The sequence below is a fragment of the Staurois parvus genome, unplaced genomic scaffold (genome assembly GCF_062004578.1).
Source record: "Staurois parvus isolate SC_StPar_1 unplaced genomic scaffold, SC_StPar_1.0 ptg000066l, whole genome shotgun sequence".
NCBI classification, from domain to species: Eukaryota; Metazoa; Chordata; class Amphibia; order Anura; family Ranidae; genus Staurois; species Staurois parvus.
Window position 1 is genome coordinate 186,384 of NW_028317862.1, and position 72,089 is coordinate 258,472.

Below are 72,089 nucleotides of genomic sequence, written 5' to 3' on the forward strand. Positions count from 1 at the left end.
CCATAGACACACCCAGTACAGAACCCCTGAACTAATGACCCACCCAGAAAACACAACCCTCAGTACACAAACCATTATTGCACACACATTTGCTGTGTTGTTGATGCTCTGGTCAAAAAGATTCTGCTGTCTGTCCTCCGTAGAGGGGTATACCTTCTTCCCCGTTTTACAGTCGAGACGGCGCACACAGACGGGACAGCAGTGCAGAGTTCATACTCTTCCAGTCCCCTAGAAGGATCGGCCTCAAGCGGAGATCTGCCTAGGTGAAAGATCAGCCGCGAAGGATGCAACCTCTAGGGGGTGCTGAAACAGTATAGAAACTCATGTATGACTTTCACATCAAAGATCAAAAATGCATGCTATTTTTGAAACACCGTGCTCTGCAAAGTATGGTAGTGTGCTTCAATGCAGTTAACTATGGACATGACCCTATGCAGACATTCCAAGGATAGACACTCTCAGTACAGAATCGCCTTGTACAGGTCACCCCCCAACTACAGACGCCTCCAATGGAAAAGACCCCCCAGTAACCACCAGTACAAACACCCCTCAGCACAGACACCCCAGTACACCCCCAGAAGTAATGACACTCCTCAGTGTAGACATCCGAGAGCAGACCCCCTTCAGTAAAGACTACAAATTCTGAATCAATCCTCTGCCCACTGCTTGACACACTTTTTAGCAAAATTTTCATAACAGGGATTTTTAGTTCACATGTATTTCAATACATGTTTAAGGTGGCCAACTGCGTCAAAATAATCCTTCTCTGGCCAGGCTCTACTCTACTCTGAAAAATGCAAATGCTGTAGTGGATATAGTGCCATTATAGGGCAGATAGGCAAAAGATGAAGAAAAGCTACAGGTGCAGGTCTGGTTACAGACCTGGACAATGCAATACAGACCCACCTTGTAAAGATTCATCCCAATCACACCCCCCCTCCATTAGTACAGATCCCCAGTAACCACCAGTACAGACACCCCAGTACACCTCCTGAAAAAAGACAACCCTCAGTAAAGACATCTTGTGCAGACCCTCCCCAGTAAGGACTCCCGCAGTGCAGTCCCCCTCAGTACAGATCCCCAGTACAGATTCCCCATTGCAGAAAAACCAAGTGGAGTCCCCCTCAGTTTAAACCTTCCCAATGCAGATTCACCCTGTACAGTCCACATCAGTACAGACCCCTCCTGAGTACATACCCTTCCATAGACACACCCAGTACAGAACCCCTGAACTAATGACCCACCCAGAAAACACAACCCTCAGTACACAAACCATTATTGCACACACATTTGCTGTGTTGCTGATGCTCTGGTCAAAAAGATTCTGCTGTCTGTCCTCCGTAGAGGGGTATACCTTCTTCCCCGTTTTACAGTCGAGACGGCGCACACAGACGGGACAGCAGTGCAGAGTTCATACTCTTCCAGTCCCCTAGAAGGATCGGCCTCAAGCGGAGATCTGCCTAGGTGAAAGATCAGCCGCGAAGGATGCAACCTCTAGGGGGTGCTGAAACAGTATAGAAACTCATGTATGACTTTCACATCAAAGATCAAAAATGCATGCTATTTTTGAAACACCGTGCTCTGCAAAGTATGGTAGTGTGCTTCAATGCAGTTAACTATGGACATGACCCTATGCAGACATTCCAAGGATAGACACTCTCAGTACAGAATCGCCTTGTACAGGTCACCCCCCAACTACAGACGCCTCCAATGGAAAAGACCCCCCAGTAACCACCAGTACAAACACCCCTCAGCACAGACACCCCAGTACACCCCCAGAAGTAATGACACTCCTCAGTGTAGACATCCGAGAGCAGACCCCCTTCAGTAAAGACTACAAATTCTGAATCAATCCTCTGCCCACTGCTTTACACCCTTTTTTAGCAAAATTTCCACAACAGGGATTTTAAGTTCACATGTATTTCAATACATGTTTAAGGTGGCCAACTGCGTCAAAACTAAACTTCTCTGGCCAGGCTCTACTCTACTCTGAAAAATGCAAATGCTCTAGTGGATATAGTGCCATTATAGGGCAGATAGGCAAAAGATGAAGAAAAGCTACAGGTGCAGGTCTGGTTACAGACCTGGACAATGCAATACAGACCCACCTTGTAAAGATTCATCCCAATCACACCCCCCCTCCATTAGTACAGATCCCCATTAACCACTAGTACAGACACCCCAGTACACCTCCTGAAAAAAGACAACCCTCAGTAAAGACATCTTGTGCGGACCCTCCCCAGTAAGGACTCCCGCAGTGCAGTCCCCCTCAGTACAGATCCCCAGTACAGATTCCCCATTGCAGAAAAGCAAAGTGGAGCCCCCTTCAGTTTAAACCTTCCCAGTGCAGATTCACCCTGTAGAGTCCACATCAGTACAGACCCCTCCTGAGTACAGACCCTTCCATAGACACACCCAGTACAGAACCCCTGCACTAATGACCCACCCAGAAAACACAACCCTCAGTACACAAACCATTATTGCACACACATTTGCTGTGTTGCTGATGCTCTGGTCAAAAAGATTCTGCTGTCTGTCCTCCGTAGAGGGGTATACCTTCTTCCCCGTTTTACAGTCGAGACGGCGCACACAGACGGGACAGCAGTGCAGAGTTCATACTCTTCCAGTCCCCTAGAAGGATCGGCCTCAAGCGGAGATCTGCCTAGGTGAAAGATCAGCCGCGAAGGATGCAACCTCTAGGGGGTGCTGAAACAGTATAGAAACTCATGTATGACTTTCACATCAAAGATCAAAAATGCATGCTACTTTTGAAAAACCGTGCTCTGCAAAGTATGGTGGTGTGCTTCAATGCAGTTAACTATGGACATGCCCCTATGCAGACATTCCAAGGATAGACACTCTCAGTACAGAATCACCTTGTACAGGTCACTCCCCAACTACAGACGCCTCCAATGGAAAAGACCCCCCAGTAACCACCAGTACACACACCCCTCAGCACAGACACCCCAGTACACTCCCAGAAGTTTTGACACTCCTCAGTGAAGACATCCGAGAGCAGGCCTCCTTCAGTAAAGACTACAAATTCTGAATCAATCCTCTGCCCACTGCTTTACACTCTTTTTTAGCAAAATTTCCACAACAGGGATTTTTAGTTCACATGTATTTCAATACATGTTTAAGGTGGCCAACTGCGTCAAAATAATCCTTCTCTGGCCAGGATCTACTCTACTCTGAAAAATGCAAATGCTCTAGTGGATATAGTGCCATTTTAGGGCAGATAGGCAAAAGATGAAGAAAAGCTACAGGTACAGGTCTGGTTACAGACCTGGACAATGCAATACAGACCCACCTTGTAAAGATTCATCCCAATCACACCCCCCCCCTCCATTAGTACAGATCCCTAGTAACCACTAGTACAGACACCCCAGTACACCTCCTGAAAAAAGACAACCCTCAGTAAAGACATCTTGTGCGGACCCTCCCCAGTAAGGACTCCCGCAGTGCAGTCCCCCTCAGTACAGATCCCCAGTACAGATTCCCTATTGCAGAAAAACCAAGTGGAGTCCCCCTCAGTTTAAACCTTCCCAATGCAGATTCACCCTGTACAGTCCACATAAGTACAGACCCCTCCTGAGTACAGACCCTTCCATAGACACACCCAGTAAAGAACCCCTGAACTAATGACCCACCCACAAAACAAAACGCTTAGTACACAAACCATTATTGCACACACATTTGCTGTGTTGCGGATGCTCAGGTCAAAAAGGTTCTGCTGTCTGTCCTCCGTAGAGGGGTATACCTTCTTCCCCGTTTTACAGTCGAGACGGCGCACACAGACGGGACAGCAGTGCAGAGTTCATACTCTCCCAGTCCCCTAGAAGGATCGGCCTCAAGCGGAGATCTGCCTAGGTGAAAGATCAGCCGCGAAGGATGCAACCTCTAGGGGGTGCTGAAACAGTATAGAAACTCATGTATGACTTTCACATCAAAGATCAAAAATGCATGCTATTTTTGAAACACCGTGCTCTGCAAAGTATGGTAGTGTGCTTCAATGCAGTTAACTATGGACATGACCCTATGCAGACATTCCAAGGATAGACACTCTCAGTACAGAATCGCCTTGTACAGGTCACCCCCCAACTACAGACGCCTCCAATGGAAAAGACCACCCAGTAACCACCAGTACATACACCCCTCAGCACAGACACTCCAGTGCACCCCCAGAAGTATTGACACTCCTCAGTGTAGACATCCGAGAGCAGACCCCCTTCAGTAAAGACTACAAATTCTGAATCAATCCTCTGCCCACTGCTTTACACCCTTTTTTAGCAAAATTTACACAACAGGGATTTTTAGTTCACATGTATTTCAATACATGTTTAAGGTGGCCAACTGCGTCAAAATTATCCTTCTCTGGCCAGGCTCTACTCTACTCTGAAAAATGCAAATGCTCTAGTGGATATAGTGCCATTATAGGGCAGATAGGCAAAAGATGAAGAAAAGCTACAGGTGCAGGTCTGGTTACAGACCTGGACAATGCAATACAGACCCACCTTGTAAAGATTCATCCCGATCACACCCCCCCTCCATTAGTACAGATCCCCAGTAACCACCAGTACAGACATCCCAGTACACCTCCCGAAATATAGACAACCCGCAGTAAAGACATCTTGGTGCGGACCCTTCCCAGTAAGGACTCCCTCAGTGCAGTCACCCTCAGTACAGATCCCCAGTACAGATTCCCCATTGCAGAAAAGCAAAGTGGAGCCCCCTTCAGTTTAAACTTTCCCAGTGCAGATTCACCCTGTACAGTCCACATCAGTACAGACCCCTCCTGAGTACAGACCCTTCCATAGACACACCCAGTACAGAACCCCTGAACTAATGACCACCCACAAAACAAAACGCTTAGTACACAAACCATTATTGCACACACATTTGCTGTGTTGCTGATGCTCTGGTCAAAAAGATTCTGCTGTCTGTCCTCCGTAGAGGGGTATACCTTCTTCCCCGTTTTACAGTCGAGACGGCGCACACAGACGGGACAGCAGTGCAGAGTTCATACTCTTCCAGTCCCCTAGAAGGATCGGCCTCAAGCGGAGATCTGCCTAGGTGAAAGATCAGCCGCGAAGGATGCAACCTCTAGGGGGTGCTGAAACAGTATAGAAACTCATGTATGACTTTCACATCAAAGATCAAAAATGCATGCTATTTTTGAAACACCGTGCTCTGCAAAAGTATGGTAGTGTGCTTCAATGCAGTTAACTATGGACATGCCCCTATGCAGACATTCCAAGGACAGACACCCTCAGTACAGAATCGCCTTGTACAGGTCACCCCCCAACTACAGACACCTCCAATGGAAAAGACCCCCCAGTAACCACCAGTACAAACACCCCTCAGCACAGACACCCCAGTACACCCCCGGAAGTATTGACACTCCTCAGTGATGACATCCGAGAGCAGACCCCCTTCAGTAAAGACTAGAAATTGTGAATCAATCCTCTGCCCACTGCTTTACACCCTTTCTAGCAAACTTTCCACAACAGGGATTTTTAGTTTGATTGCCCAAAAGTTAATCCCTTCCTGCCTAGTGTCATTCATACCCTGTTTCCCCTAAAATAAGACCTACCCCGAAAATAAGACCTAGTACTATTTTTGAGAATTGCTAAAGTATCAGACCTACCCTGAAAATAAGACCTAGTTGTGATCAGGGCTTTTTTTTTCAGCTGGAATGTGGCAGAACGCCTTTCCGCCACCTCTGGCTCTGGCACTGGCCCTGCGCACACCCATATCTACCGTCTCTTATAAACACAAGCGTGGCTCAACTTACAGCACCATCCGCTCCCACAGAACCTCCCTACTTCTGTACTCAGTGTGGGACAGGGAAGGAACAGATATATGCGGGTGCACTATGCAGTGTGTTTAGGAGTGGGGCTTCTCCTCCTGCAGCCTAATGCATGGAAGCCAATGCCTTAGGGGTAATCACCGGCCAGTGGGGAAGTGGCGGAGTGGTGAGTAAGTGTGCTTGGTGCACTGTGTGGGAAGACCCAAAATGGGAGTTACTATAAAGAGAGGCCGGCTGCTGACAGCTGTGTTTTGCAAAGCTAGCTAACCATATGAGGGCAGTGGAGGGGGATGTGCAAAGGTGAGCTACAGTCAGGTGTTGCAGAGGTAAATTGAGTCAGGTGAGTTGCAGACAGGGTGCATAGGTGAGCTGCGGCTGGGGGGGTGCAGAGGTGAGCTGAGTTGCAACCCACCTTTGCACCCCCCAACCACAGCTCAGCTCTGCATCCCACGTCTGCAACTCACCCCTGCACTCTGTCTGTGGCTCATATCTGCACCCTGTCTGAAAGTCACCTGTCAAGTCAAATCTGCAGCACCTGACTGCAGCTCACAACTGTCATCAGCCGGCCCTCTCCATAGTAACCCTCATCCACAACTGCCTGCAGCTCACCTCTGCACCCCCTGTCCACACCTGGACATTTAAAAAATAAGACCTACCCCAAAAATAAGACCTAGTGTGTTTTTTGGAGCCAAAAAAAATATAAGACAGTGTCTTATTTTCAGGGAAACACGGTAGTGTCAGTGCTTTTTATTAGCAGTGATCACTGGGGATGTCAGTGGCAGTTAGTTCCCCCCAGTGTCAGAATGCCCACCGCAGTCCCACTATAAGTTGCTGATCGCCGTCATTACTAGTACAAATGAAAATTCCAGTATATATACACCGCCATTTGTAGATGCTATAAACCAGTTAATGTACATGTATTTGTAGCAGAATACATTTTGGCTTAAATATATGACGAAATTTGATTTTTTAAAAATTTTTTTAAATTGTGTTTTATAGCAAAAAGTCAAAAATATTTTTTTTTATTTCACAAAATTGTCGGTCTTTATTGTGTAAAAAATTTAAAAACCCGTACAAGCGATCAAATACCACTGAAGGAAAACCCTATTTGTGGAGGGGAAAAGGACATCAATTTCAATTGGGTGCAGTGTTGCATGACCGCGCAATTGTCAGTTAAAGTAACACAGCACCAAAAATGTCCTGGTCAGGAAGGGGGATCCTTAGGTGGGTAAGTGGTATGTGAGCCTGAGTGTGATGGAGCCATGTCCCAGACCTGCACTACTACAGGAATAAAGAGGCTGCAAGGTCATCCTGCAATCATCTGCTTCTTCCCATGTTTATCTATTGCTGCTTCTACAGATCAGGGGGCTGGCTGTGCACACAGGAGATCGATCCTATGAAAGACCTGTACATACACATGACATTCTGTCCCATCACCCGATGATTGCAGACCACAGCTCCGCCTCCAACAAACCGGGAACAATCATACTGGTGTAACGGCGGCAAGATAAATATCCCATGAAAATCTGTATCCCCTGAAGCAACTGCGCATGCGCCGGTTTAAGGCACACCAAGCCTTCGGGGGATACCGAGTTACATGGGATACTCATTTTGCCGCTACACCGGCCTACTGATTCCTCTCTAGATCCACCCTCACTGAATGTCAGTGTTCATCAGCTGCATGGGGGGCGGTCCCAATAACTACTTCACCCCAATTACCTCACCGATCATTCATATATATACTAATATAAAAGATACACTGTACTCACCCCCTGCTCCGCAATCTCCTCCTTTATTCGCTCAGAGATGAAATGATCACCGCCCACATGTTGCTGGCTCCACCTGCTTGCACAGGCTTCGCAATCCATTGGTCCGTTGGTCTGCCACTCAGCATCGCCGAATCGATGTTGATCCCAGGAGAGCCAGCTGCAGACTGAGCAGCAGTATTGGGGTTGCTAAGCAACACTCGTGTCTCCTCCCACTTCCTGCCCTCCCTCAGACTCCTCCCACTTCTGACCCCCAGTCTCCTCCCAAGTCCTTGCCGTAGGCTCCTCCCACTTCCGGCCCCCAGTCTCCTCTACAATAGAGTCTGGCTGCAGAATGGAGCTCCATTTTTAATAGGAAACACATGACTTCCACTCCCCTTTTTTTTGCTAGTGAACTTTAATGCAACAAACAAGCAGAGGCTGTAGAGTGGAGCTCCAGTCGACAGGAAACATGTGACCTCCACTCCAAATGTTTTAAAGTTCATTAACAAAAACAAATGGAGGTCACATGTTTCCTGTCGAGTGGAGCTCCAGTCTTCAGCCAGCTTTTCCAATGAAAAACCTTTTCTGGGAAGAATGTGGCCAATGAGGAGGTGGACAGCTGTGACCCGGAAGTGTTGGCTGTGTGCTCCATGCGGTGACTGAGGCAGTGATGGTGGGCAGATGAATCTGTTACTGAAGAGCAGTAAGGAGTTCTCCTCCAGCGAGTACTGGCAGCAGTTCTTCCAGCGCAGGGGGGAGCGGGCCTTCGAGTGGTATGGCGGATACTTGGAGCTGTGTGGTGTGCTGCACAAATACATTCAACCGAAACACAAGGTGTGTACATGGACTGCTGGCTGCCTTCCCTTCTCTCACTCCCTCCTGTGAGCTCTGCATTAGGGCTCCAGCACAGAACCCTGTGTTCAGTTTCCTATGGATCTGAATGCAGTAACACTCCAAGGCCTGGCCTCCCTCACATAGTGTTCAAGGCTCCATTCACCCTTGTGCGACTTGGGGAAAAAATAAACTTGACAAAAGTCACATGACAAGTTGCAACCCATGTATTTCAATGGAAGCTGTTCAAATGCATGCAACCAAAGTTGCAGCGACTTTAAAAAGGTTCCTGTGCTACTCATGTGACTTTCATGCGACTGGAGTGATATAGACTGCAATGTAAACTCTCAAAAGTTGCATGAAAGTCGCATCTTAACCATTTGATTTACCTCTTTTCCTGACCGGGCCATTTTTTTGCGATACAGAGCTGTTACTTTAACTGACAATTGCGCGGTTATGCAATGCTGTACCCAAATTAAATTTGCGTCTTTTTTTCTCCACAAACAGAGCTTTCTTTTGATGGTATTTGATTGCCTGTGCGGTTTTTATTTTTTGCGTTTATAAACAAAAAAAGATTGACAATTTTGAAAAAAAAAAAACTACACTTTTGACTTTTTGCTATTAAACATGTCCAGTAAATCAAATTTCTACATCAATTTAGGCCAAAAGGTATTCTGCTCCGCCCCCAGTGTCAGAATGCCCACCGCAGTCCCGCTATAAGTCGCTGATCGCCGTCATTACTAGTACAAATGAAAATTCCAGTATATATACCGCCATTTGTAGATGCTATAAACCAGTTAATTTACATGTATTTGTACCAGAATACATTTTGGCCTAAATATATGATGAAATTTGATTTTTTTTTTAATTTTTTATAGCAAAAAGTGAAAAATATTTTTTTTTATTTTCAAAATTGTCTGCATTTTTTTGCTTATAGTGCAAAAAAAAAAAAAAAAAAAAAAAAAAAAAAAAAAACGTACAGGCGATCAAATACCACTGAAAGAAAACCCTATTTGTGGAGGGAAAAAGGACATAAATTTCAATTGGGTGCAGTGTTGCATGACCGCGCAATTGTCAGTTGAAGTAACACAGAGCCAAAAATGTCCTGGTCAGAAAGGGGGGGGGGGGGGAATCCTTAGGTGAGTAAGTGGTGTGTGAGCCTGAGTGTGATGGAGCCATGTCCCAGACCTGCACTACTACAGGAATAAAGAGGCTGCAAGGTCATCCTGCAATCATCTGCTTCTTCCCATGTTTATCTATTGCTGCTTCTACAGATCAGGGGGCTGGCTGTGCACACAGGAGATCGATCCTATGAAAGACCTGTACATACACATGACATTCTGTCCCATCACCCGATGATTGCAGACCACAGCTCCGCCTACAACCAATTACCTCACCGATCATTCATATATATACTAATATAAAAGATACACTGTACTCGCCCCCTGCTCCGCAATCTCCTCCTTCATTCGCTCAGAGATGAAATGATCACCGCCCACATGTTGCTGGCTCCACCTGCTTGCACAGGCTTCGCAATCCATTGGTCCGTTGGTCTGCCACTCAGCAACGCCGAATCGATGTTGATCCCAGGAGAGCCAGCTGCAGACTGAGCAGTGGTGTTGGGGTTGCTAAGCAACACTCGTGTCTCCTCCCACTTCCTGCCCTCCCTCAGACTCCTCCCACTTCCGGTTCCCAGTCTCCTCCCACGGCCTTTCCTTTGGCTCCTCCCACTTCCGGCCCCCAGTCTCCTCTACAATAGAGTCTGGCTGCAGAATGGAGCTCCATTTTTAATAGGAAACACATGACTTCCACTCCCCTTTTTTTTGCTAGTGAACTTTAATGCAACAAACAAGCAGAGGCTGTAGAGTGGAGCTCCAGTCGACAGGAAACATGTGACCTCCACTCCAAATGTTTTAACGTTCATTAACAAAAACAAATGGTGGAATGGAGGTCACATGTTTTCTGTCGAAAGTGGAGCTCCAGTCTTCAGCCAGCTTTTCCAATGAAAAACCTTTTGTGGAAGAATGTGGCCAATGAGGAGCTGGACAGCTGTGACCCGGAAGTGTTGGCTGTGTGCTCCATGCGGTGACTGAGGCAGTGATGGTGGGAAGATGAATCTGTTACCGAAGAGCAGTAAGGAGTTCTCCTCCAGCGAGTACTGGCAGCAGTTCTTCCAGCGCAGGGGGGAGCGGGCCTTCGAGTGGTATGGCGGATACTTGGAGCTGTGTGGTGTGCTGCACAAATACATTCAACCGAAACACAAGGTGTGTACATGGACTGCTGGCTGCCTTCCCTTCTCTCACTCCCTCCTGTGAGCTCTGCATTAGGGCTCCAGCACAGAACCCTGTGTTCAGTTTCCTATGGATCTGAATGCAGTAACACTCCAAGGCCTGGCCTCCTTCACATAGTGTTCAAGGCTCCATTCACCCTTGTGCGACCTGGGGAAAAAATAAACTTGACAAAAGTCACATGACAAGTTGCAACCCATGTATTTCAATGGAAGCTGTTCAAATCCATGCAACCAAAGTTGCAGCGACTTTAAAAAGGTTCCTGTGCTACTCATGTGACTTTCATGTGACTGGAGTGATATAGACTGCAATGTAAACTCTCAAAAGTTACATGAAAGTCGCATCTTAACCATTTGATTTACCCCCCTTCCTGACCGGGCCATTTTTTTGCGATACAGAGCTGTTACTTTAACTGACAATTGCGCGGTCGTGCAATGCTGTACCCAAATTAAATTTGCGTCTTTTTTTCTCCACAAACAGAGCTTTCTTTTGATGGTATTTGATTGCCTGTGCGGTTTTTATTTTTTGCGTTTATAAACAAAAAAAGATTGACAATTTTGAAAAAAAAAAACTACACTTTTGACTTTTTGCTATTAAACATGTCCAGTAAATAATCAAATCTCTACATCAATTTAGGCCAAAAGGTATTCTGCTCCATGTCTTTGCTAAAAAAAAAAATCCCAATACATAAACGAATTGACTTGCGTGAAAGTTATAGCATTTACAAATGGCAGTAGATATGCTTTTTTCTTTTTTTTTAACTAGTAATGGCGATCAGCAACTTATAGCAGGAATGCGGCGGGCATTCAGACACTGGGGGAGAACTGACTTTGTGTCACTGACATCCCCAGTGACACCAATACAGTGATCAGTGCTAATAAAAAAGCACTGATGCTGTACTAATGGCACTGGGCAGGATAGGGTTAACATGTGGGGCGATCAAAGGGTTAACTGTGTGCTGCTTTACTGTGTGTGTGTGCTTTACACTGTAAGCACACTGCTTTGTATGGCTCTGCTATGCAAAGCCATACAAAGCAGTGTGCAGGAGCTGACAGGGAAGAGATCTGTGAACGCCAGGTGCTCACAGGGAATCACGGGCTGGGACCCAGTGATTGACAGCTGAGCCCGTGAATGGCAGAGTGGGTAGGGCGCGCACGCCCCCTACCCAGAACTGCAAAATCATGTATATATATGAGATTTTTCGCACCTGTGCCTCCCTGTAGCAGTATTTCTGCTATACGGTGGTGCGGAAGAGGTTAATGTTATCAATGCAACAGTAAAGCCAAAGTCGCACCCATCCAAAGTTACATCAAAGTCACAATGGAAATCGCACGACTTTGGAGTTACATAAGTGTGAATGAAATCTGTGCCTTTTGCAGGGCTGTGTTTACCAGCACAGTGATGGACAGGTGTTCCGGGCATCCCGTTGTCGGCTGTCCCATAGCAGTTAATTGGGATGCAGCGGTTGCACGGACACAGCTGCTGCTGCCATTATGACATCTATGTGGATGCTTCTATCCAAACACAACCTAGGGTTCATTTGGGACTCTGCGCCCCCACCAACAGGAATGTCACATTGGGAGCAGCAGCTGTGCCCGTGCATTTATTGCATCCCAGTTAACAGCTATGGGACAGCCGACAGAGAGATGCCCTAAACGCCTGTCCATCCCTGTGCCGGTAACCATGGGCCTGCACGGATTAAAATGCCCAGTGTGAATGAGGCCGATGGACCCATACGCACTGGGTCCATCAGCTGCAGCCACCGGGATTGTGTGTAAAACTGACAAGCGAACTCCTGTCTATTAGGTGGAAGCATTTTGGGCGGCTGCACTACTGCTTAATTGCTTTCATATACCCCTGGTATCGGTGCCGCTGTCATGTATTCCGGACTCTGGACTGGCATAGCGGGTGCCTCCGGGCTAATGGGGAGAGAGGCCCTGCTCCCTGTCCCTGGTTGAGTCATTCACTAGGCAGCTGTACAAGTGCGGAATGATCTCAGCCTTCAGTGATTCTAAGGCTGGGTTCACACTGATGCAGTGCGGAATTCGCAGCGAATTTTGCACTGCATCAGAATCGCACCCCGTTCTTGTGAACCGCTGCAGGTGTGTATGTTAAGTTAATAACACCCCGAAATCGGTCCGCAACACGCGGTGCGATGTGCAGAATCGGATCACATAGGTGTGAATACCCATGCGATCCGATTCTAGTGCGGAACAAAAAAAAATTGCGGACCATTTGCACTTCGGACCAGGTTTTTCTGCAGGATCTTTCTGCCAGCACCATCTGGTGTACATTTCATTTTGTTAGGCATATGTGCATATACCCTTAAGAAACTTCACTCTTTCAGTCAACATTGACTATGTTTAATCCTTATGCTGCTAGCAATAGATAGGAAAGTATATTGCATTTACCTGTTTTAAACTTTTTTTTTTTTTTATATACATTTCTTCAGTTACACCCTAGATTCTGTGCCTAGGCAAATGATGTCCTACATCCCAGGAATCTTTAGGGGGGAGGAGGGGCTTTCTTGGCTAAGCAAACACCCTGTTTGCATGCCTGAGCTAAGAGCAGATGGATTACAGGAAGTAAATGCTACAGGAATCATCTGCCCTTACTCAAGATGGCCACAGCTAAAAATGCTTGGGCTGTTTTTCAAAGTGATTTCTCAGCAAAATAAAAAATTAGACATGGATGGATGGGGGAGTTTGCTTTGAATATTAAAAATGAATTAAATAGTGTTTTTGATTTGTGTTGCTCAGATGCAGTGTAGTTAATTTTTAAGGACTTATGCACATGGATGCACCTGGGAGCCACATTTGTTCGCTTTCAGTCACAACCTGTACAAGTCAATGACAGGCTCTAATTTTTACGTTCTAAAACCAATAAAAAAAACTTATCTCCCTAATCACTATCTTCTCTAGAATGTACACTGAGCTGCACATGCACATTCTCCGTACCCCTAAGTGACATCTGAAGTCCTGCATCCAGAAGAATCAGAGAAGATGATTCCAGTGTCAGGAGGTTAGTATTTGTGGACTTCAGTTCTGCTTTAACCCTCCTCTACTTTATCCAAAGTTTTATCTTTAAATATACTTTCACTAGAGCGCTTTACCGAGCTTTAATAAGTGTTGTAAGAATTAATTATGGGAAAAAGGAAAGATCCTTTCACCACCTACTCTACACTGCATTCATTCAATGATAGAAGGTGGTGACAGGTCCAGGTTTTACATAACTGGTTTGTACATCTTGTTTCTTGCAGGTGCTAGTGGTGGGCTGTGGCAAAGTGAAAGGCTATATGATGCTGGATGCCAGAATCTGACCAATATTGTTTTGAGTGAAGTGGTCATTCGCCAAATGAACGAGCAAAATGCCAAACGAAGACCTCTGATGACATATCAGTTGATGGATGCCACACAGACTACATTTTCTGATTCTCACTTTCAGGCTGTGTTGGATAAGGGGACATTGGATGCCATACTCCCTGATACAGAAGAAAGAACTCTGGAAACTGCTACAAAGTTGCTGGTTGAAATTGGTTGTGTCTTGCAATATGGCGGACGATATGTTTTATGTATCTTTGGCTCAAGGCCACGTCTTGGACAAACTAGTAAATCAGTTCTACCAAGGTGGATGGATGGTTCGAGTTCATCAAGTATCAGAAGCAGCAGCAATGAGTCTGGCAGTCAGTTTCCTTTACTAGTATTTTTATTTGTGATGCGACTGATGCCAGGGTTTCCACAAGTCTTGGAAATTATGGCTAAGGAGGGCGCCAAGCCGCTGCGTTGTTCAAGCCCTGATGAACTAATGGCAGCAGTGAAAGAACAACAGCAATATGCACTAATCCGTAACCGCCTGAACCAAAATCAGAGTTCTCAGGAAGTGTCATTAGACTTGTGTGATGGAGATTCTGGAAGAATTTGTTACACCTTTTATGTGGTAGATAGTCTTACTGTAGGACTATCTCATGCCAATTATTTTGCAATATTTATAAGTAAGCTGGGCTTTCTTTTTTTTTTTCTTCTTCTTATGTCCTAATATTCTTTCTGTAATATTCTGCACTTAATGTAATATGAATAAGTCAAAGTCCGAACACCACTTTAAAGGGGACTATAATTAGCTACTCTTCTAAAGGATTTCCCATTTTAAATTTAAAGGAATTCACATACAATACAAATTCAGATGTTATATGTATGTATATATGTATGTGTCTCTATCTATATATATTCCCTTCTAGATTGTAAGCTCGAAAGAGCAGGGCCCTCGATCCCCTCATGTTTTGCATTGTATTGGTATTGTTCTGTCACATGTTCTGTCCCCCTTTGTAATGTACAGCGCTGAGTGAACTATTGGTGCTTTATAAATACTGTATAATAATAATATCTTCTTTTTTTTTCCCTTTAATTTTCTATTTTTTCCATTTTTCTTCTTTTCTCTTCTGTCAGCATCTTACTAACACTCAAATCCTGGTAGCAGTGGTGCTTAATTAAAGTAGAACTCTAGGTTTAATTTAATTTTAAATATTTTTTGGGGCCAAGCTGGTCCAAACAAACCATTTCCATTACTAAAACATACACCTGCTGTATAAACTGTATGTTACTTCAGCTGCGTGCAGCATACAGTGTTGTGTTCCAGGCAGTCAGCTAGAGACTTTCTGTCCCATTTCCAGGACAAAAACAAGTTAGCCTGAGCTTTGCTCAACCAGTCATAGAAGGCCTTGTATTAATTCTAAAAATGCAAAGCTTCATGTGAATGGCTGAGCAATGCTCATCCTAGCTGGATATTGTTCCAGGAATAGAGCAGGAAGTCCATTACTGCTGCTAGAACACAGCGCTCTCATTGCCATCTTTAACGCAAGGCAAACTGGCAGCTGCCCCGGGCCCAATCGTTGTGGGGCCCAAAAGCAGCTGCCCCTTGAGCCCTTTGTCTTGAAGGATCCCGGTGGCAGCAGGAGCAGGGGGAAGGCGAGCATCGAGGGCAGCTAGGATTGAGAGCCTATGAGCAGGAAGACTTCCCCTGACACTGAGCAGCAGCGGGTGCAGCATCCCCAACGGCGGTGCCTCCCAGAGCATGGAAACCTCTCGGCTCACAGCTCCGACAACTAGGGGACAAGCTGACCAGGGGCCCAGAGGACAAGGATGGGCTGGAGTGCAGATAGCCAGAGGCCACAGAGCAGGGGAACGAGCAGATCACCCAGAATCAGAATGGCCGCAGCCTGCTGCTGTCAGGTACAGAGCATCACACATACCTACTGGCAGACGGACTGGGACAGGGAGGCACGGGAGGAACTGAAGACAGGGCTAGGGTCTCTCTCTCTCACACCTCTCACCCCACCCCCTTTCTCCCCCTCACCTCTCTCTCATACCCCTCTACCCCCATTCTCCCCCCTTCCCAACTCCCCTTTCTCCCACCACCTCTCTCCTCCCCCCCCCCTCCTCATTGAATTTTGCTCTCCACCTGCCCTGGGCCATACAATAAGTAGCAGCTAGACTCAAAATAAGTTTACTACACCAGATCAGGCAGTGATTGTGATTGGTTGCCAGAGGTTACAGCATATCCTTACTGATTAGTTGCTAGAGGATACAGCACATAATTTCTGCTTGCTGATTGGTTGCTAGAGGTTACTGCACATCATTACCGCTCACCCATTGGTTGCTGGGGGGGTAGCTTGTGATCAGTGGCAATGGTGGTGGTGGGTGCAAACGGGATGAGTGACAACTTCAGACTCCACTTAGAGCAGAACTAAAGTCTATATTTAAAATGCAAGCAGTAGACCTTTTACCGCAGATGATACACACAATGGGGGTTAATTAATAAAGCTGCAAAATCTGGTGCAACTCTGCATAGAAACCAATCAGCTTCCAGGTTTTATTGCCAAAGTTTCATTGAACAAGCTGTTATAAGATGCTTGGCTGCCATGCACAGCTGTACCAGATTCTGAGGGCTCTAGTTTTAGTAAATCTACCCCACTGTCTCTGCTGCAACAAAATAAAAATGTAGACCAAGGATTTCCTGGTCACCATTATGCATTAAAGGTTTAATTTCACTTAAAATAGTTTGTTGGGCCAAGCTGGCCCAAACGCACTATTTCCATTACCGATGCATGCGCCTGCTGGCAGTGCTGTATTAACTGTATGCAGCATTAACTGCATACAGTATACAGCACTCAGGGCCATCTTTAACCGTTAGCCGCCCGGCCAATGGCCGTTTGGCGGCTTGAAAAGCGCTGCAGCTTTCCGGGTGCACGCCATTTGGCGTGCTCCCGCACATGCGCGGTTTGCGCGGTTGCAGAGCGACGCAGCAGTGCAATCTGTCACCGCCCGTGCACCTCGGACACGGCCGATGACAGATCCGAGTACCGGCTCCCGTTGCTGGTACCATGTGACCTGCTGTGACCAATCACAGCAGGTCACATGACAGTTGTATACAATGGATGGCTTCATTCATGATGCCATCCATTGTATACTAGTGCCCAGCTGTGAATGGTCACAGCTAATCACATGCACATGTCATGTGATTAGCTGTGACCAAATCACAGCTAAGCACAAAAAAAAAAAAAAAGCTGAATGAATCGATTTCATTCAGGTAAATGCTTGCTTATAGCAAAGTAATTCTTTGCTATAAGCAAATTGTGTAAAAAAAAAAAAAAATACTGATCACTTCCCCAAAGTAGTACAGTGTTACTATGGTAACATTGTACTATTTTGGTCATAGTAAAATATGAAAAAAAATCTTAAAAAAAATAAAAAAAAATGTAATAAAAAAGTAAATATAATAAAAAAAAATTAAAAAAAAAAAATATATTTTTTTTTCATACTGTCACCAGTCAGTGTCGCTGTTCACCGCCATGCCAGTTATATGATGACGCTGTACTGCACTGGTGACAGTATGTAAAAAAAAAAATAGTGAAAATAATTTTTTTAATTTTTTCATTTTCCGAAAAATTATGACAAAAAAATACAACTTCAAAAAACTCGCCATGCCTCTTATGAAGTACGTCGGACTGTCTACTCTGCAAAAAGGGGTCATTTGGGGGATATCTGTACTGTTCTGACATTCTTGGACCTCAAGATATTAGATTGGCTGTCAGTACTTCAGGATTGATCAATATTCAGATCTATACCATAGTTTGTAAACTCTATAACTTTCCTACAAACTAAAAAATACATCCTAATTTGGGTTATTTTCACCAAAGACATGTAGCAGAATACATCTCGGCCTAAATTTATGAAGAACAATTATTTATTTGTAAACTTTTATAACAGAAACAAAAATGTGTTTTTTTTTCAAAATTTTTGGTCTTTTTTTGTTAATTTAGCAAAAAATAAAAACCCCAGCGGTGATTAAATACCACCAAAAGAAAGCTCTAGTTGTGTGAAGAAAATGATAAAATTTTAGTTTGGGTACAACGTTGTATGACCGCGCAATTGTCATTCAAAGTGTGAGAGCGCTGAAACCTGAAAACTGGCCTGGGCAGGAAGGTGTAAAATTGCACGGTATTGAAATGGTTAATAATGATTCCCGGAACAACTGGTCAAGAAAATATATCCCTCTCTACCTCCACTAATGAAAGCCCTTCAGTTTCACTAATTCTGGATACCCAGGATTACCCCAAATGGGGGAAATGTCTAGAAACCCACTGATGCTTAGAGTAGTCTTAAAGCATCCCATACTGGAGAGCCAACTCCAAGTGGGAGAGTGCCGGAAGAACTGGGTTGGTTAATACAATCAGCCTAGCCACTGAGTCTGAGTGATTTAAGAGCCCTTATCCAGTTAGTTGCTGAAGCTGTGCCACTAGGTAATACATTCTAGGATGTGGGACGGGTAGCCATATTGTAAGGCCGACAGACTGATTCTGGCCTGTTGTTTCTTCCATATTAGATCTAAAAATTGGGAGTCTATTCAGGGGAACCACAACTTTGCTATCCATATAGGGGAGTTGTGAAAAACATATAGGCGCTGCGGTGACCAAATCATTTTGATCAGGTTTACCTGCCCTACCACTGATAGGGGAAGCTTACGCCAGGCCTTACATTTCGTTTTGTGCTTATCTAGTAGCGGAGCCAGATTTAGTTGTAGGTACTGATTAGGATCAGGGGAGACATATTTAAAGGACGTAGTGACCGGTATCTGTGAGGTACAAGCTGGTAGGGGCAAATTTAGTGTCTCCAGGGGCATAAGGGCAGATTTATTCCAATTAATGATGAAACCGGAGTATTTCCCAAATCAAGTGATAAGATCCATGAGTGCCTTCAACGAGTTGGCTGTGTCACCTAAATGTAATAGGGTGGTATAGGCATAGAGGGATATCTTTTCCTCTGTGTTTCCTCTGTGGACAGAGTTGCAGATCATAATGGCCAGAGGCTCTATTGCCAAGGCAAGAGCAGGGGGGAGAGGGGTCACCCACCCCTGCCAAGTGCCCCTTGGAAAGTTTGTTATTTATGTGAAGTCTGTCTAGTTAATACAATTGATGCCCAAGCCAGACCTAGAGAGTACTTCCCAAAGATAGGGCCATTCTACACTGTCAAACGCGAGAATGGACCTCCTTCCCCCAGGCTGATCCTCATGAATCCGTGTACCAATGACCTTAGCCTGGTCACCAAGACTCGAGCTAAGAGTTTAATGTTTCTATTCAATAAAGAAATGGGGCAGTACGAGTATGACAAAAGCTTCTTTCCAAGGTTTCGGGAGTAAAATAATTATAGCTTCCTGCATAGAATTCGGCAGTTCTTTTTTTGTAATTTTCATTTTTTTTTTAATTCTATAACTTTGATTGAACTAATATCTTATAATCTTGTTATTAAAGTTGTCACTTAGGCAGTTCCTGTTAAAGGGAGACAACGCCCTGTCCCCCCCTGAATGGTTTTCCTGCATTTTCACTCTGGCACATTTGCTTTCAGTAAGCTTTGTAAAAACTTACTGAAGCACATGGTGCACAAATGCTTGTACTGGGCAGTGACATACCCACACAATCATAGTACTTTAGCAAACTAAAGCAGCTGTAATCCCTAACTGGATGACATAGTAACCAGGCAACTTTTTTAATTTTTAGGAAGTATTTGTGGGCTAGAAAACACACAGGTCAAACTTGGATTTAACTTCTATGTGAGGTGAACATATTTTCTTTACTGTAGCTCTTATTACATCCAGGGTGATCTTTGTCAGTCACATTCTTGAAACTTGCAGTTTAAGAAGTTACTGCTAATAAGACCCACTATTGCAAAAACCAGGTGTATAGGAAAAATATAGTGGCAAGGTCACCCACCCCCAAAACACTAATAAAATCATACAAGGATGAAAATAAGTTACATTGGGAAGTTGAATATCTATTTTATATTTTTTTGTTACTGCAGTTACTTTTGGATTCCTGTTTTCCAGTTCCCCAGGGAAGAGAAACAGAGTGGCTGTTTGGTTCTGAACCTGGATGGAGACAATTGGCTAGAAGCGTTGGGTTCAGTCGTCTGATAATCGTGGCCTTGCATAGGGATCAGCACTTTGAAAGCATGGATTGTATTCAGTCAGAGCTGTCTGCTAAAGTTCTAGAACTAGCTCTGTCAGGATTGGCAGATAACCAGCAGGTAAAATTGTGTGCTGCCACCACTGTAGCCCACTGAGTTTGGAATCTTAAGGCTAATTATCTCTAAAACATAAATGCTGGTCTCTAGGTTATTTAGAAATACCTGTCCTTGCTTTCTCAAAGAAATACTGAATTACTGTGGCGAAAATATTATGTTTAAGGTGGCACACTGAGTCAAAGTAATTCTTCTCTGTCCAGTCTTTACTCTACTCTGAAAAATGCAAATGCTCTAGTGGATATAGTGCCATTATAGGGCAGATAGGCAAAAGATGTAGAAGAGCTACAGGTGCAGGTCTGGTTACAGACCTGGACAATGCAATACAGACCCACCTTGTAAAGATTCATCCCAATCACACCCCCCCTCCATTAGTACAGATCCCCAGTAACCACCAGTACAGACATCCCAGTACACCTCCCGAAATATAGACAACCCGCAGTAAAGACATCTTGGTGCGGACCCTTCCCAGTAAGGACTCCCTCAGTGCAGTCACCCTCAGTACAGATCCCCATAACAGATTCCCCATTGCAGAAAAGCAAAGTGGAGCCCCCTTCAGTTTAAACCTTCCCAGTGCAGATTCACCCTGTACAGTCCACATCACTACAGACCCCTCCTGAGTACAGACCCTTCCATAGACACACCCAGTACAGAACCCCTGAACTAATGACCCACCCACAAAACAAAACGCTTAGTACACAAACCATTATTGCACACACATTTGCTGTGTTGCTGATGCTCTGGTCAAAAAGGTTCTGCTGTCTGTCCTCCGTAGAGGGGTATACCTTCTTCCCCGTTTTACAGTCGAGACAGCGCACACAGACGGGACAGCAGTGCAGAGTTCATACTCTTCCAGTCCCCTAGAAGGATCGGCCTCAAGCGGAGATCTGCCTAGGTGAAAGATCAGCCGCGAAGGATGCAACCTCTAGGGGGTGCTGAAACAGTATAGAAACTCATGTATGACTTTCACATCAAAGATCAAAAATGCATGCTATTTTTGAAACACCGTGCTCTGCAAAGTATGGTAGTGTGCTTCAATGCAGTTAACTATGGACATGCCCCTATGCAGACATTCCAAGGATAGACACTCTCAGTACAGAATCGCCTTGTACAGGTCACCCCCCAACTACAGACACCTCCAATGGAAAAGACCCCCCAGTAACCACCAGTACAAACACCCCTCAGCACAGACACCCCAGTACACCCCCAGAAGTATTGACACTCCTCAGTGAAGACATCCGAGAGCAGACCCCCTTCAGTAAAGACTACAAATTCTGAATCAATCCTCTGCCCACTGCTTTACACCCTTTTTTAGCAAAATTTTCACAACAGGGATTTTTAGTTCACATGTATATCAATACATGTTTAAGGTGGCCAACTGCGTTAAAATAATCCTTCTCTGGCCAGGATCTACTCTACTCTGAAAAATGCAAATGCTCTAGTGGATATAGTGCCATTTTAGGGCAGATAGGCAAAAGATGAAGAAAAGCTACAGGTGCAGGTCTGGTTACAGACCTGGACAATGCAATACAGACCCACCTTGTAAAGATTCATCCCAATCACACCCCCCCTCCATTAGTACAGATCCCCAGTAACCACCAGTACAGACACCCCAGTACACCTCCTGAAAAAAGACAACCCTCAGTAAAGACATCTTGTGCGGACCCTCCCCAGTAAGGACTCTCGCAGTGCAGTCCCCCTCAGTACAGATCCCCAGTACAGATTCCCCATTGCAGAAAAACCAAGTGGAGTCCCCCTCAGTTTAAACCTTCCCAATGCAGATTCACCCTGTACAGTCCACATCAGTACAGACCCCTCCTGAGTACAGACCCTTCCATAGACACACGCAGTACAGAACCCCTGAACTAATGACCCACCCACAAAACACAACCCTCAGTACACAAACCATTATTGCACACACATTTGCTGTGTTGCTGATGCTCTGGTCAAAAAGATTCTGCTGTCTGTCCTCCATAGAGGGGTATACCTTCTTCCCCGTTTTACAGTCGAGACGGCGCACACAGACGGGACAGCAGTGCAGAGTTCATACTCTTCCAGTCCCCTAGAAGGATCGGCCTCAAGCGGAGATCTGCCTAGGTGAAAGATCAGCCGCGAAGGATGCAACCTCTAGGGGGTGCTGAAACAGTATAGAAACTCATGTATGACTTTCACATCAAAGATCAAAAATGCATGCTATTTTTGAAACACCGTGCTCTGCAAAGTATGGTAGTGTGCTTCAATGCAGTTAACTATGGACATGACCCTATGCAGACATTCCAAGGATAGACACTCTCAGTACAGAATCGCCTTGTACAGGTCACCCCCCAACTACAGACGCCTCCAATGGAAAAGACCCCCCAGTAACCACCAGTACAAACACCCCTCAGCACAGACACCCCAGTACACCCCCAGAAGTAATGACACTCCTCAGTGTAGACATCCGAGAGCAGACCCCCTTCAGTAAAGACTACAAATTCTGAATCAGTCCTCTGCCCACTGCTTTACACCCTTTTTTAGCAAAATTTCCACAACAGGGATTTTTAGTTCACATGTATTTCAATACATGTTTAAGGTGGCCAACTGCGTCAAAATTAAACTTCTCTGGCCAGGCTCTACTCTACTCTGAAAAATGCAAATGCTCTAGTGGATATAGTGCCATTATAGGGCAGATAGGCAAAAGATGAAGAAAAGCTACAGGTGCAGGTCTGGTTACAGACCTGAACAATGCAATACAGACCCACCTTGTAAAGATTCATCCCAATCACACCCCCCCTCCATTAGTACAGATCCCCAGTAACCACCAGTACAGACATCCCAGTACACCTCACGAAATATTGACAACCCGCAGTAAAGACATCTTGGTGCGGACCCTTCCCAGTAAGGACTCCCTCAGTGCAGTCACCCTCAGTACAGATCCCCATAACAGATTCCCCATTGCAGAAAAGCAAAGTGGAGCCCCCTTCAGTTTAAACCTTCCCAGTGCAGATTCACCCTGTACAGTCCACATCACTACAGACCCCTCCTGAGTACAGACCCTTCCATAGACACACTCAGTACAGAACCCCTGCACTAATGACCCACCCAGAAAACACAACCCTCAGTACACAAACCATCATTGCACACACATTTGCTGTGTTGCTGATGCTCTGGTCAAAAAGATTCTGCTGTCTGTCCTCCGTAGAGGGGTATACCTTCTTCCCCGTTTTACAGTCGAGACGGCGCACACAGACGGGACAGCAGTGCAGAGTTCATACTCTTCCAGTCCCCTAGAAGGATCGGCCTCAAGCGGAGATCTGCCTAGGTGAAAGATCAGCCGCGAAGGATGCAACCTCTAGGGGGTGCTGAAACAGTATAGAAACTCATGTATGACTTTCACATCAAAGATCAAAAATGCATGCTATTTTTGAAACACCGTGCTCTGCAAAGTATGGTAGTGTGCTTCAATGCAGTTAACTATGGACATGACCCTATGCAGACATTCCAAGGATAGACACTCTCAGTACAGAATCGCCTTGTACAGGTCACCCCCCAACTACAGACGCCTCCAATGGAAAAGACCCCCCAGTAACCACCAGTACAAACACCCCTCAGCACAGACACCCCAGTATACCCCCAGAAGTAATGACACTCCTCAGTATAGACATCCGAGAGCAGGCCCCCTTCAGTAAAGACTACAAATTCTGAATCAATCCTCTGCCCACTGCTTTACACTCTTTTTTAGCAAAATTTCCACAACAGGGATTTTTAGTTCACATGTATTTCAATACATGTTTAAGGTGGCCAACTGCGTCAAAATAATCCTTCTCTGGCCAGGATCTACTCTACTATGAAAAATGCAAATGCTCTAGTGGATATAGTGCCATTTTAGGGCAGATAGGCAAAAGATGAAGAACAGCTACAGGTGCAGGTCTGGTTACAGACCTGGACAATGCAATACAGACGCACCTTGTAAAGATTCATCCCAATCACACCCCCCCTCCATTAGTACAGATCCCCAGTAACCACTAGTACAGACACCCCAGTACACCTCCTGAAAAAAGACAACCCTCAGTAAAGACATCTTGTGCGGACCCTCCCCAGTAAGGACTCCCGCAGTGCAGTCCCCCTCAGTACAGATCCCCAGTACAGATTCCCCATTGCAGAAAAACCAAGTGGAGTCCCCCTCAGTTTAAACCTTCCCAATGCAGATTCACCCTGTACAGTCCACATAAGTACAGACCCCTCCTGAGTACAGACCCTTCCATAGACACACCCAGTACAGAACCCCTGAACTAATGACCCACCCACAAAACAAAACGCTTAGTACACAAACCATTATTGCACACACATTTGCTGTGTTGCTGATGCTCTGGTCAAAAAGGTTCTGCTGTCTGTCCTCCGTAGAGGGGTATACCTTCTTCCCCGTTTTACAGTCGAGACGGCGCACACAGACGGGACAGCAGTGCAGAGTTCATACTCTTCCAGTCCCCTAGAAGGATCGGCCTCAAGCGGAGATCTGCCTAGGTGAAAGATCAGCCGCGAAGGATGCAACCTCTAGGGGGTGCTGAAACAGTATAGAAACTCATGTATGACTTTCACATCAAAGATCAAAAATGCATGCTATTTTTGAAACACCGTGCTCTGCAAAGTATGGTAGTGTGCTTCAATGCAGTTAACTATGGACATGACCCTATGCAGACATTCCAAGGATAGACACTCTCAGTACAGAATCGCCTTGTACAGGTCACCCCCCAACTACAGACGCCTCCAATGGAAAAGACCCCCCAGTAACCACCAGTACAAACACCCCTCAGCACAGACACCCCAGTATACCCCCAGAAGTAATGACACTCCTCAGTGTAGACATCCGAGAGCAGGCCCCCTTCAGTAAAGACTACAAATTCTGAATCAATCCTCTGCCCACTGCTTTACACTCTTTTTTAGCAAAATTTCCACAACAGGGATTTTTAGTTCACATGTATTTCAATACATGTTTAAGGTGGCCAACTGCGTCAAAATAATCCTTCTCTGGCCAGGATCTACTCTACTATGAAAAATGCAAATGCTCTAGTGGATATAGTGCCATTTTAGGGCAGATAGGCAAAAGATGAAGAACAGCTACAGGTGCAGGTCTGGTTACAGACCTGGACAATGCAATACAGACGCACCTTGTAAAGATTCATCCCAATCACACCCCCCCCTCCATTAGTACAGATCCCCAGTAACCACTAGTACAGACACCCCAGTACACCTCCTGAAAAAAGACAACCCTCAGTAAAGACATCTTGTGCAGACCCTCCCCAGTAAGGACTCCCGCAGTGCAGTCCCCCTCAGTACAGATCCCCAGTACAGATTCCCCATTGCAGAAAAACCAAGTGGAGTCCCCCTCAGTTTAAACCTTCCCAATGCAGATTCACCCTGTACAGTCCACATAAGTACAGACCCCTCCTGAGTACAGACCCTTCCATAGACACACCCAGTACAGAACCCCTGAACTAATGACCCACCCACAAAACAAAACGCTTAGTACACAAACCATTATTGCACACACATTTGCTGTGTTGCTGATGCTCTGGTCAAAAAGGTTCTGCTGTATGTCCTCCGTAGAGGGGTATACCTTCTTCCCCGTTTTACAGTCGAGACAGCGCACACAGACGGGACAGCAGTGCAGAGTTCATACTCTTCCAGTCCCCTAGAAGGATCGGCCTCAAGCGGAGATCTGCCTAGGTGAAAGATCAGCCGCGAAGGATGCAACCTCTAGGGGGTGCTGAAACAGTATAGAAACTCATGTATGACTTTCACATCAAAGATCAAAAATGCATGCTATTTTTGAAACACCGTGCTCTGCAAAGTATGTTAGTGTGCTTCAATGCAGTTAACTATGGACATGACCCTATGCAGACATTCCAAGGATAGACACTCTCAGTACAGAATCGCCTTGTACAGGTCACCCCCCAACTACAGACGCCTCCAATGGAAAAGACCCCCCAGTAACCACCAGTACAAACACCCCTCAGCACAGACACCCCAGTATACCCCCAGAAGTAATGACACTCCTCAGTGTAGACATCCGAGAGCAGACCCCCTTCAGTAAAGACTACAAATTCTGAATCAATCCTCTGCCCACTGCTTGACACACTTTTTAGCAAAATTTTCATAACAGGGATTTTTAGTTCACATGTATTTCAATACATGTTTAAGGTGGCCAACTGCGTCAAAATAATCCTTCTCTGGCCAGGCTCTACTCTACTCTGAAAAATGCAAATGCTCTAGTGGATATAGTGCCATTATAGGGCAGATAGGCAAAAGATGAAGAAAAGCTACAGGTGCAGGTCTGGTTACAGACCTGGACAATGCAATACAGACCCACCTTGTAAAGATTCATCCCAATCACACCCCCCCTCCATTAGTACAGATCCCCAGTAACCACCAGTACAGACATCCCAGTACACCTCCCGAAATATAGACAACCCGCAGTAAAGACATCTTGGTGCGGACCCTTCCCAGTAAGGACTCCCTCAGTGCAGTCACCCTCAGTACAGATCCCCATAACAGATTCCCCATTGCAGAAAAGCAAAGTGGAGCCCCCTTCAGTTTAAACCTTCCCAGTGCAGATTCACCCAGTACAGTCCACAGCAGTACAGACCCCTCCTGAGTACAGACCCTTCCATAAACACACCCAGTACAGAACCCCTGAACTAATGACCCACCCACAAAACACAACCCTCAGTACACAAACCATTATTGCACACACATTTGCTGTGTTGCTGATGCTCTGGTCAAAAAGATTCTGCTGTCTGTCCTCCGTAGAGGGGTATACCTTCTTCCCCGTTTTACAGTCGAGACGGCGCACACAGACGGGACAGCAGTGCAGAGTTCATACTCTTCCAGTCCCCTAGAAGGATCGGCCTCAAGCGGAGATCTGCCTAGGTGAAAGATCAGCCACGAAGGATGCAACCTCTAGGGGGTGCTGAAACAGTATAGAAACTCATGTATGACTTTCACATCAAAGATCAAAAATGCATGCTATTTTTGAAACACCGTGCTCTGCAAAGTATGGTAGTGTGCTTCAATGCAGTTAACTATGGACATGACCCTATGCAGACATTCCAAGGATAGACACTCTCAGTACAGAATCGCCTTGTACAGGTCACCCCCCAACTACAGACGCCTCCAATGGAAAAGACCCCCCAGTAACCACCAGTACAAACACCCCTCAGCACAGACACCCCAGTACACCCCCAGAAGTAATGACACTCCTCAGTGTAGACATCCGAGAGCAGACCCCCTTCAGTAAAGACTACAAATTCTGAATCAATCCTCTGCCCACTGCTTTACACCCTTTTTTAGCAAAATTTCCACAACAGGGATTTTTAGTTCACATGTATTTCAATACATGTTTAAGGTGGCCAACTGCGTCAAAATTATCCTTCTCTGGCCAGGCTCTACTCTACTCTGAAAAATGCAAATGCTCTAGTGGATATAGTGCCATTATAGGGCAGATAGGCAAAAGATGAAGAAAAGCTACAGGTGCAGGTCTGGTTACAGACCTGGACAATGCAATACAGACCCACCTTGTAAAGATTCATCCCAATCACACCCCCCCTCCATTAGTACAGATCCCCAGTAACCACCAGTACAGACATCCCAGTACACCTCACGAAATATTGGCAAACCGCAGTAAAGACATCTTGGTGCGGACCCTTCCCAGTAAGGACTCCCTCAGTGCAGTCACCCTCAGTACAGATCCCCATAACAGATTCCCCATTGCAGAAAAGCAAAGTGGAGCCCCCTTCAGTTTAAACCTTCCCAGTGCAGATTCACCCAGTACAGTCCACAGCAGTACAGACCCCTCCTGAGTACAGACCCTTCCATAAACACACCCAGTACAGAACCCCTGAACTAATGACCCACCCACAAAACACAACCCTCAGTACACAAACCATTATTGCACACACATTTGCTGTGTTGCTGATGCTCTGGTCAAAAAGATTCTGCTGTCTGTCCTCCGTAGAGGGGTATACCTTCTTCCCCGTTTTACAGTCGAGACGGCGCACACAGACGGGACAGCAGTGCAGAGTTCATACTCTTCCAGTCCCCTAGAAGGATCGGCCTCAAGCGGAGATCTGCCTAGGTGAAAGATCAGCCACGAAGGATGCAACCTCTAGGGGGTGCTGAAACAGTATAGAAACTCATGTATGACTTTCACATCAAAGATCAAAAATGCATGCTATTTTTGAAACACCGTGCTCTGCAAAGTATGGTAGTGTGCTTCAATGCAGTTAACTATGGACATGACCCTATGCAGACATTCCAAGGATAGACACTCTCAGTACAGAATCGCCTTGTACAGGTCACCCCCCAACTACAGACGCCTCCAATGGAAAAGACCCCCCAGTAACCACCAGTACAAACACCCCTCAGCACAGACACCCCAGTACACCCCCAGAAGTAATGACACTCCTCAGTGTAGACATCCGAGAGCAGACCCCCTTCAGTAAAGACTACAAATTCTGAATCAATCCTCTGCCCACTGCTTTACACCCTTTTTTAGCAAAATTTCCACAACAGGGATTTTTAGTTCACATGTATTTCAATACATGTTTAAGGTGGCCAACTGCGTCAAAATTATCCTTCTCTGGCCAGGCTCTACTCTACTCTGAAAAATGCAAATGCTCTAGTGGATATAGTGCCATTATAGGGCAGATAGGCAAAAGATGAAGAAAAGCTACAGGTGCAGGTCTGGTTACAGACCTGGACAATGCAATACAGACCCACCTTGTAAAGATTCATCCCAATCACACCCCCCCTCCATTAGTACAGATCCCCAGTAACCACTAGTACAGACACCCCAGTACACCTCCTGAAAAAAGACAACCCTCAGTAAAGACATCTTGTGCGGACCCTCCCCAGTAAGGACTCCCGCAGTGCAGTCCCCCTCAGTACAGATCCCCAGTACAGATTCCCCAGTACAGATTCCCCATTGCAGAAAAGCAAAGTGGAGCCCCCTTCAGTTTAAACCTTCCCAGTGCAGATTCACCCTGTACAGTCCACATCAGTACAGACCCCTCCTGAGTACAGACCCTTCCATAGACACACCCAGTACAGAACCCCTGAACTAATGACCACCCACAAAACAAAACGCTTAGTACACAAACCATTATTGCACACACATTTGCTGTGTTGCTGATGCTCTGGTCAAAAAGATTCTGCTGTCTGTCCTCCGTAGAGGGGTATACCTTCTTCCCCGTTTTACAGTCGAGACGGCGCACACAGACGGGACAGCAGTGCAGAGTTCATACTCTTCCAGTCCCCTAGAAGGATCGGCCTCAAGAGGAGATCTGCCTAGGTGAAAGATCAGCCGCGAAGGATGCAACCTCTAGGGGGTGCTGAAACAGTATAGAAACTCATGTATGGACTTTCACATCAAAGATCAAAAATGCATGCTATTTTTGAAACACCGTGCTCTGCAAAAGTATGGTAGTGTGCTTCAATGCAGTTAACTATGGACATGCCCCTATGCAGACATTCCAAGGACAGACACTCTCAGTACAGAATCGCCTTGTACAGGTCACCCCCCAACTACAGACACCTCCAATGGAAAAGACCCCCCAGTAACCACCAGTACAAACACCCCTCAGCACAGACACCCCAGTACACCCCCGGAAGTATTGACACTCCTCAGTGATGACATCCGAGAGCAGACCCCCTTCAGTAAAGACTAGAAATTGTGAATCAATCCTCTGCCCACTGCTTTACACCCTTTCTAGCAAACTTTCCACAACAGGGATTTTTACTTTGATTGCCCAAAAGTTAATCCCTTCCTGCCTAGTGTCATTCATACCCTGTTTCCCCTAAAATAAGACCTACCCCGAAAATAAGACCTAGTACTATTTTTGAGAATTGCTAAAGTATCAGACCTACCCTGAAAATAAGACCTAGTTGTGATCAGGGCTTTTTTTTTCAGCTGGAATGTGGCAGAACGCCTTTCCGCCACCTCTGGCTCTGGCACTGGCCCTGCGCACACCCATATCTACCGTCTCTTATAAACACAAGCGTGGCTCAACTTACAGCACCATCCGCTCCCACAGAACCTCCCTACTTCTGTACTCAGTGTGGGACAGGGAAGGAACAGATATATGCGGGTGCACTATGCAGTGTGTTTAGGAGTGGGGCTTCTCCTCCTGCAGCCTAATGCATGGAAGCCAATGCCTTAGGGGTAATCACCGGCCAGTGGGGAAGTGGCGGAGTGGTGAGTAAGTGTGCTTGGTGCACTGTGTGGGAAGACCCAAAATGGGAGTTACTATAAAGAGAGGCCGGCTGCTGACAGCTGTGTTTTGCAAAGCTAGCTAACCATATGAGGGCAGTGGAGGGGGATGTGCAAAGGTGAGCTACAGTCAGGTGTTGCAGAGGTAAATTGAGTCAGGTGAGTTGCAGACAGGGTGCATAGGTGAGCTGCGGCTGGGGGGGTGCAGAGGTGAGCTGAGTTGCAACCCACCTTTGCACCCCCCAACCACAGCTCAGCTCTGCATCCCACGTCTGCAACTCACCCCTGCACTCTGTCTGTGGCTCATATCTGCACCCTGTCTGAAAGTCACCTGTCAAGTCAAATCTGCAGCACCTGACTGCAGCTCACAACTGTCATCAGCCGGCCCTCTCCATAGTAACCCTCATCCACAACTGCCTGCAGCTCACCTCTGCACCCCCTGTCCACACCTGGACATTTAAAAAATAAGACCTACCCCAAAAATAAGACCTAGTGTGTTTTTTGGAGCCAAAAAAAATATAAGACAGTGTCTTATTTTCAGGGAAACACGGTAGTGTCAGTGCTTTTTATTAGCAGTGATCACTGGGGATGTCAGTAGCAGTTAGTTCCCCCCAGTGTCAGAATGCCCACCGCAGTCCCACTATAAGTTGCTGATCGCCGTCATTACTAGTACAAATGAAAATTCCAGTATATATACACCGCCATTTGTAGATGCTATAAACCAGTTAATGTACATGTATTTGTAGCAGAATACATTTTGGCTTAAATATATGACGAAATTTGATTTTTTAAAAAATTTTTTTAAATTGTGTTTTATAGCAAAAAGTCAAAAATATTTTTTTTTATTTCACAAAATTGTCGGTCTTTATCGTGTAAAAAATTTAAAAACCCGTACAAGCGATCAAATACCACTGAAGGAAAACCCTATTTGTGGAGGGGAAAAGGACATCAATTTCAATTGGGTGCAGTGTTGTATGACCGCGCAATTGTCAGTTAAAGTAACACAGCACCAAAAATGTCCTGGTCAGGAAGGGGGATCCTTAGGTGGGTAAGTGGTATGTGAGCCTGAGTGTGATGGAGCCATGTCCCAGACCTGCACTACTACAGGAATAAAGAGGCTGCAAGGTCATCCTGCAATCATCTGCTTCTTCCCATGTTTATCTATTGCTGCTTCTACAGATCAGGGGGCTGGCTGTGCACACAGGAGATCGATCCTATGAAAGACCTGTACATACACATGACATTCTGTCCCATCACCCGATGATTGCAGACCACAGCTCCGCCTACAACCAATTACCTCACCGATCATTCATATATATACTAATATAAAAGATACACTGTACTCGCCCCCTGCTCCGCAATCTCCTCCTTCATTCGCTCAGAGATGAAATGATCACCGCCCACATGTTGCTGGCTCCACCTGCTTGCACAGGCTTCGCAATCCATTGGTCCGTTGGTCTGCCACTCAGCAACGCCGAATCGATGTTGATCCCAGGAGAGCCAGCTGCAGACTGAGCAGTGGTGTTGGGGTTGCTAAGCAACACTCGTGTCTCCTCCCACTTCCTGCCCTCCCTCAGACTCCTCCCACTTCCGGTCCCCAGTCTCCTCCCACGGCCTTTCCTTTGGCTCCTCCCACTTCCGGCCCCCAGTCTCCTCTAAAATAGAGTCTGGCTGCAGAATGGAGCTCCATTTTTAATAGGAAACACATGACTTCCACTCCCCTTTTTTTTGCTAGTGAACTTTAATGCAACAAACAAGCAGAGGCTGTAGAGTGGAGCTCCAGTCGACAGGAAACATGTGACCTCCACTCCAAATGTTTTAAAGTTCATTAACAAAAACAAATGGAGGTCACATGTTTCCTGTCGAGTGGAGCTCCAGTCTTCAGATAGCTTTTCCAATGAAAAACCTTTTCTGGGAAGAATGTGGCCAATGAGGAGGTGGACAGCTGTGACCCGGAAGTGTTGGCTGTGTGCTCCATGCGGTGACTGAGGCAGTGATGGTGGGAAGATGAATCTGTTACCGAAGAGCAGTAAGGAGTTCTCCTCCAGCGAGTACTGGCAGCAGTTCTTCCAGCGCAGGGGGGAGCGGGCCTTCGAGTGGTATGGCGGATACTTGGAGCTGTGTGGTGTGCTGCACAAATACATTCAACCGAAACACAAGGTGTGTACATGGACTGCTGGCTGCCTTCCCTTCTCTCACTCCCTCCTGTGAGCTCTGCATTAGGGCTCCAGCACAGAACCCTGTGTTCAGTTTCCTATGGATCTGAATGCAGTAACACTCCAAGGCCTGGCCTCCCTCACATAGTGTTCAAGGCTCCATTCACCCTTGTGCGACTTGGGGAAAAAATAAACTTGACAAAAGTCACATGACAAGTTGCAACCCATGTATTTCAATGGAAGCTGTTCAAATGCATGCAACCAAAGTTGCAGCGACTTTAAAAAGGTTCCTGTGCTACTCATGTGACTTTCATGCGACTGGAGTGATATAGACTGCAATGTAAACTCTCAAAAGTTGCATGAAAGTCGCATCTTAACCATTTGATTTACCTCTTTTCCTGACCGGGCCATTTTTTTGCGATACAGAGCTGTTACTTTAACTGACAATTGCGCGGTTATGCAATGCTGTACCCAAATTAAATTTGCGTCTTTTTTTCTCCACAAACAGAGCTTTCTTTTGATGGTATTTGATTGCCTGTGCGGTTTTTATTTTTTGCGTTTATAAACAAAAAAAGATTGACAATTTTGAAAAAAAAAAACTACACTTTTGACTTTTTGCTATTAAACATGTCCAGTAAATAATCAAATCTCTACATCAATTTAGGCCAAAAGGTATTCTGCTCCATGTCTTTGCTAAAAAAAAAAATCCCAATACATAAACGAATTGACTTGCGTGAAAGTTATAGCATTTACAAATGGCAGTAGATATGCTTTTTTCTTTTTTTTTAACTAGTAATGGCGATCAGCAACTTATAGCAGGAATGCGGCGGGCATTCAGACACTGGGGGAGAACTGACTTTGTGTCACTGACATCCCCAGTGACACCAATACAGTGATCAGTGCTAATAAAAAAGCACTGATGCTGTACTAATGGCACTGGGCAGGATAGGGTTAACATGTGGGGCGATCAAAGGGTTAACTGTGTGCTGCTTTACTGTGTGTGTGTGCTTTACACTGTAAGCACACTGCTTTGTATGGCTCTGCTATGCAAAGCCATACAAAGCAGTGTGCAGGAGCTGACAGGGAAGAGATCTGTGAACGCCAGGTGCTCACAGGGAATCACGGGCTGGGACCCAGTGATTGACAGCTGAGCCCGTGAATGGCAGAGTGGGTAGGGCGCGCACGCCCCCTACCCAGAACTGCAAAATCATGTATATATATGAGATTTTTCGCACCTGTGCCTCCCTGTAGCAGTATTTCTGCTATACGGTGGTGCGGAAGAGGTTAATGTTATCAATGCAACAGTAAAGCCAAAGTCGCACCCATCCAAAGTTACATCAAAGTCACAATGGAAATCGCACGACTTTGGAGTTACATAAGTGTGAATGAAATCTGTGCCTTTTGCAGGGCTGTGTTTACCAGCACAGTGATGGACAGGTGTTCCGGGCATCCCGTTGTCGGCTGTCCCATAGCAGTTAATTGGGATGCAGCGGTTGCACGGACACAGCTGCTGCTGCCATTATGACATCTATGTGGATGCTTCTATCCAAACACAACCTAGGGTTCATTTGGGACTCTGCGCCCCCACCAACAGGAATGTCACATTGGGAGCAGCAGCTGTGCCCGTGCATTTATTGCATCCCAGTTAACAGCTATGGGACAGCCGACAGAGAGATGCCCTAAACGCCTGTCCATCCCTGTGCCGGTAACCATGGGCCTGCACGGATTAAAATGCCCAGTGTGAATGAGGCCGATGGACCCATACGCACTGGGTCCATCAGCTGCAGCCACCGGGATTGTGTGTAAAACTGACAAGCGAACTCCTGTCTATTAGGTGGAAGCATTTTGGGCGGCTGCACTACTGCTTAATTGCTTTCATATACCCCTGGTATCGGTGCCGCTGTCATGTATTCCGGACTCTGGACTGGCATAGCGGGTGCCTCCGGGCTAATGGGGAGAGAGGCCCTGCTCCCTGTCCCTGGTTGAGTCATTCACTAGGCAGCTGTACAAGTGCGGAATGATCTCAGCCTTCAGTGATTCTAAGGCTGGGTTCACACTGATGCAGTGCGGAATTCGCAGCGAATTTTGCACTGCATCAGAATCGCACCCCGTTCTTGTGAACCGCTGCAGGTGTGTATGTTAAGTTAATAACACCCCGAAATCGGTCCGCAAAACGCGGTGCGATGTGCAGAATCGGATCACATAGGTGTGAATACCCATGCGATCCGATTCTAGTGCGGAACAAAAAAAAATTGCGGACCATTTGCACTTCGGACCAGGTTTTTCTGCAGGATCTTTCTGCCAGCACCATCTGGTGTACATTTCATTTTGTTAGGCATATGTGCATATACCCTTAAGAAACTTCACTCTTTCAGTCAACATTGACTATGTTTAATCCTTATGCTGCTAGCAATAGATAGGAAAGTATATTGCATTTACCTGTTTTAAACTTTTTTTTTTATACATTTCTTCAGTTACACCCTAGATTCTGTGCCTAGGCAAATGATGTCCTACATCCCAGGAATCTTTAGGGGGGAGGAGGGGCTTTCTTGGCTAAGCAAACACCCTGTTTGCATGCCTGAGCTAAGAGCAGATGGATTACAGGAAGTAAATGCTACAGGAATCATCTGCCCTTACTCAAGATGGCCACAGCTAAAAATGCTTGGGCTGTTTTTCAAAGTGATTTCTCAGCAAAATAAAAAATTAGACATGGATGGATGGGGGAGTTTGCTTTGAATATTAAAAATGAATTAAATAGTGTTTTTGATTTGTGTTGCTCAGATGCAGTGTAGTTAATTTTTAAGGACTTATGCACATGGATGCACCTGGGAGCCACATTTGTTCGCTTTCAGTCACAACCTGTACAAGTCAATGACAGGCTCTAATTTTTACGTTCTAAAACCAATAAAAAAAACTTATCTCCCTAATCACTATCTTCTCTAGAATGTACACTGAGCTGCACATGCACATTCTCCGTACCCCTAAGTGACATCTGAAGTCCTGCATCCAGAAGAATCAGAGAAGATGATTCCAGTGTCAGGAGGTTAGTATTTGTGGACTTCAGTTCTGCTTTAACCCTCCTCTACTTTATCCAAAGTTTTATCTTTAAATATACTTTCACTAGAGCGCTTTACCGAGCTTTAATAAGTGTTGTAAGAATTAATTATGGGAAAAAGGAAAGATCCTTTCACCACCTACTCTACACTGCATTCATTCAATGATAGAAGGTGGTGACAGGTCCAGGTTTTACATAACTGGTTTGTACATCTTGTTTCTTGCAGGTGCTAGTGGTGGGCTGTGGCAAAGTGAAAGGCTATATGATGCTGGATGCCAGAATCTGACCAATATTGTTTTGAGTGAAGTGGTCATTCGCCAAATGAACGAGCAAAATGCCAAACGAAGACCTCTGATGACATATCAGTTGATGGATGCCACACAGACTACATTTTCTGATTCTCACTTTCAGGCTGTGTTGGATAAGGGGACATTGGATGCCATACTCCCTGATACAGAAGAAAGAACTCTGGAAACTGCTACAAAGTTGCTGGTTGAAATTGGTTGTGTCTTGCAATATGGCGGACGATATGTTTGTGTATCTTTGGCTCAAGGCCACGTCTTGGACAAACTAGTAAATCAGTTCTACCAAGGTGGATGGATGGTTCGAGTTCATCAAGTATCAGAAGCAGCAGCAATGAGTCTGGCAGTCAGTTTCCTTTACTAGTATTTTTATTTGTGATGCGACTGATGCCAGGGTTTCCACAAGTCTTGGAAATTATGGCTAAGGAGGGCGCCAAGCCGCTGCGTTGTTCAAGCCCTGATGAACTAATGGCAGCAGTGAAAGAACAACAGCAATATGCACTAATCCGTAACCGCCTGAACCAAAATCAGAGTTCTCAGGAAGTGTCATTAGACTTGTGTGATGGAGATTCTGGAAGAATTTGTTACACCTTTTATGTGGTAGATAGTCTTACTGTAGGACTATCTCATGCCAATTACTTTGCAATATTTATAAGTAAGCTGGGCTTTCTTTTTTTTTTTCTTCTTCTTATGTCCTAATATTCTTTCTGTAATATTCTGCACTTAATGTAATATGAATAAGTCAAAGTCCGAACACCACTTTAAAGGGGACTATAATTAGCTACTCTTCTAAAGGATTTCCCATTTTAAATTTAAAGGAATTCACATACAATACAAATTCAGATGTTATATGTATGTATATATGTATGTGTCTCTATCTATATATATTCCCTTCTAGATTGTAAGCTCGAAAGAGCAGGGCCCTCGATCCCCTCATGTTTTGCATTGTATTGGTATTGTTCTGTCACATGTTCTGTCCCCCTTTGTAATGTACAGCGCTGAGTGAACTATTGGTGCTTTATAAATACTGTATAATAATAATATCTTCTTTTTTTTTTCCCTTTAATTTTCTATTTTTTCCATTTTTCTTCTTTTCTCTTCTGTCAGCATCTTACTAACACTCAAATCCTGGTAGCAGTGGTGCTTAATTAAAGTAGAACTCTAGGTTTAATTTAATTTTAAATATTTTTTGGGGCCAAGCTGGTCCAAACAAACCATTTCCATTACTAAAACATACACCTGCTGTATAAACTGTATGTTACTTCAGCTGCGTGCAGCATACAGTGTTGTGTTCCAGGCAGTCAGCTAGAGACTTTCTGTCCCATTTCCAGGACAAAAACAAGTTAGCCTGAGCTTTGCTCAACCAGTCATAGAAGGCCTTGTATTAATTCTAAAAATGCAAAGCTTCATGTGAATGGCTGAGCAATGCTCATCCTAGCTGGATATTGTTCCAGGAATAGAGCAGGAAGTCCATTACTGCTGCTAGAACACAGCGCTCTCATTGCCATCTTTAACGCAAGGCAAACTGGCAGCTGCCCCGGGCCCAATCGTTGTGGGGCCCAAAAGCAGCTGCCCCTTGAGCCCTTTGTCTTGAAGGATCCCGGTGGCAGCAGGAGCAGGGGGAAGGCGAGCATCGAGGGCAGCTAGGATTGAGAGCCTATGAGCGGGAAGACTTCCCCTGACACTGAGCAGCAGCGGGTGCAGCATCCCCAACGGCGGTGCCTCCCAGAGCATGGAAACCTCTCGGCTCACAGCTCCGACAACTAGGGGACAAGCTGACCAGGGGCCCAGAGGACAAGGATGGGCTGGAGTGCAGATAGCCAGAGGCCACAGAGCAGGGGAACGAGCAGATCACCCAGAATCAGAATGGCCGCAGCCTGCTGCTGTCAGGTACAGAGCATCACACATACCTACTGGCAGACGGACTGGGACAGGGAGGCACGGGAGGAACTGAAGACAGGGCTAGGGTCTCTCTCTCTCACACCTCTCACCCCACCCCCTTTCTCCCCCTCACCTCTCTCTCATACCCCTCTACCCCCATTCTCCCCCCTTCCCAACTCCCCTTTCTCCCACCACCTCTCTCCTCCCCCCCCCCCCCCCCCCTTATTGAATTTTGCTCTCCACCTGCCCTGGGCCATACAATAAGTAGCAGCTAGACTCAAAATAAGTTTACTACACCAGATCAGGCAGTGATTGTGATTGGTTGCCAGAGGTTACAGCATATCCTTACTGATTAGTTGCTAGAGGATACAGCACATAATTTCTGCTTGCTGATTGGTTGCTAGAGGTTACTGCACATCATTACCGCTCACCCATTGGTTGCTGGGGGGGTAGCTTGTGATCAGTGGCAATGGTGGTGGTGGGTGCAAACGGGATGAGTGACAACTTCAGACTCCACTTAGAGCAGAACTAAAGTCTATATTTAAAATGCAAGCAGTAGACCTTTTACCGCAGATGATACACACAATGGGGGTTAATTAATAAAGCTGCAAAATCTGGTGCAACTCTGCATAGAAACCAATCAGCTTCCAGGTTTTATTGCCAAAGTTTCATTGAACAAGCTGTTATAAGATGCTTGGCTGCCATGCACAGCTGTACCAGATTCTGAGGGCTCTAGTTTTAGTAAATCTACCCCACTGTCTCTGCTGCAACAAAATAAAAATGTAGACCAAGGATTTCCTGGTCACCATTATGCATTAAAGGTTTAATTTCACTTAAAATAGTTTGTTGGGCCAAGCTGGCCCAAACGCACTATTTCCATTACCGATGCATGCGCCTGCTGGCAGTGCTGTATTAACTGTATGCAGCATTAACTGCATACAGTATACAGCACTCAGGGCCATCTTTAACCGTTAGCCGCCCGGCCAATGGCCGTTTGGCGGCTTGAAAAGCGCTGCAGCTTTCCGGGTGCACGCCATTTGGCGTGCTCCCGCACATGCGCGGTTTGCGCGGTTGCAGAGCGACGCAGCAGTGCAATCTGTCACCGCCCGTGCACCTCGGACACGGCCGATGACAGATCCGAGTACCGGCTCCCGTTGCTGGTACCATGTGACCTGCTGTGACCAATCACAGCAGGTCACATGACAGTTGTATACAATGGATGGCTTCATTCATGATGCCATCCATTGTATACTAGTGCCCAGCTGTGAATGGTCACAGCTAATCACATGCACATGTCATGTGATTAGCTGTGACCAAATCACAGCTAAGCACAAAAAAAAAAAAAAAGCTGAATGAATCGATTTCATTCAGGTAAATTCTTTGCTATAAGCAAATTGTGTAAAAAAAAAAAAAAATACTGATCACTTCCCCAAAGTAGTACAGTGTTACTATGGTAACATTGTACTATTTTGGTCATAGTAAAATATGAAAAAAAATCTTAAAAAAAATAAAAAAAAATGTAATAAAAAAGTAAATATAATAAAAAAAAATTAAAAAAATATATATATTTTTTTTTTCATACTGTCACCAGTCAGTGTCGCTGTTCACCGCCATGCCAGTTATATGATGACGCTGTACTGCACTGGTGACAGTATGTAAAAAAAAAAATAGTGAAAATAATTTTTTTAATTTTTTCATTTTCCGAAAAATTATGACAAAAAAATACAACTTCAAAAAACTCGCCATGCCTCTTATGAAGTACGTCGGACTGTCTACTCTGCAAAAAGGGGTCATTTGGGGGATATCTGTACTGTTCTGACATTCTTGGACCTCAAGATATTAGATTGGCTGTCAGTACTTCAGGATTGATCAATTTTCAGATCTATACCATAGTTTGTAAACTCTATAACTTTCCTACAAACTAAAAAATACATCCTAATTTGGGTTATTTTCACCAAAGACATGTAGCAGAATACATCTCGGCCTAAATTTATGAAGAACAATTATTTATTTGTAAACTTTTATAACAGAAACAAACAAAAATGTGTTTTTTTTTCAAAATTTTTGGTCTTTTTTTGTTAATTTAGCAAAAAATAAAAACCCCAGCGGTGATTAAATACCACCAAAAGAAAGCTCTAGTTGTGTGAAGAAAATGATAAAATTTTAGTTTGGGTACAATGTTGTATGACCGCGCAATTGTCATTCAAAGTGTGAGAGCGCTGAAACCTGAAAACTGGCCTGGGCAGGAAGGTGTAAAATTGCACGGTATTGAAATGGTTAATAATGATTCCCGGAACAACTGGTCAAGAAAATATATCCCTCTCTACCTCCACTAATGAAAGCCCTTCAGTTTCACTAATTCTGGATACCCAGGATTACCCCAAATGGGGGAAATGTCTAGAAACCCACTGATGCTTAGAGTAGTCTTAAAGCATCCCATACTGGAGAGCCAACTCCAAGTGGGAGAGTGCCGGAAGAACTGGGTTGGTTAATACAATCAGCCTAGCCACTGAGTGATTTAAGAGCCCTTATCCAGTTAGTTGCTGAAGCTGTGCCACTAGGTAATACATTCTAGGATGTGGGACGGGTAGCCATATTGTAAGGCCGACAGACTGATTCTGGCCTGTTGTTTCTTCCATATTAGATCTAAAAATTGGGAGTCTATTCAGGAGAACCACAACTTTGCTATCCATATAGGGGAGTTGTGAAAAACATATAGGCGCTGCGGTGACCAAATCATTTTGATCAGGTTTACCTGCCCTACCACTGATAGGGGAAGCTTACGCCAGGCCTTACATTTCGTTTTGTGCTTATCTAGTAGCGGAGCCAGATTTAGTTGTAGGTACTGATTAGGATCAGGGGAGACATATTTAAAGGACGTAGTGACCGGTATCTGTGAGGTACAAGCTGGTAGGGGCAAATTTAGTGTCTCCAGGGGCATAAGGGCAGATTTATTCCAATTAATGATGAAACCGGAGTATTTCCCAAATCAAGTGATAAGATCCATGAGTGCCTTCAACGAGTTGGCTGTGTCACCTAAATGTAATAGGGTGGTATAGGCATAGAGGGATATCTTTTCCTCTGTGTTTCCTCTGTGGACAGAGTTGCAGATCATAATGGCCAGAGGCTCTATTGCCAAGGCAAGAGCAGGGGGGAGAGGGGTCACCCACCCCTGCCAAGTGCCCCTTGGAAAGTTTGTTATTTATGTGAAGTCTGTCTAGTTAATACAATTGATGCCCAAGCCAGACCTAGAGAGTACTTCCCAAAGATAGGGCCATTCTACACTGTCAAACGCGAGAATGGACCTCCTTCCCCCAGGCTGATCCTCATGAATCCGTGTACCAATGACCTTAGCCTGGTCACCAAGACTCGAGCTAAGAGTTTAATGTTTCTATTCAATAAAGAAATGGGGCAGTACGAGTATGACAAAAGCTTCTTTCCAAGGTTTCGGGAGTAAAATAATTATAGCTTCCTGCATAGAATTCGGCAGTTCTTTTTTTGTAATTTTCATTTTTTTTTTAATTCTATAACTTTGATTGAACTAATATCTTATAATCTTGTTATTAAAGTTGTCACTTAGGCAGTTCCTGTTAAAGGGAGACAACGCCCTGTCCCCCCCTGAATGGTTTTCCTGCATTTTCACTCTGGCACATTTGCTTTCAGTAAGCTTTGTAAAAACTTACTGAAGCACATGGTGCACAAATGCTTGTACTGGGCAGTGACATACCCACACAATCATAGTACTTTAGCAAACTAAAGCAGCTGTAATCCCTAACTGGATGACATAGTAACCAGGCAACTTTTTTAATTTTTAGGAAGTATTTGTGGGCTAGAAAACACACAGGTCAAACTTGGATTTAACTTCTATGTGAGGTGAACATATTTTCTTTACTGTAGCTCTTATTACATCCAGGGTGATCTTTGTCAGTCACATTCTTGAAACTTGCAGTTTAAGAAGTTACTGCTAATAAGACCCACTATTGCAAAAACCAGGTGTATAGGAAAAATATAGTGGCAAGGTCACCCACCCCCAAAACACTAATAAAATCATACAAGGATGAAAATAAGTTACATTGGGAAGTTGAATATCTATTTTATATTTTTTTGTTACTGCAGTTACTTTTGGATTCCTGTTTTCCAGTTCCCCAGGGAAGAGAAACAGAGTGGCTGTTTGGTTCTGAACCTGGATGGAGACAATTGGCTAGAAGCGTTGGGTTCAGTCGTCTGATAATCGTGGCCTTGCATAGGGATCAGCACTTTGAAAGCATGGATTGTATTCAGTCAGAGCTGTCTGCTAAAGTTCTAGAACTAGCTCTGTCAGGATTGGCAGATAACCAGCAGGTAAAATTGTGTGCTGCCACCACTGTAGCCCACTGAGTTTGGAATCTTAAGGCTAATTATCTCTAAAACATAAATGCTGGTCTCTAGGTTATTTAGAAATACCTGTCCTTGCTTTCTCAAAGAAATACTGAATTACTGTGGCGATAATATTATGTTTAAGGTGGCACACTGAGTCAAAGTAATTCTTCTCTGTCCAGTCTTTACTCTACTCTGAAAAATGCAAATGCTCTAGTGGATATAGTGCCATTATAGGGCAGATAGGCAAAAGATGTAGAAGAGCTACAGGTGCAGATCTGGTTACTGACCTGAACAATACAATACAGACTCACCTTGTACAGATTCTTCCCAATCACACACTCCCTCCATTAGTACAGATCCCCGGTAACCACCAGTACAGACACCCCAGTACACCTCCTGAAGTATAGACAACCCTCAGTAAAGACATCTTGGTGCGGACCCTCCCCAGTAAGGACTTCCTCAGTGCAGTCACCCTCAGTACAGATCCCCAGTACAGATTCCTCATTGCAGAAAACCCAAGTGGAGTCCCCCTCAGTTTAAACCTTCCCAATGCAGATTCACCCTGTACAGTCCACATAAGTACAGACCCCTCCTGAGTACAGACCCTTCCATAGACACACCCAGTACAGAACCCCTGCACTAATGACCCACCCAGAAAACACAACCCTCAGTACACAAACCATTATTGCACACACATTTGCTGTGTTGCTGATGCTCTGGTCAAAAAGATTCTGCTGTCTGTCCTCCGTAGAGGGGTATACCTTCTTCCCCGTTTTACAGTCGAGACGGCGCACACAGACGGGACAGCAGTGCAGAGTTCATACTCTTCCAGTCCCCTAGAAGGATCGGCCTCAAGCGGAGATCTGCCTAGGTGAAAGATCAGCCGCGAAGGATGCAACCTCTAGGGGGTGCTGAAACAGTATAGAAACTCATGTATGACTTTCACATCAAAGATCAAAAATGCATGCTATTTTTGAAAAACCGTGCTCTGCAAAGTATGGTAGTGTGCTTCAATGCAGTTAACTATGGACATGCCCCTATGCAGACATTCCAAGGATAGACACTCTCAGTACAGACTCGCCTTGTACAGGTCACCCCCCAACTACAGACGCCTCCAATGGAAAAGACCCCCCAGTAACCACCAGTACACACACCCCTCAGCACAGACACCCCAGTACACTCCCAGAAGTTTTGACACTCCTCAGTGAAGACATCCGAGAGCAGGCCCCCTTCAGTAAAGACTACAAATTCTGAATCAATCCTCTGCCCACTGCTTTACACTCTTTTTTAGCAAAATTTCCACAACAGGGATTTTTAGTTCACATGTATTTCAATACATGTTTAAGGTGGCCAACTGCATCAAAATAATCCTTCTCTGGCCAGGATCTACTCTACTCTGAAAAATGCAAATGCTCTAGTGGATATAGTGCCATTTTAGGGCAGATAGGCAAAAGATGAAGAAAAGCTACAGGTACAGGTCTGGTTACAGACCTGGACAATGCAATACAGACCCACCTTGTAAAGATTCATCCCAATCACACCCCCCCCTCCATTAGTACAGATCCCCAGTAACCACTAGTACAGACACCCCAGTACACCTCCTGAAAAAAGACAACCCTCAGTAAAGACATCTTGTGCGGACCCTCCCCAGTAAGGACTCCCGCAGTGCAGTCCCCCTCAGTACAGATCCCCAGTACAGATTCCCCATTGCAGAAAAACCAAGTGGAGTCCCCCTCAGTTTAAACCTTCCCAATGCAGATTCACCCTGTACAGTCCACATAAGTACAGACCCCTCCTGAGTACAGACCCTTCCATAGACACACCCAGTAAAGAACCCCTGAACTAATGACCCACCCACAAAACAAAACGCTTAGTACACAAACCATTATTGCACACACATTTGCTGTGTTGCGGATGCTCAGGTTAAAAAGGTTCTGCTGTCTGTCCTCCGTAGAGGGGTATACCTTCTTCCCCGTTTTACAGTCGAGACGGCGCACACAGACGGGACAGCAGTGCAGAGTTCATACTCTTCCAGTCCCCTAGAAGGATCGGCCTCAAGCGGAGATCTGCCTAGGTGAAAGATCAGCCGCGAAGGATGCAACCTCTAGGGGGTGCTGAAATAGTATAGAAACTCATGTATGACTTTCACATCAAAGATCAAAAATGCATGCTATTTTTGAAACACCGTGCTCTGCAAAGTATGGTAGTGTGCTTCAATGCAGTTAACTATGGACATGACCCTATGCAGACATTCCAAGGATAGACACTCTCAGTACAGAATCGCCTTGTACAGGTCACCCCCCAACTACAGACGCCTCCAATGGAAAAGACCCCCCAGTAACCACCAGTACAAACACCCCTCAGCACAGACACCCCAGTACACCCCCAGAAGTAATGACACTCCTCAGTGTAGACATCCGAGAGCAGACCCCCTTCAGTAAAGACTACAAATTCTGAATCAATCCTCTGGCCACTGCTTTACACCCTTTTTTAGCAAAATTTCCACAACAGGGATTTTTAGTTCACATGTATTTCAATACATGTTTAAGGTGGCCAACTGCGTCAAAATTAAACTTCTCTGGCCAGGCTCTACTCTACTCTGAAAAATGCAAATGCTCTAGTGGATATAGTGCCATTATAGGGCAGATAGGCAAAAGATGAAGAAAAGCTACAGGTGCAGGTCTGGTTACAGACCTGGACAATGCAATACAGACCCACCTTGTAAAGATTCATCCCAATCACACCCCCCCTCCATTAGTACAGATCCCCATTAACCACTAGTACAGACACCCCAGTACACCTCCTGAAAAAAGACAACCCTCAGTAAAGACATCTTGTGCGGACCCTCCCCAGTAAGGACTCCCGCAGTGCAGTCCCCCTCAGTACAGATCCCCAGTACAGATTCCCCATTGCAGAAAAGCAAAGTGGAGCCCCCTTCAGTTTAAACCTTCCCAGTGCAGATTCACCCTGTACAGTCCACATCAGTACAGACCCCTCCTGAGTACAGACCCTTCCATAGACACACCCAGTACAGAACCCCTGCACTAATGACCCACCCAGAAAACACAACCCTCAGTACACAAACCATTATTGCACACACATTTGCTGTGTTGCTGATGCTCTGGTCAAAAAGATTCTGCTGTCTGTCCTCCGTAGAGGGGTATACCTTCTTCCCCGTTTTACAGTCGAGACGGCGCACACAGACGGGACAGCAGTGCAGAGTTCATACTCTTCCAGTCCCCTAGAAGGATCGGCCTCAAGCGGAGATCTGCCTAGGTGAAAGATCAGCCGCGAAGGATGCAACCTCTAGGGGGTGCTGAAACAGTATAGAAACTCATGTATGACTTTCACATCAAAGATCAAAAATGCATGCTATTTTTGAAAAACCGTGCTCTGCAAAGTATGGTAGTGTGCTTCAATGCAGTTAACTATGGACATGCCCCTATGCAGACATTCCAAGGATAGACACTCTCAGTACAGAATCGCCTTGTACAGGTCACCCCCCAACTACAGACGCCTCCAATGGAAAAGACCCCCCAGTAACCACCAGTACAAACACCCCTCAGCACAGACACCCCAGTACACCCCCAGAAGTAATGACACTTCTCAGTGTAGACATCCGAGAGCAGACCCCCTTCAGTAAAGACTACAAATTCTGAATCAATCCTCTGCCCACTGCTTGACACACTTTTTAGCAAAATTTTCATAACAGGGATTTTTAGTTCACATGTATTTCAATACATGTTTAAGGTGGCCAACTGCGTCAAAATAATCCTTCTCTGGCCAGGCTCTACTCTACTCTGAAAAATGCAAATGCTGTAGTGGATATAGTGCCATTAAAGGGCAGATAGGCAAAAGATGAAGAAAAGCTACAGATGCAGGTCTGGTTACAGACCTGGACAATGCAATACAGACCCACCTTGTAAAGATTCATCCCAATCACACCCCCCCTCCATTAGTACAGATCCCCAGTAACCACCAGTACAGACACCCCAGTACACCTCCTGAAAAAAGACAACCCTCAGTAAAGACATCTTGTGCGGACCCTCCCCAGTAAGGACTCCCGCAGTGCAGTCCCCCTCAGTACAGATCCCCAGTACAGATTCCCCATTGCAGAAAAACCAAGTGGAGTCCCCCTCAGTTTAAACCTTCCCAATGCAGATTCACCCTGTACAGTCCACATCAGTACAGACCCCTCCTGAGTACAGACCCTTCCATAGACACACCCAGTACAGAACCCCTGAACTAATGACCCACCCACAAAACACAACCCTCAGTACACAAACCATTATTGCACACACATTTGCTGTGTTGCTGATGCTCTGGTCAAAAAGATTCTGCTGTCTGTCCTCCGTAGAGGGGTATACCTTCTTCCCCGTTTTACAGTCGAGACGGCGCACACAGACGGGACAGCAGTGCAGAGTTCATACTCTTCCAGTCCCCTAGAAGGATCGGCCTCAAGCGGAGATCTGCCTAGGTGAAAGATCAGCCGCGAAGGATGCAACCTCTAGGGGCTGCTGAAACAGTATAGAAACTCATGTATGACTTTCACATCAAAGATCAAAAATGCATGCTATTTTTGAAACACCGTGCTCTGCAAAGTATGGTAGTGTGCTTCAATGCAGTTAACTATGGACATGACCCTATGCAGACATTCCAAGGATAGACACTCTCAGTACAGAATCGCCTTGTACAGGTCACCCCCCAACTACAGACGCCTCCAATGGAAAAGACCCCCCAGTAACCACCAGTACAAACACCCCTCAGCACAGACACCCCAGTACACCCCCAGAAGTAATGACACTCCTCAGTGTAGACATCCGAGAGCAGACCCCCTTCAGTAAAGACTACAAATTCTGAATCAATCCTCTGCCCACTGCTTGACACACTTTTTAGCAAAATTTTCATAACAGGGATTTTTAGTTCACATGTATTTCAATACATGTTTAAGGTGGCCAACTGCGTCAAAATAATCCTTCTCTGGCCAGGCTCTACTCTACTCTGAAAAATGCAAATGCTCTAGTGGATATAGTGCCATTATAGGGCAGATAGGCAAAAGATGAAGAAAAGCTACAGGTGCAGGTCTGGTTACAGACTTGGACAATGCAATACAGACCCACCTTCTAAAGATTCATCCCAATCACACCCCCCCTCCATTAGTACAGATCCCCAGTAACCACCAGTACAGACATCCCAGTACACCTCCCGAAATATAGACAACCCGCAGTAAAGACATCTTGGTGCGGACCCTTCCCAGTAAGGACTCCCTCAGTGCAGTCCCCCTCAGTACAGATCCCCATAACAGATTCCCCATTGCAGAAAAGCAAAGTGGAGCCCCCTTCAGTTTAAACCTTCCCAGTGCAGATTCACCCTGTAAAGTCCACATCACTACAGACCCCTCCTGAGTACAGACCCTTCCATAGACACACCCAGTACAGAACCCCTGAACTAATGACCCACCCACAAAACAAAACGCTTAGTACACAAACCATTATTGCACACACATTTGCTGTGTTGCTGATGCTCTGGTCAAAAAGGTTCTGCTGTCTGTCCTCCGTAGAGGGGTATACCTTCTTCCCCGTTTTACAGTCGAGACAGCGCACACAGACGGGACAGCAGTGCAGAGTTCATACTCTTCCAGTCCCCTAGAAGGATCGGCCTCAAGCGGAGATCTGCCTAGGTGAAAGATCAGCCGCGAAGGATGCAACCTCTAGGGGGTGCTGAAACAGTATAGAAACTCATGTATGACTTTCACATCAAAGATCAAAAATGCATGCTATTTTTGAAACACCGTGCTCTGCAAAGTATGGTAGTGTGCTTCAATGCAGTTAACTATGGACATGCCCCTATGCAGACATTCCAAGGATAGACACTCTCAGTACAGAATCGCCTTGTACAGGTCACCCCCCAACTACAGACACCTCCAATGGAAAAGACCCCCCAGTAACCACCAGTACAAACACCCCTCAGCACAGACACCCCAGTACACCCCCAGAAGTATTGACACTCCTCAGTGAAGACATCCGAGAGCAGACCCCCTTCAGTAAAGACTACAAATTCTGAATCAATCCTCTGCCCACTGCTTTACACCCTTTTTTAGCAAAATTTTCACAACAGGGATTTTTAGTTCACATGTATTTCAATACATGTTTAAGGTGGCCAACTGCGTCAAAATTAAACTTCTCTGGCCAGGCTCTACTCTACTCTGAAAAATGCAAATGCTCTAGTGGATATAGTGCCATTATAGGGCAGATAGGCAAAAGATGAAGAAAAGCTACAGGTGCAGGTCTGGTTACAGACCTGGACAATGCAATACAGACCCACCTTGTAAAGATTCATCCCAATCACACCCCCCCTCCATTAGTACAGATCCCCAGTAACCACTAGTACAGACACCCCAGTACACCTCCTGAAAAAAGACAACCCTCAGTAAAGACATCTTGTGCGGACCCTCCCCAGTAAGGACTCCCGCAGTGCAGTCCCCCTCAGTACAGATCCCCAGTACAGATTCCCCATTGCAGAAAAACCAAGTGGAGTCCCCCTCAGTTTAAACCTTCCCAATGCAGATTCACCCTGTACAGTCCACATCAGTACAGACCCCTCCTGAGTACAGACCCTTCCATAGACACACCCAGTACAGAACCCCTGAACTAATGACCCACCCACAAAACACAACCCTCAGTACACAAACCATTATTGCACACATATTTGCTGTGTTGCTGATGCTCTGGTCAAAAAGATTCTGCTGTCTGTCCTCCGTAGAGGGGTATACCTTCTTCCCCGTTTTACAGTCGAGACGGCGCACACAGACGGGACAGCAGTGCAGAGTTCATACTCTTCCAGTCCCCTAGAAGGATCGGCCTCAAGCGGAGATCTGCCTAGGTGAAAGATCAGCCGCGAAGGATGCAACCTTTAGGGGGTGCTGAAACAGTATAGAAACTCATGTATGACTTTCACATCAAAGATCAAAAATGCATGCTATTTTTGAAACACCGTGCTCTGCAAAGTATGATAGTGTGCTTCAATGCAGTTAACTATGGACATGACCCTATGCAGACATTCCAAGGATAGACACTCTCAGTACAGAATCGCCTTGTACAGGTCACCCCCAGACTACAGACGCCTCCAATGGAAAAGACCCCCCAGTACACCCCCAGAAGTTTTGACACTCCTCAGTGAAGACATCCGAGAGCAGGCCCCCTTCAGTAAAGACTACAAATTCTGAATCAATCCTCTGCCCACTGCTTTACACTCTTTTTTAGCAAAATTTCCACAACAGGGATTTTTAGTTCACATGTATTTCAATACATGTTTAAGGTGGCCAACTGCGTCAAAATAATCCTTCTCTGGCCAGGATCTACTCTACTATGAAAAATGCAAATGCTCTAGTGGATATAGTGCCATTTTAGGGCAGATAGGCAAAAGATGAAGAAAAGCTACAGGTGCAGGTCTGGTTACAGACCTGGACAATGCAATACAGACGCACCTTGTAAAGATTCATCCCAATCACACCCCCCCTCCATTAGTACAGATCCCCAGTAACCACTAGTACAGACACCCCAGTACACCTCCTGAAAAAAGACAACCCTCAGTAAAGACATCTTGTGCGGACCCTCCCCAGTAAGGACTCCCGCAGTGCAGTCCCCCTCAGTACAGATCCCCATAACAGATTCCCCATTGCAGAAAAGCAAAGTGGAGCCCCCTTCAGTTTAAACCTTCCCAGTGCAGATTCACCCTGTACAGTCCACATCAGTACAGACCCCTCCTGAGTACAGACCCTTCCATAGACACACCCAGTACAGAACCCCTGAACTAATGACCCACCCACAAAACACAACCCTCAGTACACAAACCATTATTGCACACACATTTGCTGTGTTGCTGATGCTCTGGTCAAAAAGATTCTGCTGTCTGTCCTCCGTAGAGGGGTATACCTTCTTCCCCGTTTTACAGTCGAGACGGCGCACACAGACGGGACAGCAGTGCAGAGTTCATACTCTTCCAGTCCCCTAGAAGGATCGGCCTCAAGCGGAGATCTGCCTAGGTGAAAGATCAGCCGCGAAGGATGCAACCTCTAGGGGCTGCTGAAACAGTATAGAAACTCATGTATGACTTTCACATCAAAGATCAAAAATGCATGCTATTTTTGAAACACCGTGCTCTGCAAAGTATGGTAGTGTGCTTCAATGCAGTTAACTATGGACATGACCCTATGCAGACATTCCAAGGATAGACACTCTCAGTACAGAATCGCCTTGTACAGGTCACCCCCCAACTACAGACGCCTCCAATGGAAAAGACCCCCCAGTAACCACCAGTACAAACACCCCTCAGCACAGACACCCCAGTACACACCCAGAAGTAATGACACTCCTCAGTGTAGACATCCGAGAGCAGACCCCCTTCAGTAAAGACTACAAATTCTGAATCAATCCTCTGCCCACTGCTTGACACACTTTTTAGCAAAATTTTCATAACAGGGATTTTTAGTTCACATGTATTTCAATACATGTTTAAGGTGGCCAACTGCGTCAAAATAATCCTTCTCTGGCCAGGCTCTACTCTACTCTGAAAAATGCAAATGCTCTAGTGGATATAGTGCCATTATAGGGCAGATAGGCAAAACATGAAGAAAAGCTACAGGTGCAGGTCTGGTTACAGACTTGGACAATGCAATACAGACCCACCTTCTAAAGATTCATCCCAATCACACCCCCCCTCCATTAGTACAGATCCCCAGTAACCACCAGTACAGACATCCCAGTACACCTCCCGAAATATAGACAACCCGCAGTAAAGACATCTTGGTGCGGACCCTTCCCAGTAAGGACTCCCTCAGTGCAGTCCCCCTCAGTACAGATCCCCATAACAGATTCCCCATTGCAGAAAAGCAAAGTGGAGCCCCCTTCAGTTTAAACCTTCCCAGTGCAGATTCACCCAGTACAGTCCACAGCAGTACAGACCCCTCCTGAGTACAGACTCTTCCATAAACACACCCAGTACAGAACCCCTGCACTAATGACCCACCCAGAAAACACAACCCTCAGTACACAAACCATTATTGCACACACATTTGCTGTGTTGCTGATGCTCTGGTCAAAAAGGTTCTGCTGTCTGTCCTCCGTAGAGGGGTATACCTTCTTCCCCGTTTTACAGTCGAGACGGCGCACACAGACGGGACAGCAGTGCAGAGTTCATACTCTTCCAGTCCCCTAGAAGGATCGGCCTCAAGCGGAGATCTGCCTAGGTGAAAGATCAGCCGCGAAGGATGCAACCTCTAGGGGGTGCTGAAAGAGTATAGAAATTCATGTATGACTTTCACATCAAAGATCAAAAATGCATGCTATTTTTGAAACACCGTGTTCTGCAAAGTATGGTAGTGTGCTTCAATGCAGTTAACTATGGACATGACCCTATGCAGACATTCCAAGGATAGACACTCTCAGTACAGAATCGCCTTGTACAGGTCACCCCCCAACTACAGACGCCTCCAATGGAAAAGACCCCCCAGTAACCACCAGTACAAACACCCCTCAGCACAGACACTCCAGTGCACCCCCAGAAGTATTGACACTCCTCAGTGAAGACATCCGAGAGCAGACCCCCTTCAGTAAAGACTACAAATTCTGAATCAATCCTCTGCCCACTGCTTTACACCCTTTTTTAGCAAAATTTCCACAACAGGGATTTTTAGTTCACATGTATTTCAATACATGTTTAAGGTGGCCAACTGCGTCAAAATTATCCTTCTCTGGCCAGGCTCTACTCTACTCTGAAAAATGCAAATGCTCTAGTGGATATAGTGCCATTATAGGGCAGATAGGCAAAAGATGAAGAAAAGCTACAGGTGCAGGTCTGGTTACAGACCTGGACAATGCAATACAGACCCACCTTGTAAAGATTCATCCCGATCACACCCCCCCTCCATTAGTACAGATCCCCAGTAACCACCAGTACAGACATCCCAGTACACCTCCCGAAATATAGACAACCCGCAGTAAAGACATCTTGGTGCGGACCCTTCCCAGTAAGGACTCCCTCAGTGCAGTCACCCTCAGTACAGATCCCCATAACAGATTCCCCATTGCAGAAAAGCAAAGTGGAGCCCCCTTCAGTTTAAACCTTCCCAGTGCAGATTCACCCTGTAAAGTCCACATCACTACAGACCCCTCCTGAGTACAGACCCTTCCATAGACACACCCAGTACAGAACCCCTGAACTAATGACCCACCCACAAAACAAAACGCTTAGTACACAAACCATTATTGCACACACATTTGCTGTGTTGCTGATGCTCTGGTCAAAAAGGTTCTGCTGTCTGTCCTCCGTAGAGGGGTATACCTTCTTCCCCGTTTTACAGTCGAGACAGCGCACACAGACGGGACAGCAGTGCAGAGTTCATACTCTTCCAGTCCCCTAGAAGGATCGGCCTCAAGCGGAGATCTGCCTAGGTGAAAGATCAGCCGCGAAGGATGCAACCTCTAGGGGGTGCTGAAACAGTATAGAAACTCATGTATGACTTTCACATCAAAGATCAAAAATGCATGCTATTTTTGAAACACCGTGCTCTGCAAAGTATGGTAGTGTGCTTCAATGCAGTTAACTATGGACATGCCCCTATGCAGACATTCCAAGGATAGACACTCTCAGTACAGAATCGCCTTGTACAGGTCACCCCCCAACTACAGACACCTCCAATGGAAAAGACCCCCCAGTAACCACCAGTACAAACACCCCTCAGCACAGACACCCCAGTACACCCCCAGAAGTATTGACACTCCTCAGTGAAGACATCCGAGAGCAGACCCCCTTCAGTAAAGACTACAAATTCTGAATCAATCCTCTGCCCACTGCTTTACACCCTTTTTTAGCAAAATTTTCACAACAGGGATTTTTAGTTCACATGTATTTCAATACATGTTTAAGGTGGCCAACTGCGTCAAAATTAAACTTCTCTGGCCAGGCTCTACTCTACTCTGAAAAATGCAAATGCTCTAGTGGATATAGTGCCATTATAGGGCAGATAGGCAAAAGATGAAGAAAAGCTACAGGTGCAGGTCTGGTTACAGACCTGGACAATGCAATACAGACCCACCTTGTAAAGATTCATCCCAATCACACCCCCCCTCCATTAGTACAGATCCCCAGTAACCACTAGTACAGACACCCCAGTACACCTCCTGAAAAAAGACAACCCTCAGTAAAGACATCTTGTGCGGACCCTCCCCAGTAAGGACTCCCGCAGTGCAGTCCCCCTCAGTACAGATCCCCAGTACAGATTCCCCATTGCAGAAAAACCAAGTGGAGTCCCCCTCAGTTTAAACCTTCCCAATGCAGATTCACCCTGTACAGTCCACATCAGTACAGACCCCTCCTGAGTACAGACCCTTCCATAGACACACCCAGTACAGAACCCCTGAACTAATGACCCACCCACAAAACACAACCCTCAGTACACAAACCATTATTGCACACATATTTGCTGTGTTGCTGATGCTCTGGTCAAAAAGATTCTGCTGTCTGTCCTCCGTAGAGGGGTATACCTTCTTCCCCGTTTTACAGTCGAGACGGCGCACACAGACGGGACAGCAGTGCAGAGTTCATACTCTTCCAGTCCCCTAGAAGGATCGGCCTCAAGCGGAGATCTGCCTAGGTGAAAGATCAGCCGCGAAGGATGCAACCTTTAGGGGGTGCTGAAACAGTATAGAAACTCATGTATGACTTTCACATCAAAGATCAAAAATGCATGCTATTTTTGAAACACCGTGCTCTGCAAAGTATGATAGTGTGCTTCAATGCAGTTAACTATGGACATGACCCTATGCAGACATTCCAAGGATAGACACTCTCAGTACAGAATCGCCTTGTACAGGTCACCCCCAGACTACAGACGCCTCCAATGGAAAAGACCCCCCAGTACACCCCCAGAAGTTTTGACACTCCTCAGTGAAGACATCCGAGAGCAGGCCCCCTTCAGTAAAGACTACAAATTCTGAATCAATCCTCTGCCCACTGCTTTACACTCTTTTTTAGCAAAATTTCCACAACAGGGATTTTTAGTTCACATGTATTTCAATACATGTTTAAGGTGGCCAACTGCGTCAAAATAATCCTTCTCTGGCCAGGATCTACTCTACTATGAAAAATGCAAATGCTCTAGTGGATATAGTGCCATTTTAGGGCAGATAGGCAAAAGATGAAGAAAAGCTACAGGTGCAGGTCTGGTTACAGACCTGGACAATGCAATACAGACGCACCTTGTAAAGATTCATCCCAATCACACCCCCCCTCCATTAGTACAGATCCCCAGTAACCACTAGTACAGACACCCCAGTACACCTCCTGAAAAAAGACAACCCTCAGTAAAGACATCTTGTGCGGACCCTCCCCAGTAAGGACTCCCGCAGTGCAGTCCCCCTCAGTACAGATCCCCAGTACAGATTCCCCATTGCAGAAAAACCAAGTGGAGTCCCCCTCAGTTTAAACCTTCCCAATGCAGATTCACCCTGTACAGTCCACATAAGTACAGACCCCTCCTGAGTACAGACCCTTCCATAGACACACCCAGTACAGAACCCCTGAACTAATGACCCACCCACAAAACAAAACGCTTAGTACACAAACCATTATTGCACACACATTTGCTGTGTTGCTGATGCTCTGGTCAAAAAGGTTCTGCTGTCTGTCCTCCGTAGAGGGGTATACCTTCTTCCCCGTTTTACAGTCGAGACAGCGCACACAGACGGGACAGCAGTGCAGAGTTCATACTCTTCCAGTCCCCTAGAAGGATCGGCCTCAAGCGGAGATCTGCCTAGGTGAAAGATCAGCCGCGAAGGATGCAACCTCTAGGGGGTGCTGAAACAGTATAGAAACTCATGTATGACTTTCACATCAAAGATCAAAAATGCATGCTATTTTTGAAACACCGTGCTCTGCAAAGTATGGTAGTGTGCTTCAATGCAGTTAACTATGGACATGACCCTATGCAGACATTCCAAGGATAGACACTCTCAGTACAGAATCGCCTTGTACAGGTCACCCCCCAACTACAGATGCCTCCAATGGAAAAGACCCCCCAGTAACCACCAGTACAAACACCCCTCAGCACAGGCACCCCAGTATACCCCCAGAAGTAATGACACTCCTCAATGTAGACATCCGAGAGCAGACCCCCTTCAGTAAAGACTACAAATTCTGAATCAATCCTCTGCCCACTGCTTGACACACTTTTTAGCAAAATTTTCATAACAGGGATTTTTAGTTCACATGTATTTCAATACATGTTTAAGGTGGCCAACTGCGTCAAAATAATCCTTCTCTGGCCAGGCTCTACTCTACTCTGAAAAATGCAAATGCTCTAGTGGATATAGTGCCATTATAGGGCAGATAGGCAAAAGATGAAGAAAAGCTACAGGTGCAGGTCTGGTTACAGACCTGGACAATGCAATACAGACCAACCTTCTAAAGATTCATCCCAATCACACCCCCCCTCCATTAGTACAGATCCCCAGTAAAAACCAGTACAGACATCCCAGTACACCTCCCGAAATATAGACAACCCGCAGTAAAGACATCTTGGTGCGGACCCTTCCCAGTAAGGACTCCCTCAGTGCAGTCACCCTCAGTACAGATCCCCATAACAGATTCCCCATTGCAGAAAAGCAAAGTGGAGCCCCCTTCAGTTTAAACCTTCCCAGTGCAGATTCACCCTGTACAGTCCACATCACTACAGACCCCTCCTGAGTACAGACCCTTCCATAGACACACTCAGTACAGAACCCCTGCACTAATGACCCACCCACAAAACACAACCCTCAGTACACAAACCATTATTGCACACACATTTGCTGTGTTGCTGATGCTCTGGTCAAAAAGATTCTGCTGTCTGTCCTCCGTAGAGGGGTATACCTTCTTCCCCGTTTTACAGTCGAGACGGCGCACACAGACGGGACAGCAGTGCAGAGTTCATACTCTTCCAGTCCCCTAGAAGGATCGGCCTCAAGCGGAGATCTGCCTAGGTGAAAGATCAGCCGCGAAGGATGCAACCTCTAGGGGGTGCTGAAACAGTATAGAAACTCATGTATGACTTTCACATCAAAGATCAAAAATGCATGCTATTTTTGAAACACCGTGCTCTGCAAAGTATGGTAGTGTGCTTCAATGCAGTTAACTATGGACATGACCCTATGCAGACATTCCAAGGATAGACACTCTCAGTACAGAATCGCCTTGTACAGGTCACCCCCCAACTACAGACGCCTCCAATGGAAAAGACCCCCCAGTAACCACCAGTACAAACACCCCTCAGCACAGACACCCCAGTACACCCCCAGAAGTAATGACACTCCTCATTGTAGACATCCGAGAGCAGACCCCCTTCAGTAAAGACTACAAATTCTGAATCAATCCTCTGCCCACTGCTTTACACCCTTTTTTAGCAAAATTTCCACAACAGGGATTTTTAGTTCACATGTATTTCAATACATGTTTAAGGTGGCCAACTGCGTCAAAATTAAACTTCTCTGGCCAGGATCTACTCTACTCTGAAAAATGCAAATGCTCTAGTGGATATAGTGCCATTATAGGGCAGATAGGCAAAAGATGAAGAAAAGCTACAGGTGCAGGTCTGGTTACAGACCTGGACAATGCAATACAGACCCACCTTGTAAAGATTCATCCCAATCACACCCCCCCTCCATTAGTACAGATCCCCAGTAACCACCAGTACAGACATCCCAGTACACCTCACGAAATATTGACAACCCGCAGTAAAGACATCTTGGTGCGGACCCTTCCCAGTAAGGACTCCCTCAGTGCAGTCACCCTCAGTACAGATCCCCAGTACAGATTCCCCATTGCAGAAAAGCAAAGTGGAGCCCCCTTCAGTTTAAACCTTCCCAGTGCAGATTCACCCTGTACAGTCCACATCACTACAGAGCCCTCCTGAGTACAGACCCTTCCATAGACACACTCAGTACAGAACCCCTGCACTAATGACCCACCCAGAAAACACAACCCTCAGTACACAAACCATCATTGCACACACATTTGCTGTGTTGCTGATGCTCTGGTCAAAAAGATTCTGCTGTCTGTCCTCCGTAGAGGGGTATACCTTCTTCCCCGTTTTACAGTCGAGACGGCGCACACAGACGGGACAGCAGTGCAGAGTTCATACTCTTCCAGTCCCCTAGAAGGATCGGCCTCAAGCGGAGATCTGCCTAGGTGAAAGATCAGCCGCGAAGGATGCAACCTCTAGGGGGTGCTGAAACAGTATAGAAACTCATGTATGACTTTCACATCAAAGATCAAAAATGCATGCTATTTTTGAAACACCGTGCTCTGCAAAGTATGATAGTGTGCTTCAATGCAGATAACTATGGACATGACCCTATGCAGACATTCCAAGGATAGACACTCTCAGTACAGAATCGCCTTGTACAGGTCACCCCCAGACTACAGACGCCTCCAATGGAAAAGACCCCCCAGTAACCACCAGTACAAACACCCCTCAGCACAGACACCCCAGTACACCCCCAGAAGTATTGACACTCCTCAGTGAAGACATCCGAGAGCAGACCCCCTTCAGTAAAGACTACAAATTCTGAATCAATCCTCTGCCCACTGCTTTACACCCTTTTTTAGCAAAATTTTCACAACAGGGATTTTTAGTTCACATGTATTTCAATACATGTTTAAGGTGGCCAACTGCGTCAAAATTAAACTTCTCTGGCCAGGCTCTACTCTACTCTGAAAAATGCAAATGCTCTAGTGGATATAGTGCCATTATAGGGCAGATAGGCAAAAGATGAAGAAAAGCTACAGGTGCAGGTCTGGTTACAGACCTGGACAATGCAATACAGACCCACCTTGTAAAGATTCATCCCAATCACACCCCCCCTCCATTAGTACAGATCCCCAGTAACCACTAGTACAGACACCCCAGTACACCTCCTGAAAAAAGACAACCCTCAGTAAAGACATCTTGTGCGGACCCTCCCCAGTAAGGACTCCCGCAGTGCAGTCCCCCTCAGTACAGATCCCCAGTACAGATTCCCCATTGCAGAAAAACCAAGTGGAGTCCCCCTCAGTTTAAACCTTCCCAATGCAGATTCACCCTGTACAGTCCACATCAGTACAGACCCCTCCTGAGTACAGACCCTTCCATAGACACACCCAGTACAGAACCCCTGAACTAATGACCCACCCACAAAACACAACCCTCAGTACACAAACCATTATTGCACACACATTTGCTGTGTTGCTGATGCTCTGGTCAAAAAGATTCTGCTGTCTGTCCTCCGTAGAGGGGTATACCTTCTTCCCCGTTTTACAGTCGAGACGGCGCACACAGACGGGACAGCAGTGCAGAGTTCATACTCTTCCAGTCCCCTAGAAGGATCGGCCTCAAGCGGAGATCTGCCTAGGTGAAAGATCAGCCGCGAAGGATGCAACCTCTAGGGGGTGCTGAAACAGTATAGAAACTCATGTATGACTTTCACATCAAAGATCAAAAATGCATGCTATTTTTGAAAAACCGTGCTCTGCAAAGTATGGTAGTGTGCTTCAATGCAGTTAACTATGGACATGACCCTATGCAGACATTCCAAGGATAGACACTCTCAGTACAGAATCGCCTTGTACAGGTCACCCCTCAACTACAGACGCCTCCAATGGAAAAGACCCCCCAGTAACCACCAGTACAAACACCCCTCAGCACAGACACCCCAGTACACTCCCAGAAGTTTTGACACTCCTCAGTGAAGACATCCGAGAGCAGGCCCCCTTCAGTAAAGACTACAAATTCTGAATCAATCCTCTGCCCACTGCTTTACACTCTTTTTTAGCAAAATTTCCACAACAGGGATTTTTAGTTCACATGTATATCAATACATGTTTAAGGTGGCCAACTGCGTAAAAATAATCCTTCTCTGGCCAGGATCTACTCTACTCTGAAAAATGCAAATGCTCTAGTGGATATAGTGCCATTATAGGGCAGATAGGCAAAAGATGAAGAAAAGCTACAGGTACAGGTCTGGTTACAGACCTGGACAATGCAATACAGACCCACCTTGTAAAGATTCATCCCAATCACACCCCCCACTCCATTAGTACAGATCCCCAGTAACCACTAGTACAGACACCCCAGTACACCTCCTGAAAAAAGACAACCCTCAGTAAAGACATCTTGTGCGGACCCTCCCCAGTAAGGACTCCCGCAGTGCAGTCCCCCTCAGTACAGATCCCCAGTACAGATTCCCCATTGCAGAAAAACCAAGTGGAGTCCCCCTCAGTTTAAACCTTCCCAATGCAGATTCACCCTGTACAGTCCACATAAGTACAGACCCCTCCTGAGTACAGACCCTTCCATAGACACACCCAGTAAAGAACCCCTGAACTAATGACCCACCCACAAAACAAAACGCTTAGTACACAAACCATTATTGCACACACATTTGCTGTGTTGCGGATGCTCAGGTCAAAAAGGTTCTGCTGTCTGTCCTCCGTAGAGGGGTATACCTTCTTCCCCGTTTTACAGTCGAGACGGCGCACACAGACGGGACAGCAGTGCAGAGTTCATACTCTTCCAGTCCCCTAGAAGGATCGGCCTCAAGCGGAGATCTGCCTAGGTGAAAGATCAGCCGCGAAGGATGCAACCTCTAGGGGGTGCTGAAATAGTATAGAAACTCATGTATGACTTTCACATCAAAGATCAAAAATGCATGCTATTTTTGAAACACCGTGCTCTGCAAAGTATGGTAGTGTGCTTCAATGCAGTTAACTATGGACATGACCCTATGCAGACATTCCAAGGATAGACACTCTCAGTACAGAATCGCCTTGTACAGGTCACCCCCCAACTACAGACGCCTCCAATGGAAAAGACCCCCCAGTAACCACCAGTACAAACACCCCTCAGCACAGACACCCCAGTACACCCCCAGAAGTAATGACACTCCTCAGTGTAGACATCCGAGAGCAGACCCCCTTCAGTAAAGACTACAAATTATGAATCAATCCTCTGCCCACTGCTTTACACCCTTTTTTAGCAAAATTTCCACAACAGGGATTTTTAGTTCACATGTATTTCAATACATGTTTAAGGTGGCCAACTGCGTCAAAATTAAACTTCTCTGGCCAGGCTCTACTCTACTCTGAAAAATGCAAATGCTCTAGTGGATATAGGGCCATTATAGGGCAGATAGGCAAAAGATGAAGAAAATCTACAGGTGCAGGTCTGGTTACAGACCTGGACAATGCAATACAGACCCACCTTGTAAAGATTCATCCCCATCACACCCCCCCTCCATTAGTACAGATCCCCAGTAACCACCAGTACAGACACCCCAGTACACCTCCCGAAATATAGACAACCCGCAGTAAAGACATCTTGGTGCGGACCCTTCCCAGTAAGGACTCCCTCAGTGCAGTCACCCTCAGTACAGATCCCCATAACAGATTCCCCATTGCAGAAAAGCAAAGTGGAGCCCCCTTCAGTTTAAACCTTCCCAGTGCAGATTCACCCAGTACAGTCCACAGCAGTACAGACCCCTCCTGAGTACAGACCCTTCCATAAACACACCCAGTACAGAACCCCTGCACTAATGACCCACCCAGAAAACACAACCCTCAGTACACAAACCATTATTGCACACACATTTGCTGTGTTGCTGATGCTCTGGTCAAAAAGGTTCTGCTGTCTGTCCTCCGTAGAGGGGTATACCTTCTTCCCCGTTTTACAGTCGAGACGGCGCACACAGACGGGACAGCAGTGCAGAGTTCATACTCTTCCAGTCCCCTAGAAGGATCGGCCTCAAGCGGAGATCTGCCTAGGTGAAAGATCAGCCGCGAAGGATGCAACCTCTAGGGGGTGCTGAAACAGTATAGAAATTCATGTATGACTTTCACATCAAAGATCAAAAATGCATGCTATTTTTGAAACACCGTGCTCTGCAAAGTATGGTAGTGTGCTTCAATGCAGTTAACTATGGACATGACCCTATGCAGACATTCCAAGGATAGACACTCTCAGTACAGAATCGCCTTGTACAGGTCACCCCCCAACTACAGACGCCTCCAATGGAAAAGACCCCCCAGTACACCCTCAGAAGTTTTGACACTCCTCAGTGAAGACATCCGAGAGCAGGCCCCCTTCAGTAAAGACTACAAATTCTGAATCAATCCTCTGCCCACTGCTTTACACTCTTTTTTAGCAAAATTTCCACAACAGGGATTTTTAGTTCACATGTATTTCAATACATGTTTAAGGTGGCCAACTGCGTCAAAATAATCCTTCTCTGGCCAGGATCTACTCTACTCTGAAAAATGCAAATGCTGTAGTGGATATAGTGCCATTTTAGGGCAGATAGGCAAAAGATGAAGAAAAGCTACAGGTGCAGGTCTGGTTACAGACCTGGACAATGCAATACAGACCCACCTTGTAAAAATTCATCCCAAACACCCCCCCCCCTCCATTAGTACAGATCCCCAGTAACCACCAGTACAGACATCCCAGTACACCTCCCGAAATATAGACAACCCGCAGTTAAGACATCTTGGTGCAGACCCTTCCCAGTAAGGACTCCCGCAGTGCAGTCCCCCTCAGTACAGATTCCCCATTGCAGAAAAACCAAGTGGAGTCCCCCTCAGTTTAAACCTTCCCAATGCAGATTCACCCTGTACAGTCCACATAAGTACAGACCCCTCCTGAGTACAGACCCTTCCATAGACACACCCAGTACAGAACCCCTGAACTAATGACCCACCCACAAAACAAAACGCTTAGTACACAAACCATTATTGCACACACATTTGCTGTGTTGCTGATGCTCTGGTCAAAAAGGTTCTGCTGTCTGTCCTCCGTAGAGGGGTATACCTTCTTCCCCGTTTTACAGTCGAGACAGCGCACACAGACGGGACAGCAGTGCAGAGTTCATACTCTTCCAGTCCCCTAGAAGGATCGGCCTCAAGCGGAGATCTGCCTAGGTGAAAGATCAGCCGCGAAGGATGCAACCTCTAGGGGGTGCTGAAACAGTATAGAAACTCATGTATGACTTTCACATCAAAGATCAAAAATGCATGCTATTTTTGAAACACCGTGCTCTGCAAAGTATGGTAGTGTGCTTCAATGCAGTTAACTATGGACATGACCCTATGCAGACATTCCAAGGATAGACACTCTCAGTACAGAATCGCCTTGTACAGGTCACCCCCCAACTACAGACGCCTCCAATGGAAAAGACCCCCCAGTAACCACCAGTACAAACACCCCTCAGCACAGACACCCCAGTACACCCCCAGAAGTATTGACACTCCTCAGTGAAGACATCCGAGAGCAGACCCCCTTCAGTAAAGACTACAAATTCTGAATCAATCCTCTGCCCACTGCTTTACACCCTTTTTTAGCAAAATTTTCACAACAGGGATTTTTAGTTCACATGTATTTCAATACATGTTTAAGGTGGCCAACTGCGTCAAAATTAAACTTCTCTGGCCAGGCTCTACTCTACTCTGAAAAATGCAAATGCTCTAGTGGATATAGTGCCATTATAGGGCAGATAGGCAAAAGATGAAGAAAAGCTACAGGTGCAGGTCTGGTTACAGACCTGGACAATGCAATACAGACCCACCTTGTAAAGATTCATCCCAATCACACCCCCCCTCCATTAGTACAGATCCCCAGTAACCACTAGTACAGACACCCCAGTACACCTCCTGAAAAAAGACAACCCTCAGTAAAGACATCTTGTGCGGACCCTCCCCAGTAAGGACTCCCGCAGTGCAGTCCCCCTCAGTACAGATCCCCAGTACAGATTCCCCAGTACAGATTCCCCATTGCAGAAAAGCAAAGTGGAGCCCCCTTCAGTTTAAACCTTCCCAGTGCAGATTCACCCTGTACAGTCCACATCAGTACAGACCCCTCCTGAGTACAGACCCTTCCATAGACACACCCAGTACAGAACCCCTGAACTAATGACCACCCACAAAACAAAACGCTTAGTACACAAACCATTATTGCACACACATTTGCTGTGTTGCTGATGCTCTGGTCAAAAAGATTCTGCTGTCTGTCCTCCGTAGAGGGGTATACCTTCTTCCCCGTTTTACAGTCGAGACGGCGCACACAGACGGGACAGCAGTGCAGAGTTCATACTCTTCCAGTCCCCTAGAAGGATCGGCCTCAAGAGGAGATCTGCCTAGGTGAAAGATCAGCCGCGAAGGATGCAACCTCTAGGGGGTGCTGAAACAGTATAGAAACTCATGTATGACTTTCACATCAAAGATCAAAAATGCATGCTATTTTTGAAACACCGTGCTCTGCAAAAGTATGGTAGTGTGCTTCAATGCAGTTAACTATGGACATGCCCCTATGCAGACATTCCAAGGACAGACACTCTCAGTACAGAATCGCCTTGTACAGGTCACCCCCCAACTACAGACGCCTCCAATGGAAAAGACCCCCCAGTAACCACCAGTACAAACACCCCTCAGCACAGACACCCCAGTACACCCCCGGAAGTATTGACACTCCTCAGTGATGAAATCCGAGAGCAGACCCCCTTCAGTAAAGACTAGAAATTGTGAATCAATCCTCTGCCCACTGCTTTACATCCTTTCTAGCAAACTTTCCACAACAGGGATTTTTAGTTTGATTGCCCAAAAGTTAATCCCTTCCTGCCTAGTGTCATTCATACCCTGTTTCCCCTAAAATAAGACCTACCCCGAAAATAAGACCTAGTACTATTTTTGAGAATTGCTAAAGTATCAGACCTACCCTGAAAATAAGACCTAGTTGTGATCAGGGCTTTTTTTTTCAGCTGGAATGTGGCAGAACGCCTTTCCGCCACCTCTGGCTCTGGCACTGGCCCTGCGCACACCCATATCTACCGTCTCTTATAAACACAAGCGTGGCTCAACTTACAGCACCATCCGCTCCCACAGAACCTCCCTACTTCTGTACTCAGTGTGGGACAGGGAAGGAACAGATATATGCGGGTGCACTATGCAGTGTGTTTAGGAGTGGGGCTTCTCCTCCTGCAGCCTAATGCATGGAAGCCAATGCCTTAGGGGTAATCACCGGCCAGTGGGGAAGTGGCGGAGTGGTGAGTAAGTGTGCTTGGTGCACTGTGTGGGAAGACCCAAAATGGGAGTTACTATAAAGAGAGGCCGGCTGCTGACAGCTGTGTTTTGCAAAGCTAGCTAACCATATGAGGGCAGTGGAGGGGGATGTGCAAAGGTGAGCTACAGTCAGGTGTTGCAGAGGTAAATTGAGTCAGGTGAGTTGCAGACAGGGTGCATAGGTGAGCTGCGGCTGGGGGGGTGCAGAGGTGAGCTGAGTTGCAACCCACCTTTGCACCCCCCAACCACAGCTCAGCTCTGCATCCCACGTCTGCAACTCACCCCTGCACTCTGTCTGTGGCTCATATCTGCACCCTGTCTGAAAGTCACCTGTCAAGTCAAATCTGCAGCACCTGACTGCAGCTCACAACTGTCATCAGCCGGCCCTCTCCATAGTAACCCTCATCCACAACTGCCTGCAGCTCACCTCTGCACCCCCTGTCCACACCTGGACATTTAAAAAATAAGACCTGCCCCAAAAATAAGACCTAGTGTGTTTTTTGGAGCCAAAAAAAATATAAGACAGTGTCTTATTTTCAGGGAAACACGGTAGTGTCAGTGCTTTTTATTAGCAGTGATCACTGGGGATGTCAGTGGCAGTTAGTTCCCCCCAGTGTCAGAATGCCCACCGCAGTCCCACTATAAGTTGCTGATCGCCGTCATTACTAGTACAAATGAAAATTCCAGTATATATACACCGCCATTTGTAGATGCTATAAACCAGTTAATGTACATGTATTTGTAGCAGAATACATTTTGGCTTAAATATATGACGAAATTTGATTTTTTAAAAATTTTTTTAAATTGTGTTTTATAGCAAAAAGTCAAAAATATTTTTTTTTATTTCACAAAATTGTCGGTCTTTATTGTGTAAAAAATTTAAAAACCCGTACAAGCGATCAAATACCACTGAAGGAAAACCCTATTTGTGGAGGGGAAAAGGACATCAATTTCAATTGGGTGCAGTGTTGCATGACCGCGCAATTGTCAGTTAAAGTAACACAGCACCAAAAATGTCCTGGTCAGGAAAGGGGATCCTTAGGTGGGTAAGTGGTATGTGAGTCTGAGTGTGATGGAGCCATGTCCCAGACCTGCACTACTACAGGAATAAAGAGGCTGCAAGGTCATCCTGCAATCATCTGCTTCTTCCCATGTTTATCTATTGCTGCTTCTACAGATCAGGGGGCTGGCTGTGCACACAGGAGATCGATCCTATGAAAGACCTGTACATACACATGACATTCTGTCCCATCACCCGATGATTGCAGACCACAGCTCCGCCTCCAACAAACCGGGAACAATCATACTGGTGTAACGGCGGCAAGATAAATATCCCATGAAAATCTGTATCCCCTGAAGCAACTGCGCATGCGCCGGTTTAAGGCACACCAAGCCTTCGGGGGATACCGAGTTACATGGGATACTCATCTTGCCGCTACACCGGCCTACGGATTCCTCTCTAGATCCACCCTCACTGAATGTCAGTGTTCATCAGCTGCATGGGGGGCGGTCCCAATAACTACTTCACCCCAATTACCTCACCGATCATTCATATATATACTAATATAAAAGATACACTGTACTCACCCCCTGCTCCGCAATCTCCTCCTTTATTCGCTCAGAGATGAAATGATCACCGCCCACATGTTGCTGGCTCCACCTGCTTGCACAGGCTTCGCAATCCATTGGTCCGTTGGTCTGCCACTCAGCATCGCCGAATCGATGTTGATCCCAGGAGAGCCAGCTGCAGACTGAGCAGCAGTATTGGGGTTGCTAAGCAACACTCGTGTCTCCTCCCACTTCCTGCCCTCCCTCAGACTCCTCCCACTTCTGACCCCCAGTCTCCTCCCAAGTCCTTGCCGTAGGCTCCTCCCACTTCCGGCCCCCAGTCTCCTCTACAATAGAGTCTGGCTGCAGAATGGAGCTCCATTTTTAATAGGAAACACATGACTTCCACTCCCCTTTTTTTTTGCTAGTGAACTTTAATGCAACAAACAAGCAGAGGCTGTAGAGTGGAGCTCCAGTCGACAGGAAACATGTGACCTCCACTCCAAATGTTTTAAAGTTCATTAACAAAAACAAATGGAGGTCACATGTTTCCTGTCGAGTGGAGCTCCAGTCTTCAGCCAGCTTTTCCAATGAAAAACCTTTTCTGGGAATAATGTGGCCAATGAGGAGGTGGACAGTTGTGACCCGGAAGTGTTGGCTGTGTGCTCCATGCGGTGACTGAGGCAGTGATGGTGGGAAGATGAATCTGTTACTGAAGAGCAGTAAGGAGTTCTCCTCCAGCGAGTACTGGCAGCAGTTCTTCCAGCGCAGGGGGGAGCGGGCCTTCGAGTGGTATGGCGGAAACTTGGAGCTGTGTGGTGTGCTGCACAAATACATTCAACCGAAACACAAGGTGTGTACATGGACTGCTGGCTGCCTTCCCTTCTCTCACTCCCTCCTGTGAGCTCTGCATTAGGGCTCCAGCACAGAACCCTGTGTTCAGTTTCCTATGGATCTGAATGCAGTAACACTCCAAGGCCTGGCCTCCCTCACATAGTGTTCAAGGCTCCATTCACCCTTGTGCGACTTGGGGAAAAAATAAACTTGACAAAAGTCACATGACAAGTTGCAACCCATGTATTTCAATGGAAGCTGTTCAAATGCATGCAACCAAAGTTGCAGCGACTTTAAAAAGGTTCCTGTGCTACTCATGTGACTTTCATGCGACTGGAGTGATATAGACTGCAATGTAAACTCTCAAAAGTTGCATGAAAGTCGCATCTTAACCATTTGATTTACCTCTTTTCCTGACCGGGCCATTTTTTTGCGATACAGAGCTGTTACTTTAACTGACAATTGCGCGGTTATGCAATGCTGTACCCAAATTAAATTTGCGTCTTTTTTTCTCCACAAACAGAGCTTTCTTTTGATGGTATTTGATTGCCTGTGCGGTTTTTATTTTTTGCGTTTATAAACAAAAAAAGATTGACAATTTTGAAAAAAAAAAAACTACACTTTTGACTTTTTGCTATTAAACATGTCCAGTAAATCAAATTTCTACATCAATTTAGGCAAAAAGGTATTCTGCTCCGTCCCCAGTGTCAGAATGCCCACCGCAGTCCCGCTATAAGTCGCTGATCGCCGTCATTACTAGTACAAATGAAAATTCCAGTATATATACCGCCATTTGTAGATGCTATAAACCAGTTAATTTACATGTATTTGTACCAGAATACATTTTGGCCTAAATATATGATGAAATTTGATTTTTTTTTTTTAATTTTTTAGAGCAAAAAGTGAAAAATATTTTTTTTTATTTTCAAAATTGTCTGCATTTTTTTGCTTATAGTGCAAAAAAACAAAAAACAAAAAAAAAACAAAAAAAAAAAACGTACAGGCGATCAAATACCACTGAAAGAAAACCCTATTTGTGGAGGGAAAAAGGACATAAATTTCAATTGGGTGCAGTGTTGCATGACCGCGCAATTGTCAGTTAAAGTAACACAGAGCCAAAAATGTCCTGGTCAGAAAGGGGGGGGGGGGAATCCTTAGGTGAGTAAGTGGTGTGTGAGCCTGAGTGTGATGGAGCCATGTCCCAGACCTGCACTACTACAGGAATAAAGAGGCTGCAAGGTCATCCTGCAATCATCTGCTTCTTCCCATGTTTATCTATTGCTGCTTCTACAGATCAGGGGGCTGGCTGTGCACACAGGAGATCGATCCTATGAAAGACCTGTACATACACATGACATTCTGTCCCATCACCCGATGATTGCAGACCACAGCTCCGCCTACAACCAATTACCTCACCGATCATTCATATATATACTAATATAAAAGATACACTGTACTCGCCCCCTGCTCCGCAATCTCCTCCTTCATTCGCTCAGAGATGAAATGATCACCGCCCACATGTTGCTGGCTCCACCTGCTTGCACAGGCTTCGTAATCCATTGGTCCGTTGGTCTGCCACTCAGCAACGCCGAATCGATGTTGATCCCAGGAGAGCCAGCTGCAGACTGAGCAGTGGTGTTGGGGTTGCTAAGCAACACTCGTGTCTCCTCCCACTTCCTGCCCTCCCTCAGACTCCTCCCACTTCCGGTCCCCAGTCTCCTCCCACGGCCTTTCCTTTGGCTCCTCCCACTTCCGGCCCCCAGTCTCCTCTAAAATAGAGTCTGGCTGCAGAATGGAGCTCCATTTTTAATAGGAAACACATGACTTCCACTCCCCTTTTTTTTGCTAGTGAACTTTAATGCAACAAACAAGCAGAGGCTGTAGAGTGGAGCTCCAGTCGACAGGAAACATGTGACCTCCACTCCAAATGTTTTAACGTTCATTAACAAAAACAAATGGTGGAATGGAGGTCACATGTTTTCTGTCGAAAGTGGAGCTCCAGTCTTCAGCCAGCTTTTCCAATGAAAAACCTTTTGTGGAAGAATGTGGCCAATGAGGAGCTGGACAGCTGTGACCCGGAAGTGTTGGCTGTGTGCTCCATGCGGTGACTGAGGCAGTGATGGTGGGAAGATGAATCTGTTACCGAAGAGCAGTAAGGAGTTCTCCTCCAGCGAGTACTGGCAGCAGTTCTTCCAGCGCAGGGGGGAGCGGGCCTTCGAGTGGTATGGCGGAAACTTGGAGCTGTGTGGTGTGCTGCACAAATACATTCAACCGAAACACAAGGTGTGTACATGGACTGCTGGCTGCCTTCCCTTCTCTCACTCCCTCCTGTGAGCTCTGCATTAGGGCTCCAGCACAGAACCCTGTGTTCAGTTTCCTATGGATCTGAATGCAGTAACACTCCAAGGCCTGGCCTCCCTCACATAGTGTTCAAGGCTCCATTCACCCTTGTGCGACTTGGGGAAAAAATAAACTTGACAAAAGTCACATGACAAGTTGCAACCCATGTATTTCAATGGAAGCTGTTCAAATGCATGCAACCAAAGTTGCAGCGACTTTAAAAAGGTTCCTGTGCTACTCATGTGACTTTCATGCGACTGGAGTGATATAGACTGCAATGTAAACTCTCAAAAGTTGCATGAAAGTCGCATCTTAACCATTTGATTTACCTCTTTTCCTGACCGGGCCATTTTTTTGCGATACAGAGCTGTTACTTTAACTGACAATTGCGCGGTTATGCAATGCTGTACCCAAATTAAATTTGCGTCTTTTTTTCTCCACAAACAGAGCTTTCTTTTGATGGTATTTGATTGCCTGTGCGGTTTTTATTTTTTGCGTTTATAAACAAAAAAAGATTGACAATTTTGAAAAAAAAAAAACTACACTTTTGACTTTTTGCTATTAAACATGTCCAGTAAATCAAATTTCTACATCAATTTAGGCCAAAAGGTATTCTGCTCCGCCCCCAGTGTCAGAATGCCCACCGCAGTCCCGCTATAAGTCGCTGATCGCCGTCATTACTAGTACAAATGAAAATTCCAGTATATATACCGCCATTTGTAGATGCTATAAACCAGTTAATTTACATGTATTTGTACCAGAATACATTTTGGCCTAAATATATGATGAAATTTTTTTTTTTTTTTTTAATTTTTTAGAGCAAAAAGTGAAAAATATTTTTTTTTATTTTCAAAATTGTCTGCATTTTTTTGCTTATAGTGCACAAAAAAAAAACAAAAAAAAACGTACAGGCGATCAAATACCACTGAAAGAAAACCCTATTTGTGGAGGGAAAAAGGACATAAATTTCAATTGGGTGCAGTGTTGCATGACCGCGCAATTGTCAGTTAAAGTAACACAGAGCCAAAAATGTCCTGGTCAGAAAGGGGGGGGGGGGGGGAATCCTTAGGTGAGTAAGTGGTGTGTGAGCCTGAGTGTGATGGAGCCATGTCCCAGACCTGCACTACTACAGGAATAAAGAGGCTGCAAGGTCATCCTGCAATCATCTGCTTCTTCCCATGTTTATCTATTGCTGCTTCTACAGATCAGGGGGCTGGCTGTGCACACAGGAGATCGATCCTATGAAAGACCTGTACATACACATGACATTCTGTCCCATCACCCGATGATTGCAGACCACAGCTCCGCCTACAACCAATTACCTCACCGATCATTCATATATATACTAATATAAAAGATACACTGTACTCGCCCCCTGCTCCGCAATCTCCTCCTTCATTCGCTCAGAGATGAAATGATCACCGCCCACATGTTGCTGGCTCCACCTGCTTGCACAGGCTTCGCAATCCATTGGTCCGTTGGTCTGCCACTCAGCAACGCCGAATCGATGTTGATCCCAGGAGAGCCAGCTGCAGACTGAGCAGTGGTGTTGGGGTTGCTAAGCAACACTCGTGTCTCCTCCCACTTCCTGCCCTCCCTCAGACTCCTCCCACTTCCGATCCCCAGTCTCCTCCCACGGCCTTTCCTTTGGCTCCTCCCACTTCCGGCCCCCAGTCTCCTCTACAATAGAGTCTGGCTGCAGAATGGAGCTCCATTTTTAATAGGAAACACATGACTTCCACTCCCCTTTTTTTTGCTAGTGAACTTTAATGCAACAAACAAGCAGAGGCTGTAGAGTGGAGCTCCAGTCGACAGGAAACATGTGACCTCCACTCCAAATGTTTTAACGTTCATTAACAAAAACAAATGGTGGAATGGAGGTCACATGTTTTCTGTCGAAAGTGGAGCTCCAGTCTTCAGCCAGCTTTTCCAATGAAAAACCTTTTGTGGAAGAATGTGGCCAATGAGGAGCTGGACAGCTGTGACCCGGAAGTGTTGGCTGTGTGCTCCATGCGGTGACTGAGGCAGTGATGGTGGGAAGATGAATCTGTTACCGAAGAGCAGTAAGGAGTTCTCCTCCAGCGAGTACTGGCAGCAGTTCTTCCAGCGCAGGGGGGAGCGGGCCTTCGAGTGGTATGGCGGATACTTGGAGCTGTGTGGTGTGCTGCACAAATACATTCAACCGAAACACAAGGTGTGTACATGGACTGCTGGCTGCCTTCCCTTCTCTCACTCCCTCCTGTGAGCTCTGCATTAGGGCTCCAGCACAGAACCCTGTGTTCAGTTTCCTATGGATCTGAATGCAGTAACACTCCAAGGCCTGGCCTCCTTCACATAGTGTTCAAGGCTCCATTCACCCTTGTGCGACTTGGGGAAAAAATAAACTTGACAAAAGTCACATGACAAGTTGCAACCCATGTATTTCAATGGAAGCTGTTCAAATCCATGCAACCAAAGTTGCAGCGACTTTAAAAAGGTTCCTGTGCTACTCATGTGACTTTCATGTGACTGGAGTGATATAGACTGCAATGTAAACTCTCAAAAGTTACATGAAAGTCGCATCTTAACCATTTGATTTACCCCCCTTCCTGACCGGGCCATTTTTTTGCGATACAGAGCTGTTACTTTAACTGACAATTGCGCGGTCGTGCAATGCTGTACCCAAATTAAATTTGCGTCTTTTTTTCTCCACAAACAGAGCTTTCTTTTGATGGTATTTGATTGCCTGTGCGGTTTTTATTTTTTGCGTTTATAAACAAAAAAAGATTGACAATTTTGAAAAAAAAAAACTACACTTTTGACTTTTTGCTATTAAACATGTCCAGTAAATAATCAAATCTCTACATCAATTTAGGCCAAAAGGTATTCTGCTCCATGTCTTTGCTAAAAAAAAAAATCCCAATACATAAACGAATTGACTTGCGTGAAAGTTATAGCATTTACAAATGGCAGTAGATATGCTTTTTTCTTTTTTTTTAACTAGTAATGGCGATCAGCAACTTATAGC

General features: G+C 45.8%; 3 pseudogenes across 1 annotated transcript; all 3 read left to right on the forward strand.

The window, feature by feature from the left end:
- The first annotated feature begins 10,543 nt into the window (after nucleotides 1-10,543).
- Nucleotides 10,544-15,070, forward strand: LOC149469581 (eEF1A lysine and N-terminal methyltransferase-like; annotated as a pseudogene). The gene is made up of 3 exons (XR_016311545.1): nucleotides 10,544-10,652; nucleotides 13,598-13,697; nucleotides 13,936-15,070. The product of XR_016311545.1 is annotated as an eEF1A lysine and N-terminal methyltransferase-like (transcript).
- A 17,472-nt stretch (nucleotides 15,071-32,542) lies between these two features.
- On the forward strand, nucleotides 32,543-37,175 carry LOC149469582 (eEF1A lysine and N-terminal methyltransferase-like; annotated as a pseudogene).
- A 33,992-nt stretch (nucleotides 37,176-71,167) lies between these two features.
- Nucleotides 71,168-72,089, forward strand: part of LOC149469583 (eEF1A lysine and N-terminal methyltransferase-like) — a 4,637-nt pseudogene continuing 3,715 nt past the window's right edge.